Genomic DNA, 72089 nt, shown 5'->3' on the forward strand with positions numbered 1-72089 from the left:
ATGTGCAAAACTCCAAGTATTAATTTAAAAAAAATTTCGCCTGTATTTTGGCAGAAAAATCTACACAATTTCTGTAATATAGAAGGTTACTGATTTTTCTCTTTTTAAATTAATCCTTGGAGTTTGTACATAATTTTTCAAGTCATTTAATCAATATTTTATTTAGACATTTTTAAAAAATGATAATTTTCAATGTTTTACAAAAAATTTTAATGACTTCTAAAATACTGAATGCTTTTTAATGATTTGTGACCAAGGGAAATTAACAATTAAATTTATTTAATAAAACTAGAATTTCACTTCAAATAGATCAATTAATAATTTCCTAGATTTTATTTGCTAATTGTAAATTGTAATCAGTCAAATAAGCCTTCAATCTAATCAGCAATTAATTCTCATGTCTCTCACAAATATAATTTCCAAAAAACAAAGCTCAGTTGAGCGCCAGTTAATTTTCTTATTTATCAAATTATGAAATTAACAAAATAATTTATGACTCATTTTCCAAATTGAAAATTAAAACAAAATAATGAGACTCTAATAATTAGGGTGAAATTCTAATTGAGACCGCCATTGAAAGCACATGGCGTGAAACACTAATTTTAAAACGCAAGAATTTGAGGTTAACTCACCAAATGTTGATCAAGGATGAATTAAATTAACGCCGGAATATCAAAGAAACAATTTTATTATTAATTACTAAACGCTGATTTCGTTCTCTCCTCGTTCAACAATTTACAACCACTTATTATAAATGTTCTCGCCAATTCAAAAGAAAACTTCGAAGTTCAAGTCCACCGGTCAATCTCTCACAAATTTGCTACTCGTCAATTAACACCACCGAAATCGACTTTATTTCTGACAAAGGAATTCACGCACCGGTCGAAATTACAAACTCGAGGATGCCGCCTTTTCTTTCTTTCTCGAAAATGACGTCGCTTCTAATTTCTCACAAAAATTAACTCTTTCAAACTCAATATATTTTCCAATTCGAACAATGTCACGCTTCTCTCATGGCGTTATACGCACAACAACTTTTTTCCAGCACACACACACATACGTACTCGTCGGCTTCGGTTCTTGCCTTGCCATGCACGTGGCGAGTCAAAAGCGGAAACCAAATCAAACACAGATCCAAAAATCAGAACAAAAAAAGATATATCATTGAATAACCTCAAAAAACAAAAGTCCAATATTGATTAAACTCTAAATTATAAATTGTAGTGACATCGTAATAATAAACCAACTGTAAATTCAAAATAAGATTAATTTATAATTCAAACCTTGGACGGAAACGTCCATTTTTAAAGCGCAGGGGTGGAATTGTCGCGGGCACTAATGGGGTTTTAAAAATTTCGTGCCAGTGACGAATTCACTTTGTCACAATTCCCCCCCCTTGGCCGGTACTCCCTGGAGTACCGCCCAAAATCATAACAAAGCAAAAAAATAAAATAAAATATCAAACCCAAAAAAATTAACTCAAACGAAAAAAAAAATAATGTCCAAAAAAAATAATGTCAGTAATCACTCTTAACTAAACTCAACTAAACACACACAACACCAATATTATCCTTGCTGATGGCGACGTCGTTGTTCGAAGAATTCCCGCATCGCTAGGTTGATTGCCTCTTCGGGTAGTCCTTGTAGAGCCCGGGCTAATTCCCGAGTTTGTTCTATGAAACGATCAGAGTCGTCGGCACTGGTTGATGGTTCCGGATTATTAACATCCTGCAACGAGTCGTGTTGAACTGGAATTGGTAACGCTGGAGGTGGTACCGAAAAATCAAAGGGTATTGAAGATGCGAAGAAGGTTGAAGCTGGTGGATTGTTGAAAGGAAAAGCTACAACTGGCAATGTTGCTGGTGGCAAGCGCTGGAGCCGGTCCCAAACTTCATCGGGCGATGGTTGTTGAGACTTGATCGTCTCAACTCTTTCCTCTACTACTGACTCCTCCTCCAGTTCACCATGTTGTTGTTGTTCCTCAACTAGAACAAACTCTGTTTTCTCCGCCTTACTATATTTATCCCTGGATCTCCCACATCTCTCCGGCGAATCATTCTCCTCCAACTCTGGTTGGTGCCTTGAAGTTGATGGTCTCTTTCGTCCTTCTTGGGCCTCCTTTGGAACGCTGGTTGTTGGAGAACAGCCTTCAGCTGTCGTGATGGCTTTTGTCGGTTTTTTAGTTGCCAATTTCTCTTGAACCCTGTTCTTTCTTTCCGATCTGAATGACTCGTAACTTCGCATCCCAAATTGACGGACCATGTCCTCACGATGCCTCTCTGCACAACGAGGACAATTAGTCAATGTTACTCCGCGTCTTCCACAGTTACGACAGTAACCAACGTAAGGATTTGGACACTGATTCCGCTGATGTCTCTTTTCCCAGCAGCTTATGCAGGAATTCGGTGGAGGGTCTATCTTCGGATCTGTTGGAATTGGTTTCAATCCCCCGAACATCACTCCCCTAGTGATTATTGGAAGCTGCACGCTGGTTTTCGCTGGTGATTTCCCGGCTTTCAATTCTAGGCTCGCCAATTCCAATTTTGCTGTAGGATCCCGATTTGGTGGTCCCGGTGGGGTTATGGGTCGCTCGGGCGAAGGCGTCCTATTCCTACTTACATAGTTCTCTGGGAACATTATGTTAGTACGAATCTCCCTAATAGCTCTCGTCTGTTCGTCCAAGAGTCGTTGCTTCTCTCGTGATGTTCTGGCTTCCTCTCCTCGAACATATCTCATTAATTCCTCCACAGCCAACCTACTCTCCCACTCCTGCTCGCTCGCTCCCAAGACTCGGACCGGTGATGGTGGACGGCGAACGCGGCCTCGACCTGCGACGGCCGCCATACTGTGATGATGACGGAATGGTTCAACTGCTGGTGGCGGTGGGGCATCCTCCCACTGGATTAAATCGTCGTTGGCTTGAGCAGCTTGTTCGGGAATAACCTCTTCCTCATTCGATTGCTCATTAGCTCCTGGACGACGCTCCGATGGGTCTACTCTGAATCGTGAAAAGCCTCGCCCACGGGACCTCGACGGAACACCCTTATTTGAATCCGACATAATCTAAAACAAACCAACCAAAGAAAAAAAAATAAAAATCAAACGCTGGCAAAAAAATAAATAAATAAATAAATAAACCAAAAAAAAATATAACAATTTATAATTCAATTTAACAATCGTAACGCTGGAAAAGAGAAAAATAAATTATTGTCATCTAACAAAAAGAATCAATTATGACAAAATAAAATACTCGATTAATGTAGAATTAACCCTTGTTTACATTTCGGGGTGGAATATAACGTTTTAGTTCTGAGACGTGCACCTTGGGAATTCGCCTATTATCATTCGTGCCCAACACATAGACGGTAGGAGATAATATTTGAACGATTTCGAAAGGACCTTCGAATTTTGGAGCCAGTTTTGTTGTAAATTTACGAAAACCGCTGGACAATTTGTGAGTCCTCCAAAGCACCAAGTCTCCAACATTAAATGTAACATTTTTCCTTCCTCGATTGTAATACGCTGCTTGTTTGGATCTCTCTTGATTGACAACTCTTGCAACCATATCTCGAAGTCCATCTAATCGTTTCATACGATCAGTCCACAACGCTGGATTAATTCTCACAACTGAAGTTGGATTTTCTACAACTCGACGAAGACTCTTGACTGGTTTCGGATGGCGACCATAATTGAGAAACGCTGGTGATACCTTTGTTGACGCTTGAGTGGCGGTATTCATAGCGTGTCTCAATTCATGCAGGTGTAAATCCCAATTTCGATGATCCGAGTCGATAAAGGTTGAGATCATTGTCTTCAACGTTCGGTTTGACCTCTCAACCGGGTTCGCTTGAGGGTGGTACGGTGGTGTGGTTATGTGTTTTACTCCGCACTCTTTCAGCACTTCCTTCAAGTGACGGTTGTCGAACTCTTTTCCGTTGTCGGTGAGAAGGAACTCTGGAGTTTCCCACCGGAAAAGAATGAGTTCCTCGAACGCTTTGGCAATTGATTTGCCGTTCGCTGAACGTATCGGTTTCAACTCCACCCAACGAGAGAAAAGATCTTGAAAGACCACGAGATGTTTATACTGGCTTTTGCTCGCTGGAAACTCCATGGTGTCGGCAGCCACTACAGACCAAGGTCGTTCGACAATTCTTTCTCCCATCAATCCTTGAGGTCCCAACTGAGAAACTTTATGAAACTGGCAGTCAGGGCACTGCGTGACGAAATTGTGCACGTCATGCCAAATACCCTGCCAGTAATATTCCCTCGCCACTCTATCGTAAGTTTTGTCGACTCCAAGGTGACCAGCCGAGAATTCAGCATGTGCCACGGTAAGTATTTCCTCACGATGTTCTAAGGGAACAACCAACTTCCAAATTTCTTCATTTCCGGTGACTAGTGTCAAGAGCGGATCGATTCTTGATCGGTATAACATCTCGTTCTCTATCTTCCAACCCGGAAAACGCTGGGGGTGACTACTGACCATCTCACGACGCTTCAAATACCACGGATCGTTTATTGTCTCGAACGCTGCAATTTCTTCCTCTTCGTCTTGCTCGACTATTCGTGAAAGAGCATCTGGAACTTGATGCAGTGTGCCCTTGCGATGAATCACATCAAAATTCCACTGTTGAAGTTCCAGTGACCAACGCGCAAGACGACCAGTGGGCTCCTTCAAATTACGCAACCACTTCAAAGCACTGTGGTCCGTAATAACTTGGAATTTGGAACCCTCCAAATAAGGACGAAATTTCTTCTTCACTGACCACAATAACGCTAGACACTCCTTCTCGGTGACGCTGTAATTTTTCTCGTGCGATGTGAGTACTGGACTAACATAGGCGATAGGATGCTCTCCATCCTCGGTCTCTTGTGTGAGCACTGCGCCTAACGCTGAATTGCTTGCATCGCACTGAACAGTAAATGGTTTACTGAAATCAGGGCGTGCTAACACTGGTGCTGACGACAATTTTGATTTCAGGAGATTAAACGCATTTTCTTGTTCATCACCCCATTCCCAACGCTGGCTCTTTTTAAGAAGTTTTAAAAGTGGCAACTTCATTTCACTATCCTTCTCAATGAACCTCGAATACCACCCTACCATCCCAAGAAATCTTCTGACCTCTTTAGCATTTCTTGGCGCTGGATAATTTAACACTGGTAAAATCTTGTCAGGGTCAGTTCTTAGTCCCTCGTTGTCAAGAACATAACCTAAATATGCAACTCGAGAACAACCGAACTCACATTTCTCGGGATTGATCTCTAATTTTGCATCTGACAATTTTTTTAACACTACTTCTAACCAATGTAGGTGATCTTCGAAGGTTTCGCTGATGATGATAATGTCGTCCAAATATCCGAATACGTAGGGATCGAATTCTGGACCAAAGAGCGAGTCAATTAAACGCTGGAAAGTACTCAGACCGTTGGTTAAACCAAAATGTAAACGCTTGAAATGAAAAAGTCCAAATCCGGGAATTGAAAATGCCGTGAACTTTTTACTTTCAGGGGACAAAGGGACTTGGTGATACGCTAGTTTAAGGTCGATTTTCGAAATAAAACGCGCCTTTCTAAGCTTATCGAGTATAGAATCGATGCTGGGAATTGGATAAGCATCATGAATCGTCACTTTATTCAAATCCCTATAATCGAAGCACAATCTATACGACCCATCGCTTTTCAAAGCAACAACTGGAGCACTACTCCACTCGCTGGCTGAACGCTCGATTATTCCCATGTCCAACAGTCTTTTAATTTCCTTTATTAACCAATCCAATATCGCAGGAGACATTCTTCTTGGTCGTTGTTTAACTGGTGTCGAATTTGAAACAACAATGTGATGTTCGGTGAGTATTGTTCTACCATGTTCTTGTGACGGTGGTATAACTAACTTCTTGACTAAGTCTTGAATTTGTTCACGTTGGTCACTGGTTATTTCAGAAATTCCCGCACACTCTGCAAAAATGTCACTATCACTACGCTGGTTTAAATTCTTGGCAAACTCATGCCACTCTTTGCTGCTGACTCTCCACAGACCCTTTCCGAGTTGCACGTCCATGTCGAACGCTCGACAAAAATCAACTCCTAAGATTACTTCCTGAGTCAATGAATCGATTGCCCTTAACTCGAATGGTTGAGAGACACCATCGACAGTTAACCACAATTTCAATTTTCCAAGAGTATTTGTAGAACCACCGATAGCACTCTGTATCATTGTGTCAGTTGATTGAAGCTTCGATTTAAATTTTTCCGCTAGTTTAGGGCCTACCACCGAGATCATTGCCCCAGGATCAAATAACGCTAGATAGGGTTGATCAGCGATGACTAATTTTAAGAAATATCTATTTTCAGTCCTCGCTCCGTCAACAGCTTCGTCATCCATGGTGGGCTCAGCTATTTTCACAACAGCTTCCTCCCCCCCTTGGATTGAATTACCGGTCTGATCGTTGGCAATTTGAATATTATTTGTCGATTGATCAGAATTCGGTAAATCATTCACTACAAAATCAGGTAAAAGAAATTTTTGTCCCCAACGACTCTCGACACAATCCGCTTTTTTCTCTAAACTCAATTTATTCTTTAAATTTATAACACTCTTATTTTCACAATCAGAGAAAATCTCACTAAATTTTATTTTCCTAATTGCTCCTTTACTTTCGCTTGACAAAAATTGGTTGAATGGATCCCCTCCATTCGGTACGCTGGCTAACACTTCTCCTTTTCTACTCTTGGGTGTAAGTCCGTCTCACTCGGTTTCTCCTTCTCCACTTCTCCTTTCTCTTTCTTTGGGAGTGAGCTCGCCTTACTCATACATGTTTCTCTCTTCGAAACATCTTCGCTTGAGACTGAGAGTGGATCCCCTCCCCTCTGTACGCTGGCTGTCATGACACCTTTCTCTCCTACTTGCACTGAGAGTGAATCCCCTTCACTCTGACTTCTACACGCTGGCAAATCTGCACTCGAAAATTTCTCCAACCTTACGTTGGTCGTGGTGTCTATGCTGGTTGCCCCGGTGTAGTGGTGGGGGGAGCAGGACAGTTCTGTCCCCCCGCACGCTCGTTTCCTAAAGCAATCTGATATTGTCTTAATTGAATACAATTAGGACAATTCGCGAACACGACTCCCGACAATGGAAGCAAGTTCCCACAAAACCCTTTGGATTTGCTCCATTGTTCGGACCGTTTCTCAACGCTGGCTGATTTTGCTGTTGTTGAGGTAAAGTCTGATTCGTTCCCATCATAACAGGAGCGAACGTTGGTGCTGATGGTTGCGGTGGATTTAAAACACTTGGCGTCGCTGGTGCTTGTGTTTTAAGTGCATCCACTTTTTCACTTTTCTCTCTATTCTTCTTTTTACTCTTCTTTTTCTTCTTATTGTCCCCTTTCACGCTTTTCGTTGACTTGACGTTGGACGATGATTCACTCTCCAATTGTTCTTCTTTTAGCGCTTCCACCTTTGCGCTTTTTCCAGGAACAACTGCCGCTGCTGAGGGAAATTTCATTTTCTCCTTGGACAGTGGTGGTGTGTATCGTAGATCCGCCGCCTTCGCTTTTTCGAATTCTCTTAAAACTCGTTCCATCTGAGGTAGTGAATTCGACTTCGAATTTATCAACATGTGACGATATTCGGGAGTAAGACCATTGTATGCGATCCGATACTGAAGATCACGAGCAAGTGGCTTCTGGAGATGACCCATAATAATTTTGAGGTTAGTCAAATATGCTGTGATCTTTTCTCCTTTTGCCTGAGTGCGACTTCTTAATTCCTCCATAATTTCTAAGTCGTCACTCTCGCTGGAAAATTCGTGCTGGAACGCCTCTCGAAATTCTTCCCACGTCAAGACATCGTCGCGAATGGTGCGATACCAACTACTCGCATTGCTTCTCAAAACGCTAGGAATGGCATGCAACAACTCTTCATCTGTTATTGCCGTAGATAACTGACAGTCCTCAACTCGATTTAGAAACTCCTCTGGATCTTGCTTGCCATTTCCAGAAAATTTAATTTCCCAATCTCTCAGGCTTTTAATCACTTTATGTCGCCTCTCTGTTGTCGTAGTCCTGCGGCGTTGTGAGGTACGGTTGGACGCTGGTACTTCCTCCTCATCGTACGATGATGTGAAAGCGTAAGGGGAATTTTCCCCCACCTTTAGACCTTGTGAACCTCTTTCGCTAGTATGGGCACGCTCTCTCTCTCTTTCCCTACTCTTTGCTTGGACTCACGCTCGACAATTGGATTTTTCGAAATAATTTCTTTAGAAATTTCCTCCCTTTTTGGAATGCTTTTTATTATAGGTTCAGGTTGGGATTTTTCTAAAGGCCTAATTAGGGAACTCATATTTAAATATTCCTGTTCTACTAATTTACGCTGGACTGCTTTCCACTCTAAGAACATTTGATATTCAGGGTCATTTAGTAATAGGCTGAATTGTTGTAATTTAGCCATATTCGGGGCAAGTTCGGACGAAATTCTCGGAACATTCGAAGATGACGTTGTGTGGACCATTACGTTGCTGTAGGTGTAAGGAGAAGTAGAAACGACCGATGTTGTGACGATACTCGCGGATGTCATTATCGGGGTGGAAGAAGCTAAAGAAAAGGTCATAATGGCTTCTGTAACCGGGGTAGTATTTGATTCGATCACTGTAATGTCGCTATTGTCTATACTAATCACGGATGAGTCATGAGCGCTGGTCGCTTTAACCCCCGCTTCAGTTTTCCTCCGTTCGGTAACATTCGCCATAAATTCTGCCGTTATCTCTGGCAATGCTTCGCAGTCAAAAATTAATTGCGAGTTTCTTCCGTCGAAATTTTCGTCCCACGGCACGTCAACGTCGTCGGCTAAATCTAATCGCATTTCCGCACGAAACAAACGCTCGCGTAGTACTTGAATAGTACCTTCGATGCTCGCCATATGTCTATCAAGACCACGAATAATTTGTCCTGGTGACAATGACCGTATTGCCGTCCAGGCTGCTTCAGCTTGGTCGAAACTGAATAACTCGAGAACTCGTTGTGTGTAATTATCCATTTTAAAAAAAAAATTTTTTTAATCAATTAAAAAAAAGAAATCACTTTTTTTTTATCAAAATTTTAATTCCTAAATTCCAAAAATTTTGAAAGAATTTTAAACGAGTCAACAAAAAAAAATTTTACACTCACGAAAAAAAAAAATAGTCTCAAATAAACTCTTGAGAAATTTTAATTTCGAGAAAATTTCGCGCGCAGGAATTCAAACTGGTGATATCGTCGTCTGACCTGCGCAATGGGCTTCTTCTTCCTTGAGAATAAAAATGGCTACCTAGAGCAATTTTCAAGGGACAAAATGGCCGACTTCCGAATTATTTCTCACCACGTGCACGACTCAAAACTAAATTTCAAAATTTCAGGTTATGTGACAATTATTCGTTTAATAATTATCACAAAAAAAAATGAAATGCACTTGAAAATAAATTTTACACACAAAATATTCGCTGGAAATAATAATTATTATACAGAAAAATTTTCGCTAGACATACACAAAATACAACAAAGAAAAATAGACGCTAGAATAAAAATGTGTTTCAAGTCTCAACGTGGCCCCACGTTGGGCGCCAAAAATTGTGACCAAGGGAAATTAACAATTAAATTTATTTAATAAAACTAGAATTTCACTTCAAATAGATCAATGAATAATTTCCTAGATTTTATTTGCTAATTGTAAATTGTAATCAGTCAAATAAGCCTTCAATCTAATCAGCAATTAATTCTCATGTCTCTCACAAATATAATTTCCAAAAAACAAAGCTCAGTTGAGCGCCAGTTAATTTTCTTATTTATCAAATTATGAAATTAACAAAATAATTTATGACTCAATTTCCAAATTGACAAATAAAACAAAATAATGAGACTCTAATAATTAGGGTGAAATTCTAATTGAGACCGCCATTGAAAGCACATGGCGTGAAACACTAATTTTAAAACGCAAGAATTTGAGGTTAACTCACCAAATGTTGATCAAGGCTGAATTAAATTAACGCCGGAATATCAAAGAAACAATTTTATTATTAATTACTAAACGCTGATTTCGTTCTCTCCTCGTTCAACAATTTACAACCACTTATTATAAATGTTCTCGCCAATTCAAAAGAAAACTTCGAAGTTCAAGTCCACCGGTCAATCTCTCACAAATTTGCTACTCGTCAATTAACACCACCGAAATCGACTTTATTTCTGACAAAGGAATTCACGCACCGGTCGAAATTACAAACTCGAGGATGCCGCCTTTTCTTTCTTTCTCGAAAATGACGTCGCTTCTAATTTCTCACAAAAATTAACTCTTTCAAACTCAATATATTTTCCAATTCGAACAATGTCACGCTTCTCTCATGGCGTTATACGCACAACAACTTTTTTCCAGCACACACACACATACGTACTCGTCGGCTTCGGTTCTTGCCTTGCCATGCACGTGGCGAGTCAAAAGCGGAAACCAAATCAAACACAGATCCAAAAATCAGAACAAAAAAAGATATATCATTGAATAACCTCAAAAAACAAAAGTCCAATATTGATTAAACTCTAAATTATAAATTGTAGTGACATCGTAATAATAAACCAACTGTAAATTCAAAATAAGATTAATTTATAATTCAAACCTTGGACGGAAACGTCCATTTTTAAAGCGCAGGGGTGGAATTGTCGCGGGCACTAATGGGGTTTTAAAAATTTCGTGCCAGTGACGAATTCACTTTGTCACAGATTTTAGGCTTATTTTAAAGGTGATTTTCTCCAGAATGAGAATTTTTTATAGGCATTAACGTGTAATTTTTTATAGAAAATTCAATTCTTCAAACTTAGATTAAAAAAATTAAAAAATTTTTAAACAATCTTATTAACAGAAAAATAATTATTAAAATATAAACATATATGTTTTTATTAAATTAAGATTTAATGTAAGGTTACATTAAGGTTTTATTTTGTGTGTCAAAGGACCAGGAGTGGGCGCGCAACGCGCGCCCTTTTGGTTCTAGTAAAACTGTATTTTTAAAAGTAAGTACACTACTTTTAACTATTAGAAAGCAGAATTTCTATAGTTTTGACATCAGAGAACAAGATTTTTTTCGAGAAAACATTAAAAATCTGACAATGTAAATTTTTTATTGTGATAATCTTGTTCTCTAATGTCTAAACTATAGAAGTATTGCTTTCTAGTAGTTGAAAGTAGTGTACTCGCTTTAAAAATAAAGTTTTATTAGGAACGCCATTTCGGTGTTTTTTTTAACTTATTATAAAAAATAATTCTTCCCAAACAGATTACAAACAATTGATTGTCCCAATCAAAGAACCGGTTTTTTATGAGTATATTCCGATAAAAATTATTATTCTGTAACTTTTTTTCTTTTTACAAAAGTTCCTAAATATTATAATTTTTGTAATATTTCCAAAACACTGATTTTTTTTAAACAAAAAATTTAATTATATTTTTGACTTCAACTCGCGATAAAGTAGATAATTTTTTATTCATTTTTTTCTGAACTATTGCACTGTTATTGACTTTGAACTTTCCGGCGCTTCGTTTATCTGAAAAATTTTCATTTCCATAAAAGTTTCAGTGGCAAAGTTGTTCATTAAGATCTGAAAAAGTTTTCTGAAAAATATAAATGCACAAGAATAATTATTAATCAAGATATAATAATTTTTTATTGGTGTTTGCAGACGGTTATTTCGCACATGTAAACTTCTCATACGTGGTCCCGTAGAAAAAAATTAATAACGTTTTAAATTATAATTATAATTAATTTTTGTTTAAACTATCAATCGAACAGTAAAGAGACGCGTATTTTCGTTTTTGTTTCATTAAAAAACTGTTAAAAATTATCTACTTTATCGCGAGTTGAAGTCAAAAATATAATTAAATTTTTTGTTTAAAAAAATCAGTGTTTTGGAAATATTTCAAAAACTATAACATTTAGGAACTTTTGTCAAAGGAAAAAAAGATGCAGAATAATATTTTTTATCGGAATATACTCATAAAATATTAAATTTGAAGAAAAAAAATTTTTCGATTCAAGGCGTATTAAATATACTTTAAAAGTAAACCCTTATTATTGAAGTGTATTCGGCTGTACAAATGGGACAAATTTGTTCCGGTAAAAGAACAAATTCGTCTTTACAATTTTCGCAGAGTTTGACATGACCACAGGGCACAAAGGTCAAGTTGGCAGGCATTTCTTGGCAAATGCAACAATTATTTGCCACAGCTAGCCTGTTGTTGTTGTTGTTGTTGACATTGCTGCTGCTGGTGCAGGTGCTGGTGTTTGCAATAGGTATATTGTTGGCCACATCTGTAAAATTTTAAAAAGTAATATCAAACATGAGCAAAAGAGTACATTTTTCTGCATACTTTTAAAAATGCAAAAAATTAACTACTTTGTGGTTGCATTTATGTTGAGGAGGTTGTTTACAGGTATGCAGACCTTCAGAAAAAATATTGAATTGACATTAAAGAATTTTTTAATATTATTGTTATTCGTATCTTCTGGAAGAACAAATATCAATTTTCAAGAAAATAATTTGAAACTTACAAAAATTGTTTATTTAGTTACTTTGCATATGATCAAAGTTTTCTTCATATTAAAAGATTAAACTTTTTCAAAACTGATTCGATTTAAGTCAATGATGGCTTATTTTCTTCAGAAAATGGTTCTCTATAACTTGACCCCTCAGATTTATAAAAAAATTCACCGTTTTGAAAATATGCTAATTTGTTTAAAAAAATTTTTTAAAATTAAATCACTTTTTTAAACAAATAAGTATATTTTCAAAACGGTGAATTTGTTTATAAATCTGAGCGGTCTAGTTATAGAGAACTATTTTCTGAAGAAAATAAGCCATCATTGACTTAAATCGAATCAGTTTTGAAAAAGTTAAACCTTTTAATATGAAGAAAAATTTGATCATATGCAAAATGACTAAATAAACAATTTTTGTAAGTTGCAAATTTTTTTCTCGAAATTCGATATTTTTTCTTCCAGAAGATAAGAATAACAATAATATTAAAAAATTCTTTAATGTCAATATAATATTTTTTCTGAAGGTCTGCATACCTGTAAACAACCTCCTTAACCCCTTCAGTGTGTAGCTAAAATATAACAAAATGGTCCCAAAATGTGTAAAACCTTCTTGTAAATAAATTTTTATGACAATAGGTACTAAGGGGTTTTTGGGGTCGCTGATTACGATTCCGGTGTTAGTTTTCAAAAATTCAAAATGGCGGATCCAAAATGGCGGACACGATTTTGAAAAATTCATTGGATTCGCTTAAAAATCGTTACTCGGGGATTTTCTTGGTCGCTGATTACGAATCTGACATTAGTTTTTTAAAATTCAAAATGGCGGATCCAAAATGGCGGACACGATTTTGAAAAATTCATTGAATACGCTTAAAATTCGTTATTCGGGGGTTTTCGGGGTCGCTGATTACGAATCTGTTATTAGCTTTTCAAAGTTTAAATGGTAAGAATAATTAAAAGAATTTATCCACTTTTAAAATTTTTCAAAATTTTTGGCGACCATTTTGGATGACAAATTATTTGTTTTTAAAATCTTACTTCAGATTCGTGATCAGCGACCCCAAAAACCCCCGAGTAAAAATTTTTAAAAGAATTTATCCACTTTTGAAATTTTTCAAAAATTTTGGCGGCCATTTTGGATGAAAAATGATTTATTTTGAAAATCTGACTTCAGAATCGTGATCAGCGAACCCAAAAACCCCCGAGCAAGAATTTCTAAAAGAATTTATCCACTTTTAAAATTTTTCAAAATTTTTGGCGGCCATTTTGGATGAAAAATGATTTATTTTGAAAATCTGACTTCAGAATCGTGATCAGCGACCCCAAAAACCCCCGAGTAAAAATTTTTGCGAATATACGTTAAGATGTTTTCTTGTTCGGGCCATGGCGTGTATACACGTCATCCACTGTTTGGGCCAGTTTTTTTCATGACGTGTATACACGTCATCCACAGTCAAGGGGTTAAAGAAAATTAACTCGTTTTTAGCAGATGTTGGGGCGCATCATTATTCCACAAATGTCATTTTTGCTAATTTTTATTTTACCGAACTGTTATTTTTCCGAAATGTCATTTTTTCCAATATTGTCATTTTTACGAAATGTCATATTTGCGTATCTCCACTTTTACAAATTGTTGCAAAAAAAAATTTTTTTATAAAAGTTATTATAAAATGAATTTTTTTGTAACTTTTTAAACAAAATTTTATTTCTCCTGATCGAATTAAATGAATCAAGCGGGAATATAAAGGAGATAATATTTACCTGCATTAAGGATTATGAACTTTTTAAGGAATTTATTTTTTAACAATTATTTAATGAATTTTTTATAAACAAATTATTTTTTAATGTTCTGCGCCTTTAAAAAATTTGAAGAAAATTTGAACATTTAATTAAAACTAAGAAATCAAAATCAGTTGAGACAATTTATGGGCAACAATTATTTAAAAAGTTACAATGACAATTATGTTGGGCAATATATAGGTATCAACGCTATTGAAGAAAAATTCGTTTCTCTGTGTATATTAAATTTTTTTATACTTTTATAAATTTCAAGCAAAGAAATTTAAGAAATAAAAATGTTTGACTGTCAGAGAGCATTTACACCATCTGTAAAAAAATCCAGAACGGAAAATTTGCATTGCAGTAAGAGAGATAGATATACAATTTATCTCTTACTCCAATGCAAAATTTCCGTTCTGGACTTTTTTACAGAAGGTGTAAATGCTCCCTTAGATAAACGCAGAGCTTCAACTTCTAAATTTATTTAAAGAATATTTTTCTAAAAAACCAGTCAGGTTGCCTTTTGATATAAAAGAAATTAAGATTTCCAAGAAGTTAGTAAGAAGTAGAATTTTTATTCCTTTAAATAACTAAAAATTTGTTAGTATCAATTTTGTTATTGTATCAACATAAAACACCATTGAGTGATAAAATTCAAATTAATATTAAAATAGTTCTAAAAATTCTGGTGCTTCTAGAAATGACTTTTATGATTTTTGAACTACTAAAATGTAAAGAAAGACATTTTTAATAATTTGTAAAACAAGTATTTTCAACAACTGCCGAAAGAGTTAATACTACATTGGATTGGCTCTCAACACTTTATATTGCGACTCCTCTATTTTAACAATGTACATTTTTAAATTTAGATTCCTAAACTTATGTTAAATACGTGATAAAAGCAGAAATGTATTAATTTAAAAAGAAATAAGTATATTGTTGAAATAAAAAAAATATTACTTTAAATATTTCTTAACAGGTAGGTGTTCTTAAATTATATGAGGACTGATAATAAATCAATGAAAAGAAAAAGAATGGTATATTTTTTGTATCATTGTCGCTTTGTGATTATTATTTTTTTGTAGGGAATATTATGAAAATTTAAGTTTTTACCTTGCCGTAGTGAAGATAACTCCCATAAACATTTGCTGCTGGGAATACTTGACGAATGGCTGATTGAAGATTGTGACAATAATTTGTTATTGCGGATCTGATTTTAAATTCGGGAATCAAAACTCGAATTTCTTCAATGATAGCTCGATAAAGATCTTGAGAATTTTCATTTACTACAGCCCACGCGCATGGAATTACCTGAAGGTAAATAAAATTTTGTTTAGTTTAAAAGAGAAAATTTAAAAGTCGATTTTATTTTGTGACCATTACATTAATCTCAAACAATTAATAAAAAAATAATTCTATCCAATATTTTTTATGTACTTGAAAATACACGTAAAGTGTATAACTCTAAATTAAAAAAAAATTGTGATTTAAAAAATGAGATATTAATAAACATTTTTGAGAATATTCTGATTTATTCTAAAAATTGATAGATATTTAAAAAAATGTTTTATTACACTTATATATAAATTTTTTAATTGTACAATTAATCGAAAACATAAATAACTTCATTTTAAAAAAATATTTAATCATTATTATTTTTCTAAAGGAATTAAGATTTTTAAAAATGTCAAATTCTAATTATTATTTTATATAAAAATATTATTACTATATTAATTAAGGGGTAACACCACTCTAGAGTCAGAAAAAGAGACCTATATCTTTGATGATTTGTTTTAAAAAAAAGAAAAGTAAAGTAAAGATCTTTCTTTAAATCAATTAATTTTTATTAATTCTTGAAAAAGTTTTTTAATTTTTAAATCCATTTGCTAACAACTCAATTTTACAGAAATTATTTAATTGAGGAGCTAATTATTATTTAAATATTAATTTTTAAAAATATTTTAATTTATGGAAAATTTTTTATTAAATTTATAAATAATTGAAATTTTGCAGAAAATGTTATTAAAATTTTCGAAAATAATTGCTTTTTTGGGAAGAATTTCGCAACCTATTTATAAAAATAAGTTCATTCTTGACGACAATTCTCCAAAAATTTTGAAAATAATTTAATTTCTTCAAAGTATTTTTTTACTTTTCAAAATAATTGAATTCTTTTGATAAATTTTAATATTTACTAGAATAATTTGATTTTGGAACACATTTTTTTTTAAATTCCTGAAAATAAGGGAAGAATTTTGTTGTTTTATCAAGAAAATTTAATTCTTTTGCAGAATTACTTACAAAATTTTTTAAATAATTTATATTCTGTCACGAATCCGAAGTTTATTTATAAAAATAATTGCATTTTTCAAATAATTTTATCTAAATTCTCAAAATAATTAAATTTCAGTAAAGAGTTTTGTTATTTATAAAAATAATTGCGTGAAAACTTTAGAAAGAATTATGTAATATTAAAAAATTAATTTCTATTAGAAATAGAAAAATACTGAAGGATTTATATTAGAAAATTGTGGAAATTTTATAATTCACAAATTCTACTTTCTCCGACTCTTTCCTAGCTACTTACGTATTTGTTTTTGACGGGCATAAAGGTTACGAGCTGCTCACTAAATTGGGATGACGGAATGGCCTTTGTCGACACATCTATATAAAAATCCGTCTCACTTGAAAAGATATCACGCGCAAATCTCCAGTCCAAAAAAAGTAGGGCATTCACTCTGTTGATTGTCCATACATTAAGATGTCTACGGTCGTAGTCCAAAAGGAACTTCCAATTGTCAGACCTTAATGTGTTGGCCAGAGAGTTTAATGACGATGGATTTTCCGGGACATTCTCGTTTCGCCATCGTAGCATTGAACTATGCACCGTTTCAAATGGAACACTTCTTGACGCATTTCCATGGCTAAAAATAAAAAAATTACAAAAAAAAATTAAATTAAAAAATTAAAATAAATTAAATTAATTAATTAAATTAAATTAATTAAATTAATTAATTAAATTAAATTAAAAAATTACAAGGAAGGAAAATAAATTAATTTCAGAAGAAAATGTGACAAAACAAAAGTTTTATGTGCAAATGGAATAGTGAATTGTGTATGTACTATATAGGCAAAACAAGTGTCACTACAAATGAAAAAATGAAAATTATACATTTGTAATAACTAATATTACTTAAAACGTATAAGGTTTAAAGCCCAATGTGATTGATTTATTATCTAATTAATATAAGGAATAAAAAAATAAATTAACTCTTGGACTTGTGCGGTTTCTGCTTAAAATGCTTAACATTTTTTTAAAAGAAATTTTGTTATTTTCAAGAATTTAAATAAAATTTTTTGTAAGGAAATAATTTATTTCCTAAATGATAAAATTCATTTTAGAAATTTAATCACTTTGGTTAAATTATTTATAAGAGTTTACTTATTTTTAATACAATTTTAATAAAGCTCTTTACAAGATTCAAATTATTTTAAAAATTACAGGTTTTTTAGAATTTTATTAAAATTTTTAAGAATAATTTTTTATTTTGACTATTAAGAAATTTAAAGTATTAAAATTTATCAAAGCAAATTTAAAAAGGTTTAGATTTTTAGAAAAAATGTATTCAAATAGAACAAAGTCTTTAAAATAGTTGGTTTCAGTAAACAATTGCAAAAAATGTAATTAATAAGATTTCTGTAAAACATTCAATAATTTTAAAGTATGTTAATAGTGGAAATTTAAATCTTTTGATAATTGTTGTACTTCAATTTCTCGTAGAGATAAACTTACTTTTTTAAATTTCAAAACAAATTTTTAGCAAAAAAATAAAGATTTTTAAACTTATAGATGAATTTCTTAATGTATTTTTAAATTAAAATATGTAATATTTTATTTATGATATGTTATAAGTCGCTCTCTGAATCGGTAAGTGTATATGTATACACTTATTGAACGAGAGAGTTAGTTAGAAAAAAAAGATTTCTCTAAAAATAAATACTTCTGTCTATTAATGAATTTTACTATTTTCGACGAAAATTTTAATACTTACAATTCACTGAGTTGATTGTAAACGGCTCTTGGACTGCCCGATTGCGTGGTTATGGTGTTGTACAATTCGTTGCGAAAAGAAATTTCATCAACAATCCTCCTATTGGGTGAGTGTGAGTGATCAATTGTTAATTTAAAATTTCCGTTTCTTCGGATAATTCCTCGGGCTGGACATGCCATTGAGCGATGAAATTTACAAATTAAGTAACTGAAATTGTTGAAATATATTTTATTATTTTTTTTAACTTTATTTGTTTATAAAAAGTTTTTGGGTGTTTTTTTTTGAAAATATTTTATCATACAATTTTTTTTCTTGCTTTTCCTTATATATTTACAATTATGGTGTGCTTAAAAGAGTATTAAAGAATAACAGATATTATTAATCGTCTAAATGAATAAATAAATTAAAAGAAGAAACAATTTTTTAAAAAATTCTATTCTATAAATCCTATTATCATTATACTCATTATGTTACTCACGTGAAACCTCCTAACATTCTATTTTTCGTGTAGACATGACCCTGGAATACATACGCCGATCTGTTCGGATGAACGTCAAATCTTTGAATCCTGTGTAATCTATAAAAGTTTATAGTTTATAAACACATATTACAATTGTATATTGCATGTATTTGTGGCTGGATATCAATATATGTGACGCTCCACGAGAAAAGGGACCTTATTTACTCTTGTCATAAGGTCCCTTTTCTCGTGGAGCGTCACATATATGTTTTCTACAAAAAGGTACAATTTTTTCCATAAATTTTTATTAACACAAATCTCAATAATAATTATTTATATAAAAAACAGTTAGGAAAATTTATTTATAAATACATTTTTTAACTGTAAACCAGTCACTAGGACACGTGCAAGGATGGAGTCAATTATTTTTAATTTATTATAAGAAAATGAATAATAAAGTGAATATTTATTACAACTATAGTTTATCATTTATTACTTAAAAAAATTTGATTAAAATTAACTTTAAAGTTTACTTTTCGAGTCAAATGTTATATATTTTATATACATTTGGAAATACATACGTCAGACCCCAATGGAAGCCAGGGAATGAAAGACAAATTCTTATTTTTACAGATATATGTACATAGATGGTTTGAAACATTTTTTTATCAAGTGAAAGTTAGATCTTGTTTTCATCATATTCTTAAGTTTACATTTAGAGTCCACATTTATTCGTAATAACTACGTATTTTTTGCTTATTCAGGATAATATCGTAAGTTACGCACAAAAAAAGAATTATTATCTAATAAAAAAGTAAAATAAATAAATTATATAATAATGAATAATAAAAAAATATTTATTATCTAATTAATTCTTTAATTACCGCAATAATTAGATTTTTATTACGTAAAAAGGCTTAAATATAATTAATTTGAACAATAGGGGGAAAACGCGTGACCGACAAGGAATAATACCAAACAGGAAAGCATTAAGCGGTTTAGTACCTGTCAATGCTATTAGGATAATATTATCCTTTGCTTACCGAGTATTTTTCTCCTTATTGCTGACTATTATGAAAACATTTTACACTGTACGGAACGTAACTCCCCACCCCCCTCTCTCTGAGAAAAAATCCCATTATAATAAACATAACCTATGGGGCCGATAAAAAAATACGTAACCCTTTGTTTTAATAAATTTAACTCCCTCTACTCCTCTAACCCTTTATGTGACGCACTGTCACATACATTAGCGAAATTTTTTTTGCACATTGTAACAAATAGTTGCCTCCCCCCTACAAGTAGTACATTTTTTTAACTCCCCCTATATATTAATTTTTTTATTTTACCATAAATAACGATTTATTTATTGAAATAATGAATGTTTTTATTGAAATATTGTTATGTAAAATTATAATTATATATTTATAAATATCCTTATATTGTAAAGAAGAGAATTAATTTTGAGTGTTGCTTGAAGAAAGATGACGCTACTATAAATTTACGAATATGGACTATTGGACGTATACAAAAATGTCATATGTAAAATTGTGGAAATTCTTGGTTTCATAATTATTTATATAAACTACAAGGAATATTTTACTCTTTAAAAAATATTTATGGAAAAGAATTGAAATAAAATCATAGGTAGGGAAGTGAACATAACCTCTAATTAATAAATGGAATTCTCTTATTAAAGCACTTTTAAAATTCGGATAGAAATAACTAAAATAACGACCATAAAAATTACTTACGCCTCATTTTCCTCGTTAACGGGATTTTCCATTTTTAATAAAAAGAAAATACTTCTGCATCTGATGTACAACGTTGTCACAATGATAAGACCAGAGTTTAAAGCGGGAATGAACTTGATCGTTGATGCCTTTGTTCGTCCAGTAAATCCCCTCTGTTGCCGTTATTTTAATAGAGCATGTGGCAATGTCGCAAAAACGTTCACTCGCATCCACGATACAGAGGACGAGGAGCTAACATTCCTATCTATGACTTCATACTGTTCACATAGTGTACTTTGACTACTTTCAGCATTAGAGCCCTCTGTTGATAAGATAAAAAAGTAATTCTTAACATTTTTTGAAGGGACTTATTGCAGCTCTTGGATTCACCTTATATTGATATCTTTCCTTTTATATATCATTATTACTTTACCAGTTTCCACAATGTAATTGTTTACTTAACATTTATAATTCAGTCTGTCGCTGTTCATTATTATTAAAGAAAAATCTGCATATTGTTGCTCTTATTTAAATCTAATTTAAAAAATGCAAGCAAATTTAGGAATTTTCAAGAGATATATTCATGACAATTATAAATTCAATGTGTCATCTCGCAAGGGTGATAGAATGTAAGTTATTAATAATTATTTATAATTATATGTATTTAAAATTTTATATTACATGTTAATGTAATAATTATACAATAACATAATACATTACCAAAAGTTGCGATTAATATAAAGACATTTGCAGTGTTTCTTATTTCAATAATATTTTTTAGTAACTTTTTTTTACAAAATTCATAAAACTTAAAAAAATTAATTTAATTTGTAGAAATTTATACATTTTAAAATTATTTACAACTGAATATTTACAAAATCAATGTAAATATATTTATGGCATACTTAAAAATAACAGCGATTTATTATCCGTGAAAGTTTTGTTTCATACTTTGTACTTATCACATTAAATTAAATTTTACAGTTACTACATTTGTAGTAAAAATAAAAGTGGAATTTGTAATGCTAGAGGTGTTAAGAATAATGGCATATTTACTTTGCTGAAAGGACACACTCATCGACAGGACATCAGAAAAATAAAGGAAGAAGCATTTAAGAGGGACTTATATCGAGCTGTAGTATCATGTGAATTTGACACTTACAGAAGAATTTATGATTCAGTTAGTTTAAAGTAAGTTTATTAAATTCTTAATTCTAATCACTTACTGTAAAAAAAGTAATTTACATTTCAAATTAATAAACATTTCATGCAGGCTTCACAGTCTGTCCTTTATTTCCCTAAAAGTCCCCTTTTTTCAATTTTGACCTCTAAACGTACCCTAATTTGAAAATTTTCCCTAAATTTTCCTTATTTTTTTCGTCCCAGGAAATCAATTATTTTCAATAATTTTTAAGTAATTCTGCAAAAGAATGCAATTATCTTGATATCCAACAAATTTCTTTACATAAAATCAATTATTTTAAGGATTTTTAATGAAATTTTTTCCAAAATTCAATTATTTTAATAAATATCAAATTTCTTCTCAAGAATTCAATTAATTCAATAATTCTTCGTAAAAATTAAATTTTAAGAAACATTTAATATTATTTATTTTTTTGTATTTAAATAATTGATTTCTCGTAGAATTAAATTATTGTTTTTCGTACTTTTCACTAACAATTCTATAGAATTAATTATTTTGAAAATTGAATAATAATTGATGGTATTGATTTAAAGTAGAATTTTATTTAAAAATTCTAGAAAATGTTAATTAAATTGAAATGATACAAATAATTTTGAAGAAATTACAGGAACAATATTCTTATAATAATAAACTAATGATTTTGTCAGTCGGTCATCTTTATGTTTTATAAAGTTGTTCAATTTGAAAAGGTTTGAATTTTAAAATTTTGAACATCTTAATTCCAATGAAAAAAAAAATGATTAAATATTTATTTTAAATAAAACTATTGATGTTTTCGAATAATTTTACTTTTGAAGGATTTTTGTAAATAAATTTAATAAAACATTTTTTTGTATCTAATAATTTTTAGAATGAATCAAAATATTCGTTACGGTCAGGAAAAAAGTCAAAGTTGTGTTTGGAAATTAGGGAAAAGTCAGGGCAAAATAAAGTTAAATTTTAGTGGCAACCCTGTATAAATAAATTATATTTTTATCTTTATTTAACAAATTTTTATGGTCCCCTAAAAGTCCCCTGTTTTTTATTTGTAGTCCCCTATATCCCCTAAAATACCTTTTAGGGGCACTGTGAAGCCTGTTTCATGTCAATATTATATAATTAATATAATATTTTTATTTATTCAATTATGTTTATTTGATACATAACTTAAATATTAAGGTTAGAAGCTTATGTTTTTTAATATAAATTTTTTATTAATTTCATTTTTGAATTTCACTTTCTTTATTTTATTTTATCTTTTTTTAGTCACAGAGATGCATCTATTACTATAACATTTGCGGTTATTGAAAAAACTTTGTACAAATGGCGTCAAAAGTTGAATCCACCGACAATTGACTCGCTATCCTCTTATGTGAAAGTTATAAATTCAAATGAATGGAATCACTTAAAGAACTATACAAGGGGTTGATTGGACATTTCACATGTTGTTGCTGACGATATGTCTAACTCAGTACTTTTCTTGGATCCCATTTTTGTTCGCAAAGTGTCAGTCCGAGGATATTTTTACTTAGATGCAACATTTAAAGTCACACCACAAGCAACAGGCTCACTTCAGCTTCTAACAATTATGTCAAGAAAATATAATAACGTGAGTCAACAAATTTTCATTATTGTTTTCGTTCTACTTTCTATTGAAACAAAATCTTGCATTTATTCCAATTATAAATTCCTTTTAAATAATATAAACAAATTATTCTCGTTTTTTAAAAACATATTCATATGAGTTGCTGATGAAATTCTTTGTTTGTATGCTATTCCCTGTATTTTGGCGTTGATGGAGAAAAAAAGCACTGGAGCGTATATATCAGTTTTTCAAAGAATAAAAACACTGATTCCAGAATTTGTGATTGAAGAAGCTAGCATTGATTTTGAAAAAGCATTGAAAAGATCACTGCTTCAAGTATTTCGCAATATAATTTTGCATGGATGTCTATTTCATTATAAGCAGGTAAGTAGCAAAACAGGGAAGCTTAAGGTCAGAAAAAAGCTTTTTGGAATGAATTATAATATACTTTTGGAGTTAGGGCAAAAGTTTTAATATCTAATTTTTTAAAATAATGTTTAGAAATTACTTTTTACTATTTGTTCTAAATTTTTCATTAGGCATTATTCAAGAATGCTCTACGACTTGGATTAAGGTATATTTTAATTCGGAATGCAGATGCTAAACATTTATTGTCATTATTAATGGCATTACCTCTTTTACCTGCGAATGTCATTGAAATTACATATCGAGAAATTCGTGATTCCGCATCTCCTTATTTAAAAGGAGTATTTACATCGTTTTTCGAATATTATGAAAGACAATGGCTCTTGACAGTCTAACCACAATTATTTAGCGTATTCATGTTGGCTAATCGAACAAACAATTGTCTCGAATCCTACCACAAAACATTAAAAGCCAAATTTGGAGTGCATTCAAACATATGGGCTTTCAGCAGTAAGTTCTAATTTACTAAACTGTTTTTTAATGTTGAATTAAGTAATCATAACTAAAGTTACTAATAATCTAAGGTTATGTAAAGTCAATAGTTTTAAGTGATTTTAATTTCCTTCAAATGTTATTTGATATTATGATTAGAAAGGAAATAATTTTAAGTAACTTTACATCTTCTACTTTCTTTGCTATGTAATAATTAATTTCCATTTTTTTTAATTACTTGTAAATTATTTGCAGAAAATATGGTAAACTTGCAAGAAAAATGTGATCTTGAGCTGCAATCTCTAGAAATAGGAAAGATTATTCGCAGGCGTACAAAAAGCAGTCAGACAATAAAGCAAAAATTAATACTCAACGCGTGGGACATTATTAATCAGCCAAACGGTTTTACGCCAATTCAATTTTTAGAACATTGCTTAAATTTTGATAAGAATGTTTTCAACGCATACATGGCCATTTTTTCTGATGACTAATTTCACAAAAAAAATCTTTCTACTTGATACTAAAAGTTTAAATGAAAATACTATTTAAATCCCGAAAATTTCATACTATCTATCAACAAATTATTATAGGTCTATGTTTTGATATTGGTATGAATGAGTGAATGAATGATTAACTCCTGTGTGTAGACTTCACTTTATACAATGGTGTTTGTATTAATTTGAATGCCTTTTTTTTGTAATTTGACCGTTTGTTCTTGGAAATTTCTCGATGTTTTTTCAGTTTTGCAAGAGTGCGAGGAACTTATAGTCGCATAATAATCGACTTAACTTTTAATTGATTAAATTCACGAAATTGGTGTTTTCTTTTGAACTCAAGTTGTTAATAATAATAATAATTGGTGAACAATAACTTTGTGTAAGTGGTCTTACCGCGAAATTGACTTTAATTAATAAATAATGAATTATTCCTTTGTTAATTGAACTGACGCTATTTTATTTCTATCTTTATAACCCAAATAAATGATTAATTAATAAATTAATTAATCCGAAAATTCAACATGGTCCTTCGAGCCGGATTTGGAGTGAATTGAAGTGGAATAGTTTATAAAAAAGGACATTATTTAAATAATCGCAGTTGTGTAAGACATGTGCTCACCAATACAAATGCAACAGTGAATTTTATATATATATAAAACATTGTGGTTCCTCGCTAAATTTGACATTTTTTTTTTTTGGTGGGAAAGTATTATGTGTAGCATAGAATTATTTGAATTTGAAAGCATGGTGCTTTCTACATAAATACATGTATATGTATACTATGTAACACGGTTTCCCGCCGACGCCAAGTGATAACGCTATAGAGGGAAGCTAGGAGAGATGAGGGGAGTGGAATACGTCATTGGTCAGGTGATTCAATCGTCAGTCGATCTTCTGTCTCAATCTTCTGTCTCGTTTTACTTCTACTGTCCAGGCTACCATCTCCAATTCAAATAATTCTGAGTGGGGATCAGTCGACGCTGTCCATCGCTTCATGATGAACTGGAGAAGTATATGAATGTCGAATGTATAGTCTAGTATACCGTTTCAATATAGTCGCCTTGTTCGATTATAAGTATACAAATTTTAACTGAATGATCTTCAGCAATTATTAATCTTGTATGTTTTATTATTTAATTAACTCTTGCAAAATTTTATTGAAATTTTTTAATTGTTTGTCCAATATATACAATTTTAAATTGTGACAAATTTTATTCACAAAATTGAAAGAAGTTAAGTTAATTAATACTTCTTTTCTTGTGTTTTTGTTTGTAGTTTTGTCAATTATTGTCCTTATTTATTTATTTATTTATTAGTTGGTTCAAGTAATTATTTATTATTTATTTAATGTACGATATTTTAAAATGGAACCATATTTTATTGAAATGGAAACTATTTTCCAAACGATAAGTCGCACAGAATCAAATTTTAAAAAAATCGGCAAATTAAACATAAATGAGTCTGTCATTAAGGGACGCATTGAATTATTGAACCAACGATGGATAGTTGCACAAGCTATAGATTTAAAAATTCAAATTGCAGCGGCTAAAGAGGACAAACAGAAATATGATTATTTTAAGCAAGCTCAATTTTTGCGAGTAGAGGAAACATATTTATCCGCGCTTGATTTTCTCAATTTACAATTGCATAATATTATTACTCCTGTAATTAAACCTGGTAATTTTAAACCTGTTGAAAATAAGGGAAATGAATCTGTCAATGTTAAATTACCACAAATTAGTTTGCCAGAATTTTCAGGAAGTTATGGAGATTGGGAAAGTTTTCGGGATTTATTTTCCGCACTTATTATTAAAAATGATAGTTTATCAAATGTAACGCGTTTTCATTATTTAAAAACAGCGTTGAGTGGAGAAGCCGCTCAATTGGTGAAACACATTGTAATTACTGAAGCAAATTTTTCTAACGCGTGGGAAATATTAACGACACGTTATGAGAATAACAGAGCACTTATTACTGCTCATATTCAATCTTTTATGGACATTTCAAATGTTAGTAGTAATTGTGTAGATAGTTTAAAATCACTTCGGGATACGACGAATGAAGCTTTGTCAGCGCTAAGAAATTTAAAGAGACCTGTAGAACAATGGCAAGATTTATTAGTTTTTATAATTTCACGTAAACTCGATTCTCAATCACTTAAAGAATGGGAAATGCAGCTTGGTTCTAGTTCAGAATATCCAACTTATGGAAATTTAAATGAATTTTTGTCAACAAGAATTAGAGCTTTGGAAGCAATTCAAGCTTCAAAATCATCATTTGATAAAAATAAAACTTCAAAATCAAACTTAGTGAAGAGCCATGCTGCATCTTCCAAGTCTAAATGTCTTATGTGTAAAGAAAATCATCCTTTGTTTAAATGTTCTCAATTTAAGGCTTTGCCAGTAGAAAAACGTAAGGAATTAGCACAGAAAAATAATTGTTGTTTTAATTGTTTAACCCCAGGACACAAGCCGTCGTCTTGTTATAGTAAATTAACATGTGTAAAATGTCGAAGAAAACATAACACTCTACTGCATTATGATTTTACAAATAATAATGTTTCTCATGTTTCTAATAATAATCAAAATAATGTAATAGAATCAGCTGATGATATTGGGAGGGAGGAGTCTTCTTCAATAAATGCTAATCAAGGTTCAGTAAATTGTAATGATACGGTTTCAGGGTTAAATACACATTCTAAATTCATGGGAAGTACAATTTTAGCAACGGCTCTAATAGATGTTAAAGTAAATAATGGAAAATTACATAAATTTAGGGTTTTATTTGATCAAGGTTCTGAATGTTGTTTTGCTTCAGAGAGAGCAGTTAAAATTTTAAAACCAAATTATGATCGTATTAATACACTAATTTATGGAGTCGGTGGAAACTCGGTTGGTCTTGCAAAGAAATTGGCTCATTTTCAGTTCCTACCTAAAGAAAAGGGTTGTAAGGCCATATCTATTGAAGCTTTGGTTTTGTACAAGCCCACCTCTTATTGCCCACCCACTAAACCGAATTATATATTAAATTCAGAATTGAAAGACTTATTTTTGGCAGATCCAGATCCATTCAGTAATGAACCGATTGATTTTATTGTGGGCGCAGATAAGTTTGGTTCTTGCTTGTTGCCAGGCCTTAAACATAATGTTTTTGGATGCTTAACTGCACAGCCCACAATGTTTGGTTGGATTCTTTCAGGGTCATTTACTGTATCTAAAGCACCTTCAGTACTGTCTATGAACACTAGCACTAATATTTCAAATGAGAATTTACATGATGCATTAGTTCGTTTTTGGGCGTTAGAAGAAATTCCTTTTGTTTCTTCTTTAACAGAAGAAGAATTAAAATGCGAAGAATATTTTTCTTCAAATTTTCAACGGTTAGAAAGTGGGAGATATATGGTACGATTGCCATTTAAAAATGGTCCACCTATAAATATTGGCCGATCATTCGGAAGAGCAAAATTAATTTTAGAACGTGTTTTAAGTCGTTTAATAGAAAAACCTAAACAGTTGGAAATGTATCGGGAATTTTTAAATGAATATTTGCAGTTGGGTCACATGTGTTTAGTGAAGGAGAGCGAATATAATGATTCTTCCCAAATTGTTTATTTACCACACCATGCTGTAATTCGCGAGGATAGTTTAACAACTATATTGAGAGTCGTTTTTAATGCGTCAAGTCTCACTTCTAATAATACAACTTTAAACTCTCACTTTCTTATTGGTCCACCCTTATTAAATGATTTAATCTCTATTTTAATAAAGTGGCGTATGTTTCGCTATGTTTTGGCGGCTGATGCTGAAAAAATGTTTCGACAAATATTAATCGATCCAAGGGATGTAGATTACCAACGCATTTTGTGGAAGAATTCAGATGGGCAATTGATAATTTATCAATTACTCACTGTTACTTATGGTACCGCGTGTGCCCCATTTTTAGCTAACAGAGTAATAAAGCAATTAGCTCAGGATGAAGGTGAGAATTTTCCGTTAGCCAAACCTATTTTGGAAGAAAATATTTATGTTGATGACGTCTTTTTTGGAAAGGATGATCTTCAAGATGCTAAGGAAACTAAAGATCAATTAGTTAATTTAATGAAGAGTGGGGGTTTTAATTTACGCAAGTGGTCTTCTAATGACAAATCTTTATTAAGTGGTTGTACTTCTGAAAATCACGAACGAGCATTAGATGAACAAGCATCTGATAGTGCATCATTAAAAGTATTGGGCTTAAAGTGGGAACCTTCTTCGGATTGTTTTCGAATTGGGGTAAATTTGGAATCAATTAATGTACCTACTAAACGATCAGTTTTATCAGTCATTGCTAAACTATATGATCCTCTTGGATGGATAGCACCAGTTGTTGTAACTGCAAAACTTATAATGCAGGAATTATGGTTACGTAAATTAGATTGGGACGAAACATTGCCTCCGGATTTAATGAAACAGTGGTTTGATTATTATGATCAACTAGAATCTTTAAAAAATTTAAAAATACCACGTTGGGTAGGTGCAATTACGACTAGCTCAAATAGCGAATTGCATGGGTTTGCAGATGCATCAAATCGTGCTTACGCAGCTAGTATTTATCTCCGTGTTATTGATGATTCAAATGAAATTCATACTACTCTTTTAATCTCAAAATCTAAAATTGCACCAATTACTCCTGTTAGCATCCCGCGTTTGGAGTTATGTGCTGCCGTTTTGTTATCTAGAGTCATGAAATATGTTCTTACGTGTTTAAATTTTCAAGAAATTCCTCATTTCTGTTATACTGATTCAACTGTTGTTTTAGCGTGGTTAGGAAAACATCCTTCTACCTGGAAAACGTTTGTTGCTAATAGAGTAGCTTTGATTAACGAATTAGTACCTCAAGCACAGTGGCATCACGTAACTACTAATAATAATGCTGCTGATTGTGCATCCAGAGGTCTGATGCCAAAGGAAATTGTTGATCATTCTTTGTGGTGGGGAGGGCCCGAGTGCCTTTCTCAGGATTCTAAAAAATTATCTAACAGTCATAAATTGATCAATGAATCTACTGAATTAGAGAAAAGAACGGTAAAAACTCATTGCTTGCAAAGTTCTCAGAAAGTTTGTTCCGAAATCACTGATAGATTTTCATCATGGCCGAAACTTTTACGTGTGATGTCCTATTGCTTTCGTTTTATCAACAAAATTAAAAATTCTAAATTAAAATCTAATTATGAGTCCATATCTCTTACTACGTCGGAAATTAATCAAACACGTTTGTTTTTCATAAAATTAATACAATACGAGAGTTTTCAATCGGAATTAAGAGATATTGGAAATCAGAAGGCTTTAACAATGAAATCTCCTATTAAAAATTTGAATCCTTTCATAGATTCAGAGGGTATTCTTCGTTTGGGGGGACGATTACGAAATGCTCCTATTCGATATGATGAAAAGCATCCAATTATATTACCAAAAAATAAGATTAGTCATTTAATAGCATTGCACGCTCATGTAAGAAGTATGCATGGAGGTATCCAATTGAGTTTACATACATTGCGACAAAATTATTGGATTGTTGGAGCGCGTTCTGTAATAAAATCAATAATTAATAATTGTATTACTTGTGTTAGGCAAAGAGCAGCTGTTAGTCAACAACTTATGGGCGATTTGCCTGATTTTCGCGTAACTCCCAGTCGACCTTTCAGTCATACTGGAGTTGATTATGCAGGTCCTTTTGATGTAAAATTGAGCCCAGGTCGTGGTTGTAAAACTCGAAAAGCCTACTTAGCATTATTTGTTTGTTGTTCTACTCGTGCAATCCATATTGAACTCGTTTCTGATGGTTCTTCTGCAGCTTTTTTGGCTGCGTTTCAGCGTTTCGCTTCTAGAAGAGGTAAACCTTCAAATATTTATAGTGATAATGGACGGAATTTTGTGGGAGCTGATAGTGAGTTAAAACAGTATTTGGTAAAATTGAGAGCTGATAATGATTTGCTTGATCAACTGACTTCCGATGGAGTTTCATGGCATTTTATACCTCCTAATGCCCCTCATTTTGGGGGATTATGGGAAGCCGGGGTAAAAAGTGTGAAATATCATTTACGTAGAATAATTGGTCTTCAAAAATTCACTTTTGAGGAATTTTATACACTGTTAACTCAAATAGAAGCAACTTTAAATTCGCGTCCTATAGCTCCTCTCTCTGAAGATGCTGGGGATTTTGCTTATTTAACACCGGGTCATTTCTTGATTGGCGCACCAATCACTAGCATACCTGAGCCGTCGCTTGAGTTTACTCCTGAGAATCGATTAACTCGCTGGGGATTAATTCAACGTATTTTTCAAACTTTTTGGAAAAAGTGGCGCATTGATTATTTACAATGTTTACAAAAGCGCCATAAGTGGAATGTTGTTAAACCAAATATCAGGGTTGGAAATATGGTGTTGTTGCGAGATGACAATCTTCCCCCAACTCATTGGCTTCTTGGTAGAGTTATAGAATGTATTAAAGGATCTGATGAACTTATTCGTGTTGTAAGAGTAAAGACAGCTAAGTCTGAATTAAAACGACCATTGAGTAAATTATGTTTACTTCCGATTAGATCAGCGAATGAGAATGATTTGTAATGGATTTTTTTTATTGTAGTTATGAGTTTTTAATTGTTTATAATTTTCTATTTTTTGTTAGTATTTAGCATGGCGGGCGGCTAAGACCACATTAACTTAACTTAATTTATTGTCGATATTATGCGAGGCGAGCGGTATGTTTTGATATTGGTATGAATGAGTGAATGAATGATTAACTCCTGTGTGTAGACTTCACTTTATACAATGGTGTTTGTATTAATTTGAATGCCTTTTTTTTGTAATTTGACCGTTTGTTCTTGGAAATTTCTCGATGTTTTTTCAGTTTTGCAAGAGTGCGAGGAACTTATAGTCGCATAATAATCGACTTAACTTTTAATTGATTAAATTCACGAAATTGGTGTTTTCTTTTGAACTCAAGTTGTTAATAATAATAATAATTGGTGAACAATAACTTTGTGTAAGTGGTCTTACCGCGAAATTGACTTTAATTAATAAATAATGAATTATTCCTTTGTTAATTGAACTGACGCTATTTTATTTCTATCTTTATAACCCAAATAAATGATTAATTAATAAATTAATTAATCCGAAAATTCAACAGTCTACTAAAACTCATTACTTTAAATGTTTCTTTCATCTTTAATATCCTTCGTCCATAACAATGTTCAAATAAAAATTTTATTGACATTTTTCTTCTTCAATTTAATTTTACAATAAAATTTGTAATAGATGTTAACTGACTGGAAATTACAATCTTGAAAAAGAAATTCGATATTTTTAATTCAATTGAAACTTAAAATTACTGGTAAATCCTAATTATTGCTATCCACATAGCACAAAAAATTTCAGGAAACTTCCAGGAAGTTTCCCGTGGCAACCTTCGGAAGTTACCCTTGGTAACTTCCTGGAAATTTCCAGGAAATACAATAATGTCCGCGGTTAGAAGGTTTCCATAGAAACTTCCCTTGGAAGTTTTCTTGGAAATTGAGAGTGAAAATTCTCGGAAGCTGTCAAAGTAAATTTCCTGGTAGTTACCAAGAAGTTTCCAAAAATTTAAAAAGGTTTAAAAAAATTTAAGGCGGACTTGAATCACAAGTCACATAGGCCTCAAGTGTGCTGCTGGGATAGCGCTTTATGCGCTCAACCAAATCGACACTTGACATTATAGGGTTCATTTATATATTATATATTTCATTATATCTTTGAGGAAACTAATTTCTACTTAAGATAAATTCTTTTGAATTAAATTTTACGATATTTGGATAATTCGAACATTTTTCAATTAAATAACAAATTTAAAAATTGAATTAACATTTCAGAGTTTTAATTTAAATTATTCAACTTTTCATTTTTTTATATGAAAAAAAAATTTTGGGTCAGTCCGTTTTATTTCACCTAAAGTCGTTGCGGCCTACTTTTAGAAAAATCTCATAATTTGTACAAATAATGTTTAATGTTTATAGAATTTACTTTCGATAATTATTTTCAAAAAATGTTTTAATTATAGCTATAATTATTATTTTTAAGTTAAGTTGCACAAAAAAAAGGTAAGTTTGACAGCTATGAAAATTTAATAAAAAAGCATGTAAATAATTTATATAAAACTAATTTTTTGATTGATATTTGTCAAAAATGGGTTAATTTACTTGTATAAATAGATTACACTGTGTGACAGTAAAATAGCACTTTAAATCGGACCTATCCTAACTTGTTCATCTTGAAAAACTTAAAAAAAGTATGTAGTATGTTAGAAATTTCCCAAACACCCCCAAAATTTAATTTTAGGGGCAAAAAACCGATTTTTGTGTACTTTTTTTCTCTTTTTCTCTAAAGGAAAAAAAAGAGAGAGACATAGCATAGAACTCGAATGAAAGGAAATCGAACTCGAACACGTGAAACTCGAAAAATGGACATTGTATTAGGCACGCGTAAAATGACGTCAAACCAAGATAGAAAGATGGCCGCTGTTTGTTTTCTTTTGGAATCTTCTTATTTTATATTTTCGGCAAATAATGTTTTTTATTTTTTATAATTTATAATTTATAATATAAATAAAAGTAAATTAAATTAATTGCCCTGTGGACAAAAAATAATGGTTGTAAGGTGCTAACTGTGTATCAAAATATATGTTTGAAAAATTAGTGTAATAAAATCCAAAATTTATTTAGGGTTGCCACGCTTTTGCTCATTTCAAATTCCCTGACGGATTTTTTCCAGGTTTTTAAAACTAGATTTATATTATACAATATTTTTAATTCTTATTATACAAAATTTTTAATTCTAATAACATTTTTTTGAATTTAAATGATATATTATAATAAAACATGAAAATATCGATCACTCCGAGTCTTCGACTCTGAGCAATCAATATCTTCATGTTTTATAAATAATATAATATTATATAAATAATAATAATTAATTAGAAATGTTGGATTGATAAAATCATCATTTTATACCTATTATTTATTATATAAGAATATTGTTAATGTAACTTATTCAAAATTACTTTCATTATTTTAATTCAATTATTGTTTTCCACAATTTTTTTTTAACTAAAAATTCTTCTTTAAATTAATTATTTATTAATAATTTAATTATTAATAGTTTATTTTAATTATTAAAATAGTTTATGAAAAATTTCTTTCAACATTTTCAAATCCTTTTCTTTCCAATTCAATTTTATGAAATTTAAAAAAATTAAAAAAAAAAAAAAATTTAAAGTTGCGTCATGTAGCTTAAATAGCATTTGTAGTCCACACGTTTCGTTTAACTTCTGCGTATCCATTGCATAGACACCTTTATATTTCTATATGTCGAACACATGACTATTGCGTCACTACTTTACTAGCGATTAGTTACGTGTCATAGTCTCTCCTTTATGTTTGCTTTGTAAATTTGCCTTAAATTGTGCATTACTTATGATGGAAAATCTATCTTTTTCATCATTTTGCATGCACTCACAAGCATGATACACAACTTTTTTCCTGCTTCTTCCAATTTCCGAAGGTTGGAAAAAGAAATATTTTGTCTTTCAAAGTGTATATTATTTTATATCAAAGTGTATATTATTTTATATTATATAATAAAAAATAAGTTTTATATTTTTTATATATAAAAAATAAGGGTGTTTTATATTGCATTGGAAAGACTAACCATTATTTCAAAAGGTAATTATCGTCTATGTTATATATTTCCTTATTTTATTATTTTATATAATATACATATGTGACGCTCCACGAGAAAAGGGACCTTATGACAAGAGTAAATAAGGTCCCTTTTCTCGTGGAGCGTCACATATACATAAATATATATTTGTATAAAAAAGTATTTTATTTATATATTCATTTATGCTTATACATTGTAAGAAATAAGTCTAAATGTTTAATTTTAATATTGAATTATTATTAGTTGCAAATATTTTACACATTTTTATATAAAAACATTTAAGGTTATGTTATTCAGTGGTCACGTGCGCTTAAAAAGTAGCGAATTTAAGTTATTTTGGTAAAATTAATATTTTTAATGTGTCAATTTTAATTATTTATTTATTTATTTAAGAAACATTTTACAATATTCTATAAATTTAATACTCTGAAAGAGGGACTAAATATTACCTACATTCAGTGTGACATAATTACAACTCCGATTGTAACTTTACAGATAATTGTAAGAAAACAAACATAACCTGTTTAGTTGTTACTTTGAATTTAGTAAAATCGCTACTCTGAAAGTAGGTAATTTTGATCCCACTTTCAGAGTAGTAAAATTATATAAATTTTTTTTCTATAATAATAATATATGGAAAAACGTCTCTCTGAATAACATTACCTTAAATTGAATTGAATATATATATTAACTACTTCAATACAATTCAATGCACAAAAAAATTTATAAAATATTTGCTAAACATGCTGTATACATACAAAATTAGGGGAAAATGGGAAATATTGATTGATAAAAATGTGAATATTCATAAAAAAATGTGAATATTGATAAAAAAATGTGAAAAGGGGTAATTTTTTAAAATAGAGAAAAAAGAATAAGAAATTTTATGAGAATTCAGTTAACTATTTAGTCGAAAAAAAGAAAATTCGGCTAATGAAATTAAATCTAATTAGTAATGAACTTAATGATATTGTGAAAAAATAATAAAAAGCTTTCAATTAAAAATAATTTTCCGTAATTTTCTGTTGCAGAAATAAAAAACATTCTTCGCAGAATATAAAGGAAGAAAATAACAATTTTCATTCCCATCGTTAAACATACATTCAACACAGGTAATCATTTTTATATAAATTAAAAAAAATGTGTGTGTGTGTAAATAAAAAATGTTTTGTTTTATATAAAAATAAATAATATATTTTTTTTAAAAAGGACAGACCTAAATTTTCATTTTTTAATAAATTTTTAATTTTTGTCTTTCCTGTCAATGTATCGTTTCTTCATGAACATAATAATTATTGTTTAAATATAGACAGTTTATTCTTTTCATTTATTGTATATATGTTATAACGGGTGTCTTACTATTTTTATAATTATTTGAGAAATTACTCTTAATTTTGTTACTCTAAATGAAGTTATTTTATTTCAAGAATTTATTTATGTTTACTTCAGGATCAACTAATTAAATAAAACACACGTTACTTTGTTGTTTTGAATTTATGCCCGAACGCCAGAGATATTTTATGGAAAAATATTCAAACCTATTATTTTAATTAATTTTATGCTAGCTCAATCTTACAAGGAGAGCGCGGGGTAAGAGAAATCACCAGTTAGTTTGTTTTAGTTTTTGATTTAATCACAAGAAATTACAGGTCCAGACGGGACCTGTTTAAAAGTTACAAAAATGACATGTCGTGAAACAAAGAAAATTGACAAGTTTATTCTTGATCGAATAATTTGACACGTCAAATTGAGAATCATTAAATGGCCGACGGGGACGCCGAATTCGACGCGCATCTCCACTTCGTGGTGAGTCCCACGCGCACTTGTTACATAGATTTTCCGATGGTAATCGATGCGCGCCAGTCAGTAATTAGGTAAATTACCGACTGTCGAGAAGAGTTCATAATGTTCGTTTAGTCTCCGCGAGAGGCACTGCACGACGACGACTGGTTCGCAAGATGGCTGCGGCCAGTGTTATGACAGCTGATGTCCCCACCGATGGATATTAGTTTTACTGCCAATTAATATGACCGGCATTTATTTCCAGTAATAAGTAAGGAAACATTTCCCATGTTGGACGAATACGGAGCAATATCTCGGCAGTAATCCGGGCGTTGAGAAGTCAAGAACTCGCGGTGTTAAGTTTTACATGAAAGAATATCGAAGTATCAGTTTTCTTATGTTTACAATAATTGTGTTGACCAGCGATCTGACGGTTCGCTATTTTACAGGTTTGAAACTATGCATTTTGCGAAAGTGGATAAATAAGAGAATAATTCTCGGAAGGAGAAAATAAATGTCGATTCTCGATTTGACGTGAATAAGAAAAAAGTCAAAAGTCAATTAATGACAAGAATTTATTAATCTGTACGCGGCAAATAAAATGCCGCGTTACAATGTATATATTTTAGATTATTTTTATTTTATAATTGTAGGAAATTTATAAATTTATCTTTCTTAATATTAATTTCATTAAATGATAATATTTTTATTTGAAAAAATTGTCAATTTTTATGTTTCAGGGGATCTACTTCACATGACAGTTGAAAATATTTACATCCTAAATTTGTTAAAAAATTTTTAAAGAAATTTAAATTGCATTTTTCATATAAATATAAAATAAATAAATATGCTTTTTTATAAAACAAAAATATAAATAATGTAACATTTCTGTAATAAATCTATTTATCAAATAAATTACGATTACAGTGATTAATAAACATTTTAATATTCTAAAAAAAATATTAATATATTTTTTTATCCAATAGAATTCATTAATTAAAAATAATGTATATCATTTATTCTTTTAAAACACTATAAATATACTTTTTTATATAATAAAAAAGACTAATATAGCTGAAGAATGTATATATAATTTTTATATAAAATAATATGTATAAAATGAAATACGAATCTTCTTAAAAAAATTTTACAAATGCAAAAAAAAATTAAAAACTTTAATTAGTAAGAAATTAAATAAAAAAAAGTAAATATTGTACCAAACAGAATTTTAGAGTGAAGAAATATAGACCATACGAAATCAAGAATAAAAGAAATCCAGAAAAACAGAAATTAAGACCATAAGAAGTTTGAGAGAAAAAGAAGTATAGACGAAACAAAAATTGATACTATAAGAAAATATTATTAAGAGTAAAAGAAATACAGACCAAATAAAAATTAGAAAGTTAAAACAGAAAAAAAATTAAAACCAATTTTCTTAAAGCAATAATAAAATGTCACAACAATTTTTTAATAAGGAAAAATTAAAAAAAAGAAAGAAAATTTCACAAGGTGAGGCAAGTAATTCTAAAAGAATTAAATATGTAGAAGAAGTAAGTCAAGAAATAAGAACTAATACAAACGAAACAACCGATAATCCTTATACAGGCCCCATTAGAAAAAACGTAATCATTTCCGAACAGACTCTTACAGTAAGACAAATCATGAAAATGAATTCAAATAAAATAACTAATTTGCCTCGTATTCATGATATCAGTAGTATTAATAATATTTCAAACCCGCCTTTTAAACTGAAAAACAAATTGACAGCTGATACTAATAAAATTTCTAATTTGCCTCACGTACATGAAATTAGCAGCAACAGAAACATTTCTAAACAGACTCATGAACTAAGACAGGAATTGACAATGAATTCAAATAAAATTACTAATTTGCCTGGAATACATGATATCAGAAGTAACAATACAGACTCCTGAACTAAAAAGTAAATTGACAGCGACTACTCATAAAATTCCTAATTTACCTTGCGTACATGAAATTAGCACTAACGTCAGGAACATTTCTCAACAGACTCATGAACTAAGACAGGAATTGACAATGAATTCAAATAAAATTACTAATTTGCCTCGAATACATGATATCAGAAGTAACAATAGTAGCATTTCAAAACAGACTCCTGAACTAAAAAGTAAATTGACAGCGACTACTAATAAAATTCCTAATTTACCTCGCGTACATGAAATTAGCAGTAACGTCAGGAACATTTCTCAACAGACTCATGAACTAAGACAGGAATTGACAATGAATTCAAATAAAATAACTAATTTGCCTCGAATACATGATATCAGAAGTAACAATAGTAGCATTTCAAAACATACTCCTGAACTAAAAAGTAAATTGACAGCGAATACTCATAAAATTAATAATTTGCCTCACGTACATGAAATTAGTACTAACGTCAGGAACATTTCTCAACAGACTCATGAACTAAGACAGGAATTGACAATGAATTCAAATAAAATAACTAATTTGCCTCGAATACATGATATCAGAAGTAACAATAGTAGCATTTCAAAACAGACTCCTGAACTTAAAAGTAAATTGACAGTGAATACTAATAAAATTCCCAATTTACCTCGCGTACATGAAATTAACAGTAACGTCAGGAACATTTCTCAACAGACTCATGAACTAAGACATGAATTGACAATGAATTCAAATAAAATAACTAATTTGCCTCGAATACATGATATTAATAGCCACAAAAGCCTTTCTAAGCAGACTCATGAACTGAGTGACTCATTGACATTAAATTTAATTAAAATGACTAATTTGCCTCACGTACACGAAATTAATGGTAACAGAAACAGAAACATTTTGAAACAGGCTCATGATCCGACCCATGAATTGGGAATTGATGCAAATAAAATTTCTAAGCAACCCGTTGATTTACGGCGACGAAGTTTGTCAATAAATGAAAATAATAATCTAAATAGTTCGTCTGGTGTGCAGTGCGTTTTAAATGATAATATACCTTTAAAAAGTAGAAACTGTCAAACACTAACTGCTTCACAGTCTTTTCGATTTGTCCATGCTGATAATTTAACAAACTTAACAAATTTGACAATTTAAGTTGTATTGAGAATAACGTAGATGAGATTCCTGAACATTACCTTGGTAGTATGAATGTTTTGTGCATTCATTGTAAAGCAAAACATTTTAAGGCAGAAAAAGTAAATAAAGGAAATTCTTTTAATGATTGCTGTAGTCATGGAAAAGTAATACTACCACAATTACCAGATCCCCCGTCAATTATAAAAGAATTATTTGAAGGTACTTATCCTTTATCGAATCACTTTTACAATAATATTCGTAAATACAATAATTCATTTTCATTTGCTTCTTTTAATGCAAATTTAGTGCAATTTAATATCAGACGACCTGGACCTTTTTGCTTTAAAATTCAGGGACAAATATATTATCAAATTAATACCTCTTTGTATCCTGCTGATGATGAACTGCCAAGTTTTGGTCAACTTTTTATAATTGATACCGACGAAGCAACAGATTTTAGAATGAATATGAATTCTACATAAAATTCAGAAAATTTAAATGCTATTCAAAATGTAATGAAAGAAAACAATACTTTTGCAAATGCATATCAAATGATGAAAGATGAATTAGACACAATGACATTTCAGAATAATGGTATAGAACCTGAGTTACAATTATTGTTTACATTAAAAAAAAGGTCATGATAGAAGACGATATAATTTTCAAAGAGTAAATGAAGTTGCAGCAATTTTTTCTACCACTGCAGACGGTGAAATTTCAGAATCGTACGTTACAATACGTAACAAAAATACAAAGAATTTGCAGTATGTCAGCTCAATGGATCCTAATGTCGAACCGTGGACTTATCCATTATTTTATCCGTATGGGACTCAAGGCTGGTCTGACAATATTAAAATGGTTGGTAGTAATCGAAGAGTAACCAGAAATGCTTATATAAAGTACCGAATGGCTATTCGAGATCAAACAAATTATATTTTGATGGGTCGACGTTTGTTTCAACAATGGACTGTTGATAACTACGTTAAAGTTGAAAAAGATAAAATGAATTACTTGAGAAGCAATCAAAAACAATTAAGAGCTGACACTTATGACAGTCTTTTACAACATTTAGAAAAAACTGCAGAAAATGCAAGTAGCCGCGTTGGTAAAGTTATTATTCTTCCATCTACATATTCAGGATCGGTCGTATGAAATCTCCCAAAAATCAACTCGATCGAATATCCATTACATCGAATATCAAAACATCGAATGCTCAATACATCGAATTTTCAAAACATCGATTGCTCAATATATCGAATTTTCAAAACGTCGATTGCTCAACACATCGAATTTTCAAAACTTCGAATGTTCATTAGATCGAATTTTTAAAACATCGAATGTTAAATTGATCGAATTTTTAAAACATCGAATGTTAAATTGATCGAATTTTCAAAACTTCGAATTCACATTACATCGAATTTTTAAAACGTCGAATGCTCATTTCATCGAATTTTCAAATCTTCGAATGCTCAATACATCGAATTTTCAAATCTTCGAATGTTCATTTGATCGAATTTTCAAAACGTCGAATGCTCATTTCATCGAATTTTCAAAACTTCGAATTCTCATTTCATCGAATTTTCAAAACTTCGAATGTTGATTTGATCGAATTTTCAAAACTACGAATGCTTATTACATCGAATTTTCAAAACTCCGAATGCTTATTACATCGAATTTTCAAAACGTCGAATGCTCATTTCATCGAATTTTCAAAACGTCGAATGCTCATTTCATCGAATTTTCAAAACTTCGAATGCTCTTTTCATCGAATTTTCAAAACTTCGAATGCTCATTACATCGAATTTTTAAATCATCGAATGTTAATTTGATCGAATTTTCAAAACGTCGAATGCTCAGTTCATCGAATTTTTAAAACATCGAATTCTCATTTCATCGAATTTTCAAAACTTCGAATGTTGATTTGATCGAATTTTCAAAACTACGAATGCTTATTACATCGAATTTTCAAAACTCCGAATGCTTATTACATCGAATTTTCAAAACGTCGAATGCTCATTAGATCGAATTTTCAAAACTTCGAATGCTTATTTCATCGAATTTTCAAAACGTCGAATGCTCATTTCATCGAATTTTTAAATCATCGAATGTTAATTTGATCGAATTTTTAAAACGTCGAATGTTAATTTGATCGAATTTTCAAAACGTCGAATGCTCAGTTCATCGAATTTTTAAAACATCGAATGCTCATTAGATCGAATTTTCAAAACTTCGAATGCTTATTTCATCGAATTTTCAAAACGTCGAATGCTCATTTCGTCGAATTTCCAAAACTTCGAATGCTCATTTCATCGAATTTCCAAAACTTCGAATGCTCATTTCATCGAATTTTTAAAACATCGAATGCTTATTACATCGAATTTTCAAAACTTCGAATGCTTATTACATCGAATTTTCAAAACATCGAATGCTCATTTCATCGAATTTTCAAAACGTCGAATGCTCATTAGATCGAATTTTCAAAACTTCGAATGCTTATTTTATCGAAATTTCAAATCTTCGAATGTTCATTTGATCGAATTTTCAAAACGTCGAATGCTCAGTTCATCGAATTTTTAAAACATCGAATGCTCATTTCATCGAATTTTCAAAACTTCGAATGTTAATTTGATCGAATTTTCAAAACTTCGAATGCTTATTACATCGAATTCTCAAAACATCGAATGCTCATTTCATCGAATTTTTAAATCATCGAATGTTAATTTGATCGAATTTTTAAAACGTCGAATGTTAATTTGATCGAATTTTCAAAACGTCGAATGCTCAGTTCATCGAATTTTTAAAACATCGAATGCTCATTAGATCGAATTTTCAAAACTTCGAATGCTTATTTCATCGAATTTTCAAAACGTCGAATGCTCATTTCGTCGAATTTCCAAAACTTCGAATGCTCATTTCATCGAATTTCCAAAACTTCGAATGCTCATTTCATCGAATTTTTAAAACATCGAATGCTTATTACATCGAATTTTCAAAACTTCGAATTCTCATTAGATCGAATTTTCAAAACTTCGAATGCTCATTTTATCGATTTTTCAAAACATCGAATGCTCATTACATCGAATTTTCAAAACTTCGAATGCTCATTAGATCGAATTTTCAAAACATCGAATGCGTATTTCGTCGAATATTCAAAACGTCGAATGTTAATGTGATCGAATTTTCAAAACTTCGAATGTTAATTTGATCGAATTTTTAAAACGTCGAAAGCTCATTTCATCGAATTTTCAAATCTTCGAATGTTCATTTCATCGAATTTTCAAATCTTCGAATGTTCATTTGATCGAATTTTCAAAACATCGAATGCATATTTCGTCGAATATTTAAAACGTCGAATGTTAACTTGATCGAATTTTTAAAACTTCGAATGTTAATTTGATCGAATTTTCAAACTTTCGAATGCTCATTATATCGAATTTTCAAAACTTCGAATGTACATTACATCGAATTTTTAAAACATCGAATGTTGATTTGATCGAATATTCAAAACGTCGAATGCTCATTATATCGAATTTTCAAAACTTCGAATGTACATTACATCGAATTTTTAAAACATCGAATGTTGATTTGATCGAATATTCAAAACGTCGAATGCTCATTTCATCGAATTTTCAAAACATCGAATACTCATTTCATCGAATTTTCAAAACGTCGAATGCTCATTAGATCGAATTTTCAAAACTTCGAATGTTGATTTGATCGAATTTTCAAAACTTCGAATGCTTATTACATCGAATTTTCAAAACTCCGAATGCTTATTACATCGAATTTTCAAAACGTCGAATGCTCATTTCATCGAATTTTCAAAACTTCGAATTCTCATTTCATCGAATTTTCAAAACTTCGAATGTTGATTTGATCGAATTTTCAAAACTACGAATGCTTATTACATCGAATTTTCAAAACTCCGAATGCTTATTACATCGAATTTTCAAAACGTCGAATGCTCATTTCATCGAATTTTCAAAACGTCGAATGCTCATTTCATCGAATTTTCAAAACTTCGAATGTTCATTTTATCGAAGAGAATTTAACATCTGAGTTTACTATCTATGTAATATGTTCTTCCTAGGGAATTTTGAAAGTGCGCGAGATTTGAAATCGTTATGGTAAGTGACAATTTTTTTTATTGAGTAAAATTTTTTTTGTTTGTTTACTAATTACTTGTCAGTAAATGTTTATTTTTTTGTTATATAAGTATCACTATTATTATGATTATTTTAATTTATATTATAGTTTTTATTATAAGGTAATTAAATTAAATTGTGGTTATCTATTACAATCATAGATGGCTCTAGTAATATGAATATGTGTTTTACAAATTTTTATAAATATTAATCTATTTATAGTATAATTATTAATATTGTTATTCTTATTATTGTGTAATTGTGAATTTATTATGTATATTTAATGTAATATTGATTTATTTAGAAGTCAGTAAGATGATCGTTAAAAAAAAGTAGTGAATATTTCTTATTTGTCTAAATATTTCGCTTCTAAATGAAGAGTTCAAGTTTCTTTTATCTATTTATAATGAATGATTGAATGAATGAATGAATGAATTAATTAATTAATTAATTAATTAATTAATTAATTAATTAATTAATGTGCATAAATTAAAATTATTTTCAAATTAAATAAAATATTGTGTATTGTTATTATTTTGTTATTTCTTTATATAGTGAATATTAAATTGCATTACTCTCTACTTTAAATAAGAAATAGATTCTATATGTAAGTAATACTTAAATTTTTATTGTAAATAAATAACAAGATTCCTACAGAAATCCGAAATTAAAATTCCATACCTTTTCCATGATTTATAGGTCAAACTTTTACGACATTCCAGTGCAATTTTAAATATAATTTCATGGGACGCATGATTATTCCTCAAATGTAATTTTTCCGAACTGCACTTTTGCGAAAAGTCATTTTTGCGAAAAATACAATAGTAAACTTGCAAGTATATATAGATACACTATTGTATTTTTCGCAAAAATGACTTTTCGGAAAAGTGACAATTATTCGTAAAATTGGCGATTCGAAAAAGTGACAATTCGCATAAATGACATTTCTCAAAAATGTAATTTCGCAAAAATGACAATTCGCAAAAATGGCCATTCGCAAGAGAAAAAATGGAAAACAGGAAAAATTTAGAAACTTTTAAAAATTCCAGTTCTTTTCCATGATTTCCAGATTCTTTAGGAACCCTGAATAAACAAATTTTTAAGAAAAATTTATATTAAACCTTATTCTCCTCGAATTTGTGACAATTTCTTTCACATAAATTGTATTTTTCTTTTTTCATAAATTTTAAATTATTATTATTATTATTATTATTATTATTATTATTATTATTATTATTATTATTATTATTATTATTATTATTATTATTATTATTATTGTTGTTATTATTATTATTGCTATTATAAATTCGAAATAAAATCACATTTTATATTAAACAAAATTATATTTATATTTTTAATTGTAGAACGCAATACATTTTATTATACAGTCGTGAGTAAATATTGTCGTCATTTGTCGTTGAAACATTACAAGTTGTTATAATTTTTTTTATAAAATTGACCTTACTCTTTTCTTCGAAATTTTAAATTTAAAATAATTAAAAATTCTAGAGTAGGTACGAATCTACTTATCTTATCTTTTTATCTACTTATCTACTTATCTTGAAATCTACGAATCAACTGTTTTATTCTTCTTCTTCTTCTTCTTCTTCAATATGATTCAAATATTCATAAATTGGATTTATGAATGTGAGAATCATAGATTCAATGAATTCCAACGATGTTGGTCGATTTTCTAGACTTAATCTTTTCCACCCATCAGAAACTAATTTGTTTTTAACTACATTTTCTAATGACGGTAATCTAGTTATTGGTTTCCCGTGTGCTAAAGATTGCACGTCAAGCCTGATGCCTTCTTGGATTTTCACAAGTTTTTCTGAAAAAATATTATTTCCTTTTTATTTATTTTTGTATCTTTTATTTATTTATTGTCTAAAAATTTTTAAAATAATTTAATTACTTTAAAGAAAATTAAAATTTTTCAAATTTCGTTGAAATGGTATTAAAAATAATTGAAATCTTATATATTATTTTTCTCTGAAATTGAATTATTTTCAAAAGTAATAAAAGTCCTCGCAGAAATTAAATTATATTCAAAATTTTTTTTTAATTTTTCGTCAAAATTTTATAAATAATAAAATTCATTATAAAAATTCAATTATTTTCCAAATTTCAATTATGTTTGTAAATATCAAAATTCGTCTGCAAAATTCAATTACTTTTAAGAAAAATATTTTTAAAATTTCAATTATCTTTGTGAATAATAAAATTCTTCTCTGAAATTTAATTATTTGCAAAGAATTTTAATAAAATTTTTGGCAAAATTTTAATTATCCTTATAAATAATAAAATTCATTCTAGAAATTCAATTATTTTCAAAAGTAATAAAATTCTTCGCAGAAATTCAATTATTCTCAAAATTTTCTGAAAATTTCTCGTCAAAATTATCATTATCTTAATAAATAATAAAATTCATACTGGAAATTTAATTCTTTTTAAAAGTTCTGATAAAATTTTTTGCAAAATTCAATTATCTTCAAAATTAAAAAAATTCTTCGCAGAAATTCAATTATTTAAAAAATTCTTTTTAAATTCTTCTCAAAATTTCTATTATATTTATAAATATCAAAATTCTTCTGCAAAATTTAATTAATTAATAATGTTTTAGAAATTTTTTTCCAATAATTCAATTCTTTTCATAAAAAATAATTAAATTTTTGCTTTTTATAAATTCTTATAATATAAAATAATTGTTTTATCACTTGGTCATCTTTAATTTATTATAAAACATGAAGAAATCGATTGCTCCGAGTCGAAGAGTCGGAATTATCGATTTCTTCATGTTTTATAATAATTTTTTATAAGTTGTTTAATTGTAAAAAGGTTTGAATTTGAATCTTTTGAAAAATGTTAGAAGTTATTAATGTTTTCGAAAAATTTGAAAGAAATTTGTAAATAAATGTAACAGAACATTTTTTTGACTCAAACTTTTTTCTTTAAATTTAAAAAAAATTTTAAATTTTATTCGCATTTTATTAAAAAAAATCTGAAAAAAGTCGATTAGTCGCAATTTTTAACAAAAAAGTCACATTTTCTTAGAAAGACGAAAAAGGCGTACAATCCGAGCTCTGTATATTATAGCAAATTTTTATATGGAAAAGTAGGAAAAATAATGGAATTCTTTAAAGAAGTTTCATTTAAATTGTACTGAAAGTAATTAAATTCCTGTGTATATTAATAATATTGATGAAACATAATAATTAGTTAATAATTTTAGATGAAGAATAATTCTATTTTAAGGTAACAATAATAAACTGTTTCAACATTAATTTTTTACTCTTAAACAATTAAACATAAAAATTTGGCCAAGTATATTTTCGAAAGGTTTCTCAATGTTCTTTCGATTGGAAGGAAACATTTTGAAAAAAATTTTTTTTTACCAAGAAAAAATCAAAATTAAAAATAAATATTAATTTTTTGGGGGGGAATACGATTTTTTTTTGGTCAACAAATTTTTTTTTTCAAAATGCTTATTTCCAATCCAAAGAATATGAAAGAACCTTTCGAAACTGTATTTGGCCAAATTTGTATGTTTAATTGTTTAAGAGTAGGGGAGAGTGGGGCAAACCGGCCATACTAACGGTTTTTTTACTCTTGTGACTAAACAAATCAACCGATTTCATTTTTCGATGGCTTTTTTTAAAGATCATTTAATTGCGCAACTTTTTTTCAGAGACACCTATACTTTATCAGGGTGGCCACAAAAATTCGTGAATAAAATTCACGTATATTTCCCGGTTTTTTCAAGTTTTCTAGGAAATTTTCAAAGGTTTTTTTGTTGGTTCCAATTTTACTTCCACATTTTTTAATATTTTTTATTGCCGAATTTTTTTATAGGCTTTTCTTACGATTCTGAACAATCAATAGTATAAATTTTTAAAAATTCAGGGTTGCCACAAATATTTAATTTTATTTTTCCCTGACTTTTCCCTGATTTCCAGAAAAAATTTTCACTTTTTCCCTGACCATAAAGAATATTCTGATTCACTCTAAAAATTATTAGACACTCAAAAAAACATTTTATTACATTTACTTGTGAATTTCTTAAATTGTAAAATTATTGGCAAACATCAATAACTAAGTTTTTAAATAAGTATTTAATTATTATTTTTCCATAAGAATTAAAATTCTTTAAAACATTCAAATTCAAACATTTTTAAAATTCAACAACTTATAAGAATACAATTATAAAACATTAAGATATCAATTTTAATTTCCAGAAAATTTTCCAAAAAAAAATTAAATTATTTACAAAAATTATAATAAAATTCGTTGCAAGAATTCAATTATTTTCATAAATAATAAAATTCTTCACATGGTTTCAATTATTTTTAATACAATTTTAAATAAATTTCTCGAACAATTAAATTATCTTCAAAATTTTTTTTCAACAATTACATAAGGTACATTTCACAAATAATGAAATTCTTCGCTGAAATTCAAATTTTTTTTAAATTTACATTTTTAATACAAGTTCTCAAAAGAATATAATTATTTAAATGAAATGTAATAAAATTCATTGCATAAATTCAATTATTTTTACAAGTAATAAAATTTTCCATATGAATTCAATTATTTAAAAAAATATTGATAAAATTCTTTGCAAGAATTCAATTATTCTCCTAAAAAATTATAAAATTCTTCACAGGATTTCAATTATTTTTAATACAATTTTAATTAAATTCTTCGAAAAATGCGTCACTAATCTATTTTTAAAAATTTTGTTAAAATTCTTTGAAAGAATCCAATTATTTATTTTATCAGTTATGTATTTTTAAAAATTCATGCTATAATGCATTTAATACTCAATTATTATCTAAAATTTTAACTAATATTCATTTTTAAATCAATTTTTATTGGAAAATTTTACAAGAATTCAATTATTTAAATACAAAAAAAATAATTTATTGAATAAATGAATGTTTTTCGAAACTAAATTATCATAAAGAATTTTATCAATAAATTTGAATTTTTTCGAGAAATTTTACTAAAATTTTAAAGAATAATTAAATTTTTCGAGGAATTCAATTATTAAAATTGTATTAAAAATAATTGAAATTCTATGATGAATTTTATTATTCATGAAAATAATTGGATTTTTGTAATAAATTTTATTATTTATGAAAATAATTGAATTATTGCGAAGTTTGCTTAGAATTTTATCAATTTTTTTTAAATAATTGAATTCTTTTAAAAATTTTTATTAAAACTGTACTTACATATTTGAAAATCATTGAAGTGAGAAAATTTTTTTGAAAATAATTAAAATTTTACATATTTTTCAATTTCTTTAATAAAAATCGTTGACTTTTCCCTGACCAATTATATTTTCCCTGCCATTTTTTGAATTCCCTGATTTTACTGACCTGTTGAAACCTTGAAAAATTTTAATTTAAAAAAAAAATTTTTTGAAAATGATCGAAAAATTTAATTTTTCAGTTTTAATAATATATAATACTAAAATTCAAGGGTTTTAAAAAAATTCACGTCAAATTTACGGTTTCTTAAAGGTTTGACAAAATTCACGTCCATTTCAAGGTTTTCAAGGTTTCAAGGTTCGGTGGCCACCCTGATTATACCAATAAATCTTTAAAAATGGATAGCCACTTAGTCCGGCATGCAAACAAAGACAATGGCGATACTTACTTACCTGTGAAACACCAAATTTTTGGTTTTACTCCAAGCTTCTGCTTCATTTGGCGGTTATTTGCTTCCAAGACGTTGTTGGTTCTATCCGTCAACCCAAAAACACTAAAAACTTCTGGTGTGACTTTCCTTAGCCACTCCTTTTCATAATATTTTATGAAAAGTGTGATTTTTGTTCGGGTTTGCAAGGTCAGTGAACGAAGAATTTCGTTGTACGTCTGTCGAATTTCATTCGGTGGCAATAACGGCAAGGCTGACAAATGTCTTAAGAAATTATATCCTTCATCTGTTTTAAATAAAACTTCTTGCAAATTTAAATTTTTAACTTTTCTGTACAACGCCTGAAAAGAAGTATATCATAAAATTATCATTACTGTTATTATCTTTATTATTCTCATTTTCCTAATTATTCCATTGATTTTATTGTTACTTCCTAATAGAGGACTTTTTTTTAAATTGTAGATCTCACCTGCGGACATAAAATGAGAGTACTTTCTGATAGATTAATAAAGTTTAAATAAATTTTTTTTGGAATTTTAATTTTGCAAAAAAAAGTTTTTTCCCCATAAGTTTAAAAAAATGTTAGGACACCTATAAATGTTTTTCCATAATTTTGTAGTTTTTCTACACGCATCTTTTGAGTCCTAATTAAACATTTTTCGTCCATATTGACCGGAGATACTAAACTTTTAAAAATCAAAAATTTTGGAAAATAAGACTTTTTTGGAAATTTTGTTGAAAAACGTAGTAGTAACATGAAAATTATCATTTTCAACTTGTAGAGCATTAAAAAACGTTCCGATTGACCTCTTTTTGAACCTAATTTGATAATAAATTTCTAAATTATTGGTATTTTAAGAACTAAAAATTGTGAAAAATGACATTTTTTCAACTTTTTTGTTTGAAAATTTTTATTTAACTATTAAATTATTGCAATTATCTTGTAGGGTATTTAAAAATAAATTGATTGGCCCAAAATTCAATCACTTTTACAATATTTATAAAAAGTTATTCATGTGTTTCTATCATTCTGTCACCAAAATTATACAAAAAAATATACAACTTGTCAGCGGTTTTTCTGTTGTTATAATGTGTTACAGTTTTTGTATCTTTATTAGAGTTACTAACAAAATTGATATAACATAAATGATATAAAAGCTAATTTTAACTTATGTACAAAAATAACAAATTATTATTAAACAGATTTTCCATTTAAGTAATTTCTTATTTAAAAACGTTGTATTAAAAAAATGCCAATTTCTGTTTGATAGAAAGTCATCTTAAATAAAAAAAATTCCATTCAACACAATTATTTGTGGGATATGGAAAATAATATCTAGAAATATGGTAAACAGTTGGTCAATTAAAATGTTTTTTAAGGGGGAAGTCTACTGTGCTTTACAAGTTGGTAATGATACTTTTAAAGTTATCTTTACATTTTTAAAATAAATTTTCAAAAAGAGTATTATTTTCCAAGATTTTAGATTTCTAAAAGTTTAATATTTCTGGTTAATATGTAGGAAAAATGTTCAATGAAGGCTGAAAATATGTATATGAAAAAACTGTACAAAACTAAGGAAAATCATTTATAAGTGTCCCAACTTTTTCTTAAAGTTGTGGCCAAAAAACGATTTTTATACAAAATAAAAAATGCAAATAAATTTATGAATCGGGCTGAAAATACTCTCATTTTATGTCCTTCGGGGAAACCTACAATTTACAAAAATTTAAGTCTACGGATCTTTCTGCTTTTGAGATTATGTGGCGAATGTTATGTTAGTGCACACACATTCGAATATCGTTTAAAAATACGTTTTTGGATTTCTGAGGTCAAATTGCATCGAAATATATTAAAAAATTACAACCGAAAATTTTGCGAATACAATCCTTCTTTTATAAGAAAGCAAAAGATATTACTGCTAAAATTTTAACACAGGCAGTCATAATTTTAACTGTTGTAGTTAAATGTTTTGCAAAACAAAATCCAGTTATACTTTTAGGTGGAACATCTAAACATTTTTTTCAGTGTAACAGCTACTATAAATACTTTACCGTAGTTTTATGATAAAGACATCCATGCAAGTCTATTTCTGGGAATTCTTTTCGCAACGCATTGCGTAACGCTACTTCGAAGTCAGTCATCGATTCCTTTATTGTAAATCCAGGTAGTAACGCTTTTAATTTACTGAATACAGCTGCATACGTAAAAGTTGTTCGTTTATTCATGATCGCCCAAGCAAAAGGAATTGCCTAAACATTTAAAAATAAATTATATATTGAAATATTATAATTATGGCGAAGTATTTCTTCACCATTTTAGCATTGTAAAAAATTGTATATAAATATTACAAAAAGTATACTTACATGACCAAACTTCTTTGTCATGAGTGTCAAAAGTTGGAATGCTTTGTTTAAACGTGGTACAACTTTGTATGTGGCATCTATAAATACCACGCCATCATTTATAATGGTACTAGCAAAATTTATATCTGTAAATACAATTGCTTGAGTTCTGTCTTCAGCAACTTCGAAAGAAACGTTTAATTCATATGAATTACTGTACGTTAACATATGATTCCATTCATTGGAGTTTACAATTTCTGTGTAGGAAGCAAACGAATTTGGTAATGGAGGCACAAATCCTGTTCGCCATTTATACATCGAACTTTCAATAGATGGAAATGTTATGTTGACAGATGCTTCGGCATGTCTAAATTAAAAAAAAATCAGTTATACTAAAGTCCACAAGATTTTTAAAAAGGAATTCTTTTTTCTTTAATTAGTTCATCCCCAATTTTTAAAAGGTGAAATCCTTTTTTAGGAAACAGCAACTCAGTAATAACTGGATTCCGAAGCCAAATTAACAGATATAGTCTCGTTGTTTTTTCGTTTTATTATTTTAAAATGTTATAAATTTTTACTTGGTATTAATAGAGTTAAACATATTTTATAATTGAATTGAACTTAATTTTTATAGAATCAAACTTATTGCATATTCGTATATCGTCAGGGTGTCTAACAAGAATTGATAAAAAAATTTCTCTGACTTTTATTGACTTTTTTCATTACTGTTTACTAATTTTATTTTTGCTTTCTTGGGACAAAAATATGGTAACTGACAATTTTAATAATAAATTTATATCTAATGATAGAAACAAACGGTGATAAAAATGTTTTAGGTTGTGTTAAATTAAAAACAATTAATTTTTCTATAAATTTATAGAAATTTTCTTAACTTTGAATGAAATTCTCTGACATTCTTTAATCGTTTTCTTAATAAACAAAAATTTTTCTTCAATAAGCGTAAAGAAAGTTAATTTGTATATTTTGTATTGTTAAACCATTACTTACGCTGGACGAAGTTTATCATAAATCTTTCTAGAAGTTTCTCTACTTTCAATTACTTCAGCGTAAAGTGCTCGTTTAAACGCTCTTTCCTTCAGTTCCAATGCATTTGGCGGATGCGTGTGATTGCAAGTGAGAGTGAAATTTCCATTTTTCGTATTCCCAGCACCTCGGCACAAGTTACTTCTGTATTTTGTACATACATAGTATCTGTAAAGATTTTCCATTAAGAAAATTTATTTATCTATTGAACTCATAATTACTTATACAACATTAATATTACGTTTGTTATGGATTTATGTTAGAAATTATGTGCAATATTTCATTTTACAGTTAAATATGAAGTAGGATAAAATTATGACATTACATTTTTTAATTTAAATTAAATTTATACAAATTGATTATTGTAGAATTTGTTTATTATAGATTATTATAGAATCAATTATAGATATTTATTATTTAAGCAAATTAATCAATAAAAAAATAACAAAAGCGTCAATTGCAGCCCCGTTTAGTTCAATTGACGATTCATTTAAGATTTTCTTTGATTCTTAAATTTTATTTTCAACTGAATTTTTTAAAATATTTAAACACAATACCAAAAAATTATTATGAACTTTAAAATATTTTCATTCAATAACAAATAATGCGCTGAGAAAGATTTCCTGAACATAAAATTGTAGGTTATGTTTGAGATCGTTTTCGGCTTTTATCAATTTCTTTGTAAAAGTCATTCTTTTCTTTTTCTAAAACGTTTAAAGAACGTTTATAAAACAAGGATATTTTTCTTCACTGGGTTTATATTGAAAATATTTTTAAAATAATTGTGAAAATTCTAATTATTTTACATTTTAAAAAATTTGAATTGCATAAAGTATACTTGCGTGGTAATATTTTTAGTGCTGTGAACATTATATCGATAACCGTTCCACACAAAATCTTTGTTCATCGTTACATATAAGAACTGATAAAACTTTGCACAGAAACAATTGTAAACAACAAAATCTTTAATTATAATTACAAACGTATCAAGAACTCTCTGTTATATAGCTCTGCTATATAGAGTCAAGAAGACTAGAAACTTTCAGTTGATAATTGCACATATGATGTTGTTCACCGGCTGATGGCGCCACGTGTGCATTGGTGTGACGCGCCGAGTTACTTTACGCGGTAAAGTTCTAAAAATTTAAACTTTTATTAGGATTTTAGTATTGTCTTTAAATTTAGAATTGTTGTTTATCTCGAAGCGGAATCCTCGACGATGATGGTCCGTTTCCACAATGAAGAGCTAAGAAGCTCAACTCCCGCGGTGAATTATTTACTAATTATTGAAATGGAAAATAATAGAGGTGTTTCTTTAAATGAATCGAAATATTTAACGTTTACAAAGTTAGTTAATTTATTTCTATCAATATAAGAAATTACAAGACGACTTTATCCGAAAAGGTCTTTATCTCTTTCGAGTTAGCAACTTTCTGCCTTACATTTTCTCTCCAAGACCAATGGTCCCATCCTGGGGGCCTCTGCCCCCACCGCCGAGTGTCCAGGAGGAGAACATAAGTACGCCTCTTCATTTTTGATTCGTTAAAAAGTGGAAAAACCCAAAAAGGCGGAAAAAGAAGGTGTTTCTAATTTTACTGAATTCTCTATGTAGTAGGGATGACGAAACAATAGTGTCCCCTTTTTTATTACCCAGGCAAAAAAGGATCTTAGGGTTTTATGGTAACCAGATGAGCGAATTTCTCGAGTTTCCTAAACAAGCAAATGAAACTATAAAAAATAGGAATTTCCAATCGTGACAAATAACTGAAACCAGTATATTATTTTAGGCTTATGTACTAAATAAAATCCCTTAATATTTATTGCTAAGGATTAAGTTTCGTCTTCTCTACTACATACTTATTGTATTCATCTTTACAATTCTTTTTCGCTTAAGATTTTGTCGTGAGAAATATTTTAGTCGATATACCCATGTTGCTTGCCAATGATATTAATTATTTTGTTTGTAAATTAATTTGGTTTAATTTGTTTGAATTAAACCGCGCATTCAGTACTGCCTCTATCGGGAGAGGAGGGTATTACACACATTGAAAAATTTTTGAGACATCGTCATATAAAAATCTCTACAGAAAAAAAAAATTTTTTGCTCTTAATTATTTCCAATATATTTTTAATTAAATTTCTTCAAAAATTTGAATTATTTTCATAAATAATGAAATTTCTTGCAACAATAAAATTCTTTTCAACATACTTTTCATTAAATTCTTAGTAGAAATTTAATAAATTTCAAAAATTTGTCAAAATTCAATTATTTTCAATGCCTACTATTTCGATAAAATTTCACAAAAAATTCAATTATTTAAAGAAAAATTTGATTAAAATTCGCCTCAAGAATTCAATTTTTTTTAAAGTATTATAATTCTTCGCAAAAATCCAATTACGTTCAAAAATTTACAAAAATTCTCGTCTAAATTTCAATTATCTTTATAAAAAATAAAATTCCTCTCCGAAATTCAATTATTTTCAAAAATTATAGTAAATTTCTTGGCAGAATTTCAATTATTTTTAATACAATTTTCATCAAATTTCTCGAAAAATGAAATTATTCTTAAAAATGTTATTAAAATTTGTCAAGAGAATTAAATTATTAAAAAATTTTGTTGGTAAAATTCTTTATGAAAATTCAATTTTAAGAAACATTATATTATTTAATAAAACATTTATTTTTGTAGTTAAATAATAGAATTCTCCTATAATTTTCTAATAAATATTAATTTAAAAATTAATTTTAGTTAAAATTGTAGATTATAATTGAATATTGATATCATTATAGCGTGGATTTATGGAAATAATTTAATTTTCGAAAGTTTTCAAATTTAAATCTTTGAAATTCTCTGTAGAATTAATTTTGTTCAAAAAGTTTAAAGATATTTTTTTTAATTATAGAAAGTTTTTAATTTCTAATATATTTAATTGAGGAATGTCAGAATAATTGACATTTCGAAAAATGAAATTGTAAACAAAAAAATTTTTAAATTCTCAAATAACTTTAAAAAAAAAGCCCATGAGCCCAGTAATAAGGAGTGAATTAAAGTGGATTGGTACTTTTATGCCCTTAAATTCCAAACCAATTCCGTTTTTGTCCGCAATCTTAATGAATTCCTTTTCTATTGTTAAGTTGATAATTTCTATCCAATTCAATTCTCTGTAACTACGTGACCAGAGTCTGAATTTACTTTAATGCCGTTTAAAGGAATCATTTGTTGTGGAGTTAATGCCTTTTAATTAACATTGAATTCTTTAAAGGGCATTAAAGGGGTTTCAAATTCTAGTCACGTGGTTACAGAGAATTGAAATGGATAGAAATTATCAATTTAACAATAGAAAAGGAATTCATTAAGATTGCGGACAAAAACGGAATTGGTTTGGAATTTAAGAGCATAAAAGTGCCAATCCACTTTAATTCACCCCTTATTACTGGGAGCTTATCGAGATTTATTTATTAAGATATTTAATTTATTTGTGTTGATTTATTCGGGAAAAATTGTTAACTTCTTCAAATTTAATATTTAATCACCGAATGATAAATTAACTTCCTTCAACTTTTAAAAAAATTCATAAAAAAAATGAAGAATTTTAGTTGAAAATTCTAGAAATGAATAATCGTAATGATGAAAACAATTTTTGAAGAAGTTACAATAACAAAGTAGAAAGTTGTAATTATTATAAAACATTAAATTATTAGCTGAATTTTTCGATAATTAAATTACTTTTTTAGTTGTAGAGCTCTTGGCTGGAGATAATTTTTTCTTTGAGCATCTGTAAGGAGCAGCACCACCTCAACCGCCCCAACAGCCTATTCCGCCACAGGAAAACCGGCAACCACCAGCTCCGGCAGCAGAAGTCCACAACGGGGACACACGAAGGTGTTGCATTTGTTTGCAAAACAATGCAAACTATGCCTGTGTCCCCTGTGGACACCTTTGCTTTTGTCCGGAGTGCAGATTCCGGTACCACGGGGAGGCATGCCCTATATGCACATTACATTTTCGGGAGATTATAAGAATTTTTTTTTCATGATTGAGAGCAGTGTTTAAAATTAACAACAACATATTTTTGTAATTGAATGTCGATATTATAATAAAAACAAATTTTTTCACTCCCTAAATCTCAATCAGCGATAAGTATGCCACTATTTCAATTAGCGTATATACGCTGTGAATTAGTGAAATTTCACTAAATAATCAGTGAAACTTCACTGATTAATTAGCGCATATACGCTGTTTTAAAATAGTGGCATACTTATCGCTGAGAATCAGTGAAATTTCGCTGATTCAGATTTAGAGAGCACAATTTTTATTTATAATCATTGCGAATAATTGAATTTTAGAGCAGAATTTTATTACTTATAAAGACAATTGAATTTTGCAAAATAATTTTGATATTTATAAAGATAATTTAAATATTAAGAAGAATTTGAAAAAAATTTTTGAAAATAATTTCATTTCTGTCTAGAATTTTCTTACTTCTAAAGACAATTTAATTTTACAAAGAATTTCATTAGGACTTTTGAAAATAATTAAATTTTCAGGATGAATTTTATTATTCATTTTTTTATTTTTTTTTATTTACAAGTAATGTAACAATAGGCCTGTAGCCTTTTTTACATAAGTGTTTCTTCTTTTCTCATTCCTCCCTATTTACAAAAACAATACGCTCTTATCTTTACTAAATTGTTTACAAAATAGAATAGTGAATTTTATTATTCATAAAGATAATTATAATTTTAACAAGAAATTTAAAGAAAAATAAAAAATAATTGAATTTCTAGCATGAAATTTATTATTCATAAACATAATTTATATTTTGACAAGAATTTTATTAAAATTTTTTGCAAATAATTGAATTTTAGAGAAAAATTTTATTACTTTTAAAGATAATTGAATTTTGCAGAAGAATTTTGATATTTATAAAGAAAATTAAAATTTTTAGAAGTATTTGAAAATAATTTCATTTCTGTCTAGAATTTTCTTACTTCTAAGGACAATTCAATTTCAAAAAGAATTTTATTAGGACTTTTGAAAATAATTAAATTTCCAGGATGAATTTCATAATTTATAAAATTTTTGTTAAATATAGAATTATAGTTTAGCAAATATTTTAGGTAATAAATAGTTTATAATTGAAAGTTTACATTTATTAAAACTTGCATATTTCAAAACTTAAATTGCGACAAAATGTCATTTTTCAGAATTTATGTCTAAGCAGCTTTCATTGAATGCAAATTATTAAACAGAAAAATTTATAATTGATTAAATGTTTAGTAAAATGAATTATTAAATGTTAATATTTTATTACAACAAAATTTTCTTTCATGTTACAGTTATTAAATAGATATTAAATTAAGTTGATTGTTGTTTATTTAGACAAATTCTATAACTTTTCAATTAAGGGGACATTCCCAAGTGCGAAATGCCAAGACTGCAAAAACGGCCCATCATTGGTGCAGTAATGTTTGCCGAGAATTGGCAGTAGTTACTGGGCCATTATTGGTGTTCAAAACGTCCCATTACTGGGCCAATGATGACGCCGATGGTCAGAATTTCAAATTTTTTAAGACTGGGCCAGCTCTCGGCCCAATAATGGCACATTCATGGCAAAGTTGATCAATCTTTAATGGCAAAAGACAATTGCCAGTGATGTGCCGACCATCGGCCCAGTAATGGCTCATTATTGGCACTTTAATGGCAAAAAATTTGTATCGTTCATGGCAAATTATAATTACCAGTATTGGGGAGTAGCTTGGCTCAATAACGGCACAATATTGGCAAAGTTGATCAATCTTTAATGGCAAAATTCAATTGACAGTGATGTGACGAAGATCGGCCCATTAATGGCAAAAATTTTCTATCTTTGAAGGCAAATTATAATTGCCAGTATTAAGGCGCAGCTTGGCTCAATAATGGCACATTCACGGCAAAGTTGATCAATCTTTAATGGGAAAATTCAATTGGCAGTTATGTGACGAAGATCGGCCCATTAAAGGTACATTAATGGCATTTTAATTTGGTAAAATTTTTTATAAGAATTTAATTTTAAGAAATATTCAGTTGTTCAATAAATTATTTAATTTGTATTTAAAAAATTGAATAAGCTTGGAAAGGATTCAAATTAAAATATTCGAAACTTTGAATTTTCCATATTTTTTACTGTCAATTTTAAAGAATTAATTTTTTTGAAAAAGTTTAATTAAGTATTAATTTAAAAAAGAAGTTATTAATGTTTTCAAATAATTTTACAATTAAAGAAATTCGTAAATAAATGTAACAGAAACCTTTTTTTGAGTAAAATTTTTCCTTTATTATCTAAAAATTAAGAAATTTTCAATTTATTCAATAAATTATTTATTTTTGCATTTAAATAATTAAATTCTCGTAGAATTTTCTAGTAAAAATTGATTTCAAAATGGATTCCAGTCAAATTTTTGGATAATAATTAAATATTAAAAACATTAGCATGAATTTTGATATTAAAATTTTTTGTAAATTCAATTTGTAAATTTGTAAATTTAATTGTCTTCATGTGTAAATTTTATTATTTATAAAAATAATTGAATTGCTGCAATTTAAAAAAAGATTACGAAGCCTGTTTGGTTGAAATGCAAAATAATTCATTAAAGTAAAACAAGTTAAAAAATATTCAAAGATTTTCTATAAGTCAATTTGTTATAATTTCGATAAAGATTTAATATTGAAATTAATTAAATATTTAAAAATTTTTAAAATATTATTCTTACTTGTAAATTTCCAAATTTTTTCATAGGATCCTACATTCGAATTGAGAAAACTTGCGTAAAATAAAAAGACTGATGCTGCACGGTCAATTTTTTTGAAGACTAAAAATTGTTTAGGTTTAACACCTTCAATCCACTGAGTTCGAAAATAATTGAAAAACTCGTTTAAAGAAACGGTATTAATTGCTGCAATATACTTAGCTCCATGGCAGCAAATTTGGTTGCTATGTCTGGAGGAGGCAATAAGGCCAATGCCAGTATATTTTTCAAAACTTTTCCAATTTCATCATTTCATTTCAGGTGATCTTTTAAATGGAGTTTATACATCTTTTTGTAATTTTCCTGAAAATATTATTCAGTTAGTACTTTTCAACTATAAAAAACAAATTATATGACTATATTGGAAATAAAGATATCACTTATAATTTATATTAAATAGTATTATATACATATGTATATTTATCTTTTAATTTAGCATTTTTATGTAATTTATTTAAACAAATAATGTTAAAAATACGTATCTGTAATTAAATATTTTTAATTTGTACCTCTTGGTAATGATGAATACTTCCGTCTAGCACTGCTCCAGGAAACAATGTTCTTCAACTAGAATGCAATGCCAGCTCGTACGGTACAATGGCTTGTAATATTGAAAAATTTGGCACTTCAGCTTGTACTTTTTGAAATACTGCATTGTATGCTTCTTCTGTCCTTGAATTCATCAATGCCAAAGCACATGGTATGACCTATGCCATTTAAATTTTTTTACTTATTTTAACGTATATTTTTGTATTTTTTAATAAAATAGTAATTAAACCATATTTCATAATAAATAAGATTAAAATTAACTTATTTCAAAATTCATCATGATTTCACCTAAATTATAATATTTATAATTTTCACATATCCTAATTTTAAACTTAATTATGATCATTTACCCGAAAGTTAGTTGCCTATAATTTAATGTTGACATTATTACAATATTGAGAATAAATATTTGTTATAATTTATTTCTAATCACATTTTTATTTTATAGATATATATATTATAGATTTTCTAAGTATTATAAATATAAATTACAATAAATTTCAGATTACGAAATTGTAAATATGTATGTAATAAAATTTTAAGTATAATAATTATTTTTCATAATAATTCTGTGCTTAAAAAATTATAAGAAATAAAAGTATCATTAATTTAAAATTATCTACATTAATAATTCGAGGATTTAAATTTCGTTTATTTAAAAAAAAGGTAAAACAGTAATTATATCAAAAAATAATTAGATTTCATAAGATTTATAGGAAATAAATATTTTATTTTTAATAATTAGATTACTTCCAATTCCTCAAGTTGCAAATTATGTTAATTAATAATTAAATCCCACAGAATGTATGGAAAATAATTATTATATACTTGAAGAATTTATTATATTTTATAGTGTGAAAATTTATTGTAATTTGTATTTATAGAAAATCTATAAAATAAAAATTGGATTAAAAATTAATTATAATTTCATTTAAAGTAAAAAGATTAATCTACAAATAATAAAATTTTGTTAATACTTACATAATTATTATACAAATACATTATGGATAATAATTGCATGCAACCAATTGATGTTGGTTTCGTCTTATTCGATAAATGAATAAAGAATTTTTCATTATCCATAGAGTTTTGGAAAAAGTTTTTATTCATTATTAGGACCGAGTTAGAAGAATCTTGCCCTTCTGCCAAGAAAAAGTCCACGGTTTGATCCTTATATTGCCTCAATACTTTGAATTCTTCAGTATTCAAATAATTAATATATGATTGCATGTCGTTTGGAATTGGCGGCAAATGCATTTTGCGCCATCGATACATAGTTGATCTAACTTGTTGAAAGGGCATTTGCATTGCTGCGTTTGGATGACTGAAAGTTTTTAAAAAATATTAAGACGAAGTTTTTATATTAATTGTTAAGTTAATTTTTAATTTGCTTCTCTTTCTTTTCTTTTTTAACAGTCTCAGGCTTCACAGTGCCCCTAAAAAGTATTTTAGGGGAAATAGGGGACTAAAAATTAAAAAATAGGGGACTTTTTAGGGGACCATAAAAATTGGTGAAATAAAGATAAAAATATAATTTATTTATACAGGGTTACCATAAAAATTTTATTTTATTTTTCCTTGACTGTTCCCTGATTTCTAAGCACAACTTCAACTTTTTCCCTGATCCTAAAGAATATTCTGATTCACTCTAAAAATTATTAGATACTCAAAATAATTATGTATTAATTTTACGAGAAATCAATTATTTAAATACAAAAATAAATAATATTGAATGATTCTTAAAATTTAATTTCTACGAAGAATTGTATTAACAACTATTGAAAATATTTAATTTCTTTTCAGGAATTCAATTAAAATTTTAATGAAATTTATTATATTAAAGAATTTTATAACAATTTTTGAAAATAATTAAAAACTTTTTGGAGAATTTTATTAAATTTTTTAAAATTAATTGAATCCCTAAGAAGAATTTAAATAATAATTTTTGAAAATAATTGAATTCATAAAAAGAATTTTATTAAAATTTTTGACAATAATTTAATTCTTGAGAATAATTTCCCTATCTATTTATAAAGATAATTCAATTCTTGACGAGAATTTTCAAAAAATTTTGAAAATAATTTAATTTCTGCAAAGTATTTTATTACTTTTGAAAAGAATTTATTTTTGCGATGAATATTGATATTTATCAAAATAATTGAATTTTGGAAAAGAATTTTATTAAAATTCCTTAGAATAATTGATTTTATGGAAAGAATTTGTGCAATTTTATTGTTTATAAAGCTATTAGAATTCTTTTGCAAAATTATTTAAAATTTTTTTGAAAATAATTGATTTTCTGCGGCGAATTAAATGTTATTTATGAAAATATTTGAATTATTGCAACGAATTTTATTGTTTTATTAAATAATTGAATGTTTCTTAAAAATGAATTCTTTTCTCAAGTTTTAATAAAATTTGTAATAATAATAGCATTTTTCAAGAAATTTTTTAAAAATTGTATTAAAAATATTTGAAATTATACGATGAAAATAATTAAATTCGTAAATGAAATTTTATTATTTATGAAAATAATTGAATCTTTTCGTAGAATGGTATCAACAAGTATTTTTATATTTAAATTTGCTGATAAATTTTATGAAAATACTAAATATTTAAAAGAATTAAATTGCAAAAAACTTTTAAAAATAATTGAAAAGTGGCAAAGAATTTTATTTAAATTTTTGTCAAAAAACTTTGCTATTTATAAAAATAATTAAATTCGTGCAGAATATTTTATTAATTTTGTTTAAATAATTGAAATTTTGCCAAGAATTTAATTAAAATTTTTGACAATAATTGAATTTTTGAGACCGATTTTGATATTTATCAAAATAATTGAATTTTGGAAAAGAATTTCATTAAAAATTCTTAAAATAATTGATTTTATAGGAAGAATTTGTGCAATTTTATTGTTTATAAAGCTATTAGAATTATTTTGCAAAATTATTTAAATTTTTTTTGAAAATAATTGATTTTCTGCGGCGAATTAAATGTTATTTATGAAAATATTTGAATTATTGCAACGAATTTTATTGTTTTATTAAATAATTGAATGTTTCTTAAAATTGAATTCTTTCCTTAAGTTTTAATAAAATTTTTATTAATAATTGCATTTTCTCATGAAATTTATTTAAAATTGTATTAAAAATATTTGAAATTTTGCGATGAAAAAAATTGAATTCGTAAATGGAATTTTATTATTTATGAAAATAATTGAATCTTTTTGTAGAATTGTATCAACAAATTTTTGTCTATAATTAAATTTGTTGATAAATTTTATAAAAATAGTATATATTTAAAAAGATTGAATTGCGAAAAACTGTTGAAAATAATTGATATTTTGCAAAGAATTTTATTAAAATTTTTGAAAATAATTGAATTTTTGGTGAAGAATTATTCTAGGGGAGACTGGGGCTAAACCGGACACGTCAAATATTTCCGAAACCACGAGGAATTTCAAATAATGTTAATAATCTTTAAACGCGCTATTTCGTGAAGCATATATTGCATGAGGTTTTAGGGACATGTCATTTTTCTTGTAATAATAGTTGCCGTTAATATATAAAAATGTCGTTTTTTGCAGTAAAAGTAAAAAATTTTTTTTTCATTTTTTTGGGTTTTTATTGTTATTATTGAAGTGCATATATCATATGGAAATTTTTTTATTAGCTGAAAGTGTACTGAGTTTAGTAGAAAAAAAGTTTAATGGAAAACGTTAAGAAGAAAAAAATTATTGCAGGTTAATTATTAGATGACGGTGTGGGGCTAAATCGGACGTCGTGATAAAAAAACAATCAAATTTGCGAATACTATAATTTATTTGATATTAATGACCTATTTTATATTATATTCTTTGCATATAACTACCTACAAATAAATAAACAAAGAATTGTTTTGACTTTTCTACAAAAAAAAACGAAAATTTGTGACTCTGTCTTTAATTAATTAGCCGTGTCAGATTTAGCCCCATGGGGTGTCCGGTTTAGCCCCACCAACTTTGGGATTTTCGTTTATGAGGTAGTCACCTTCAAAGCAATATATCTCCTAAGCTATTATAGTTTTTTAAAAACGAACAAGTGCGATTTGTATAACTGTATAAAAATTATGCTAAAATAAGCATTTAGGATTAGAAAATAATATTTTATTAATTGTGATTTACATTTTACAATTTTTATACACATATAAAAATTGATTTCTGCTTAAGTGGAAAAATAATTTTTCTAAGTGAAGGCAATGTTAATTTTTTAGCTACCCTGTCGAAAATATCTTGGGCAAAGCGTGTTTACATAGTGTTTTATAGAATGTTTATTGTGTGTCGTTTATGTGTTTGTGAACATAATAAAGTGTGTCTAATCCGTGTATTTTGGAACGCTTTGAGTGTTTGGAAAACACTGAATTGTGTGTCAGAAGTGTGTTTATAGAACACACAATGTTCAGGTAAAAATACTCTTGAAACACTCTTTTCACATTCATGAAACCCTGATCTACTAATTAAACACACACTTAACATTCTCTTTACAACCTTTTTAAAGTTTTATGTTTTTTTAGTAATCTGCCATTAAAAAAATATTTAAATTTCAGTAAAAAAATATTCCATTCTGTTCTCGCATGTCATACATACTTGGAATGTTTATACCTGTCGACGAAAATTTGTTTCGCTATTTATCTAAATATTTACAATCACGAGGTCTCGAACGCAAGACGCAGCTAGGAGTGGATTAGAAATCGAACGCTCTACCAACTGCGCCACGGAGGCTCATGAAAGGAAGTTTAGAATTTACATACACTGTTAAAAAAGATTGTAAATTTACAATACTTTAATACAAAAAGTGATTGAAAATTTACAAATTTTGTATATGAAATAATTTCAAAAACGCGTGTTTGAAAGATTTGTAAATTTACAATATTTTCAAACAGAAGTGTTTGAAATTTTCAAAAATTTTTGTATGGATTAACTTCAAATACATATGTTTGAAAGATTTGTAAATTTACAATATTTTCAAACAAAAGTGTTAGAAATTTTCAAAAATTTTTGTATGGATTAACTTCAAATACATATGTTTGAAAAATTTGTAAATTTACAATATTTTCAAACAAAAGTGTCTGAAATTTTCAAAAATTTTGTATGGATTAACTTCAAATACATAAGTTTGAAAAATATGTAAATTTACAACTTTTTCATAAAAAAGTGTTTGAAAAATTTATGTGTAAAATAATTCAATACACATATGTTTTAAAATATTGTAAGTAAATTTACAACTTTTTCATTGAAAAGTACTTAATTAAATTTTTTTTGAGTTTTTATACGAAATTGCTTAAAACATATGTGTTTAATAATTCTCTACATTAGTTTAAAACATTATTTATAAGTAAATACATTTTCAAATGTTGAAATAACTAAAATTTTTTTTAATCAGTTTAATTAGTTTAATTTGCCAAAACTTGTTAAGAGAATAAAACATTTTGGATGATATAATATAATTAATTAATATAGTTAGATATTTTGTACAGATTAAAATTTAAAAACTGATAAATTAAATAGAAAAATATTTTTCCATAAAAAATCTGCTGTTCATAAAGTATTGTTTAAATATTTCTTAAACATCTTAATACATATCATAAATTTAACAGAAACGTGAAGAGAAAAAAAGTAAAGAATACAAGAATCGGTTGGTGAAGAATTTTAAAGATATTGAATCTTTAGAAATTTAGAAGAAGTCAAAAAAAGGGAATGGTCCACATGTTTCTTACTACTGATACTTTGCAAGAGATTTTCATAGCCTCCCTTGGTCGAGCGCGTCTAGGCGCAGCTCCCAAGGTTGATGGCTCCATACAAGACACACTATACACAGACAACACTATATACGACTAAGGGTTCAAATCGTAGTGTCGAATTTCCGTAAAAATGCCAATAAAACTTTTTTTTTAATTAATTTACATTTATTGTAACATATCAAAACACAATATAAACAGTTTAGATTTTTTATTTAAATATTTAAATCGTTTTGGTATTTCAAACAGATTTGTTTGAAATTTCAAACAAAACTGTTTGAAGTTTCAAACAAAACTATTTGAAATTTCATTCAAACACTTTGTATTAATTTTCCAAAGAATAATTTGAAAATTTTAAAGAAATGTGTTTTAAAATTTAATAAGAAAATTTGTATTAAATTTAAAAATGTGTGTTGTAGTTTTTCAAAATTGTATATGATAATTGCTTCAAACATTTTTGTATAAAATTTGGAACAAAAATTTTTAACAGTGTATGTAACGAAGGAACTATGAAAATGTGCTATGTAACTTGAAAAAAGGATACTGTATTTGCAACAATAGTATAATTATTTTACGTATAATATACATTATATTTAATATGTTATGTTATTGAAGAATGTTAATTTTCAAAGTTAAAAGTATAAGGAAAAGCTTAAAAATTAATTTTTAAATGAAATATTAAAGCAATAAATTTAAGCTTAATTAATGAATTTATAACAAGTGTCCTATAACACTGTGACCGCACTTCGGTGACCACACTGTTATGGAATACTTATAGAACGTGTTTGCTGGGATAATATACGAATGAAACATATACACGGAAAGAAAGTTATTATCAAATTTTATAAAAGTATTTTACAAGTGTAGGGCAAAATGCGATAAAGGTAAATTTTGATATCAGAAATACTTAACTTTAGAAAAACTTATAAAATTTAGTAAAGTTATATTAAAATTTGTTACAAGTTTATGATACTTTATATAACTTTACTAAATATCATATAAGTTTTTTTAAAGTTTAATACTCCTGATATAAATATTTACCTTTGTCGCATTTTGTCCAACACTTGTAAAATATTTTTGTAAAATTTGAAAATAACTTTCTTTCCATGTTCATACTTGTTCAGAGAGTGTTCTCTAAACATACTATTAACATACAACTTGAGTGATTCATTGTTTTCCAAAGCATGTGAAATCATTGTTTAGTAATACTGAACAAACATACAAATGTTTGTCAAAAGATAGTTTCAAGTATGTTCATTGTAAAATATACAATAGTTTGTGAACTTAGTGTTTTCAAAACATGGTTTGAACCCTAATATGTATGTCAGGAAAATGTCTTATGACTGTTTACTCTTAATGTGAGTAACATGTTTAAATAGTGTTGAATGAATGATTTACTTACTATAAAAAGTATGTCAGAAGTGTGTTCAAAATATGTTTAATTGTAGAAGTGTGTTTAAAGATACTGAGATCTGTGTTTGAGCAAAATAAAACTATTTTTAAACATCATGAAACCCACATTTGTTGGTGAAATTTTCGACAGGGTAAACATTGTTCTGCAAAATACTTAATAAATTAGGTTGTTATTTTTTTCAAGATTTACTACGCTTTCTGATATTTTCCAATAACATAACAGTTAATATAAACATTAAAGTATTACGGTCAATTTAACATTTCACATTTTGTTAAAAGATTGAAACCATGAATGTAACAGAGATTACAAGGAGACAAAAGGATAATTAAAATTACCCTGAGGAGTGCAAGACTTGAAAATGTTGACACTCCTTAGTCGATTGTCAACTTTTTAAAGTTTTACTCTCCTCAGGGTAAATTTAATTATCCTTTTTTTTCTTTGCGTATGTTTAAATTTTCTCACCTTTTTCCTTCTGTCGAACTATTTACAATATACGCATGTTGATCATGCATAATCAAATTTATCCGAGGACCTCTTCTTCCACCTCTTCCACGACCACGGCCACGACCTCCACGCAGCATTTTTTATGTTCTTTTTTATTAATCACAACTTTTGAACTCACTACAAGAACTAAATTCACTGTGATAAAGTCTATTATGGAGGTCTCACAGCTCTGCCTGCCTGCGCAGGCAGTAATTGGAGTAAGAGAGAAAATCAATTAGAGTGAAAGAGACAGTAAATTCAAATTTATATGCTGCCTACTAGCTGTGAGAGCGCCTTTAGTATATTGCTAGCGTCTCCGAATTAAAATGGGTCTCGAATCAACTGAAGGGGATCCCAAAGTTGATGAAAAATAGCATCAGCTGTGGGACCGTCTTAAGACCAAAGAAAAATAGCTTTGCGGCAGCCGTTCACGAACGGGACGAATGAGATAGGAAGCAGGGTTGGGAACGTAAACTACCTAAGATAATCTACGTAGTTGTTTACATGTAGATTACTTGGTAATTTACGTCAAGAGTTTTCTACGTAATTTACATTAATGTATTTTGTCACGTGATATATCCTGAAAAGCAAACTTTTCAAGAGGTTATGTTATGTTTTTTTTAGTCTTTTAATGGCCGCCATCTTTAAAAGTTTTGTACGCTGAACACGATTCCAGGTCAAACTTATGCCCATCACGTCAGCATTTTGAGAAAAGTAGGAGCAAAAAGGGGTCTAAAATATAATAAAGAAGGGCATAGTCATGTGCAAAAGGTTTAATAATTCAAAAATAAATTATATAATAAAACACTTTGAAATCGGTAAAGACGAAAAATTAATTATAGAAGTGACAGTGACAACTGATTATTTTAAAGTAATTTGTAATAATTAATTTTGCAAATATTAAAACTTTTGCACGTCACTTTTTTTCTTTACGAGTAAAAATTTTTGAACTGTGCAACCTGAAACAAACTTTCTATATACATAATTTGTTACAGTCGGGTTTTAAAATTTTTAATTTTTCAATTAGTTATAAACAATTAAACTTTAATATATACCTTTTTAGAAAATTCACTATTGTTTCGTTGTTTTTTGATAAAATTTAATATAATATATATTTGGTAGAAACATACAAAAATAATGCCTCTATTAATAACAACAAGAATTTGAAAATTCATGATTATTTATGCAAAATAAAATCTTAATTAATTAAACAATTAAAGTTTTAAGTGGGAAAATGACATAATTTTAAAGAGGGACGTGTAAGCGTTCCACAATGGCTAAAAAATGAAGGGATACATAAAATAAGGAGACGAACGCGTGGTTGAAAGGGATAATATCAGTCACTGAGCAGCGAGCGGCTCAAGGCTTGTCCCTGCTACCCGACTGGTATAGTATCCCTTTCAAGCCTCGCGTTCGTCCCCTTATTTTATGTAGCCTTTAAAATGTACATTTTCGTTTCAAATCACTCTGTAGGTCACAATTTTTGACCTAAACGATTTTTATATTTTTTAAAATCTTCGTAATTAAATTCTCTATCGATCTTTTGAGCCCGATTATTTAAGTTTTGCTTTTAAACATTTTTTAAAATAATAATAAGTATTAAAAAATCATAAAATCGTAAAAAATATTTTTTTTATATTAATTAATTAAGAAAATTAATCAAAAAACTATCAAAATAATGTTTAAGTGTTTCTGATGTATGAAAAAACTAACAATTTATTAAATTGTTTAAACTTAGGGCTAAATTTTTCTGAATACAATCAATTGAATAATTAAAAACTATAAATTGTTTAAACAATCGTTATATATAATAAATTTTTATTTTTTCTAAAATACTTAAAAGTGTTTAAATGTAAAAAAAATTGCACATTAAAAAAAACTAAGAAATTTAAGTTTTATGTTCAGTAAATTGAAAAGTTAACAAAATAAATTGTTTAAACAATGTTTAAAAAATGGATTGTTAGTTTTTCTTTTATACTTGAATGTTTTAGTTACAAAAAATGCACTATACATAAAAAAACTATAAATTTTTAGCCTCAAATATAGTAGGGAAGGATGGGGCAAGGATAGTTAGTGGCTGTATTGCTTAAACGGCTTGTTCAAATTAGTCCGTCATTCATGATATTTTCGCGTCTTAACACCAAAAGATGATAGTAAAAATTGGAAGTCAATCTGCCACCATTTGCGAAGTTAGGAGTTTATTTTTAAAAAACACCCGTTTTTCAAATATATGTCAACGGAATCTTTGTCACGTTTTATCATATTGTTTTCTTTATTAGTGCTTCCGAATATTTATTTACGTGTTTTCCGCAGTGGAATTTCCTGCTAAACACGAATATCGTATTTATTTTCAATTAAAGTCACGTCGTTTTACAAAAAATTAGGAAAAATTGAAATATAGGCTCCTTTTCTCCCCACGGGGCAAGGATAGTTAGAGCTAATATGGCTCGGTACAATCCAGCTAATGCGACTGCAAATTATGAAAAAAATGTTTAATTGTTCTTTTTAGGCTGATATACATAATAGTGCGTAATTATGTACGGGAAACAAACTAAGATTCAAGTTCAGACGAATTATAATGCAATAATTAAAATTCAGAAAATGTTCAAAACATATTGTTAATACTTTAGTTATCAATATGGAATAGTCTAAATCGAATAAAATAAAGAGAACGAAAATCTACTGATTTTTTGTAATATTTGGATTCTTTAACTATCCTTGTTCATGTGCTGGGGCAAGGATATTTAAAAATTATTATTTACTTTTTCATTCGTATCTAGTAGGGATTTGAGTCTACAGTAAAATAATGTATAGCAAAATTATAGCCAAATAACCAGGCTTTCCAAAAATAATTTTCGTTTCCAGATACATATTCAAGTTTGGCCGCTAGATTCGAAAAGGTCTCACCTAACTATCCTTGCCCCATCCTCCCCTAAAGTTTATGACAAAAATAATAACAATTAATTATTTCAACAATTTTTAATTTTTTATCACCAGCAGATATTTTGCTCATGAAAAATTGCACTATTGAGAAGAAACTTGTAATTTCTAGCTCTAAGTACAATTTATGAAAGAATAACAAAAGTTAATTGTTTAAACAATGTTAAATTAATTCATTTTTTATCATCAGAAGATGTTTTACTCATTAAAAATTTCACAATTGAAAAAATCTGATTAAAAAATTAAAAACATAAACAAATTTTATTTTATTTTTTTTTAAATTTTATTTTATTTTTTTTATTGTGATTTTTGAAAATGTTTTGTATTTTACGAAAACTCGAAAAAAAATTTTCCTTGTCTTTACTAAAAATTTGTCAAGAATGTGATAGTCTGTTTTTTTATATAATAAAGAAAGGTTTTCGAAGATTTTTTACACATTGCAGCGAATTTTAATGCCTATAAGTACGTGAAATTTAAATCTGAGGCGCCAAACCCAACGTTAATTGATCGTGAACTTTTTAGCGCAAAATAGAAATTTGTTATTTAAATTATAAAATAAATTCTTTAATATCATTATTCTCATACTATAGGTATCAATGATACTAGATTAAATAATAAGTAAATAATTATTTATTATTTTTAAGTAATATAACAATTTATAAGATTTTGATGGACATTTTGGTTCAATTAAATGAATATTTTCCAAACAGCGAAGGGGTGAAAGTAATATATGAAAAAGAATAATAGAAACTACGTATGGTTATGAAACTATCTTTATTAAAAATGTATAAAAAATGTAAACGAGCTAAAATTAAGAACAAATTATGCTTTGTAAATTCTCATTAGAAGTGTTATGTTATTCAAACATATTGGACACATATGTCGATTCAGATTCTCAGCATTTGTGAAACGATCAGCGCACTCTCCACAAATGCCATAATGCCCACATGGAACAAAGCAATGCGTTGGTAAATGTTCCCAACAAATGCAACATAAATGATTTCCTGAAAAATAGAAAAATTATTTATACATTCGTCTTATTGCCTTCATCAAATGATTACAAAAAGTCCTCAAGAAATTTCCTTAAAAACTATAATTTAATAACTGTCTAACTAAATATTGCCTATCGGTGAAAAATATAAAGTAGAAAAGTTATTAAATTAAATGAATTAAAACTTATTTGTTCATCCAGTAGCCCTTGTACAAGATTACGTGACTTTTATTATGTTTCTGACAATGTGTTTTTAAGAATAAACCTCACTTAATTTGTTTATAAAATACATAGGTATATTATTTGGTATTGATTAATTATGTCAATATTGATTATAAACTAAATGAAGTAGATTGACACTGATAAAATTGAGAGAGATTTTTTATGACCGAAACTAGATGTGTCTGCAAAATAATTTTTGGAAAATAATAGTTTTCAATTTTGAAAAATATAAATAAAAATGATCAAATCTTTGAAAAATTATAATTATAGACAAAACCATGACTTCTCAAAAATTTTAATAATTCCAAAAAGAAAATTTTCATAAATTTTTATTGACATTGTTCGAAGATAATTGAATGTTATAAAATTATTATAATTTTTCTAAAATAATTGAATTTCTTAAAAGAATTTTTGTACAATTTAAAAAAACTAATTAATTTTTTG

The 72089-nt window shown here is 28.4% G+C and overlaps 2 protein-coding genes across 2 annotated transcripts; one reads left to right on the forward strand and one right to left on the reverse strand.

The window, feature by feature from the left end:
• Window positions 1–26085: 26085 nt before the first annotated feature.
• On the forward strand, window positions 26086–31305 carry LOC122510878. The gene is made up of 2 exons (XM_043625819.1): window positions 26086–27112; window positions 27299–31305. The coding sequence occupies exons 1-2, from the start codon at window positions 26086–26088 to the stop codon at window positions 31303–31305; spliced, it is 5034 nt and encodes a 1677-aa protein (XP_043481754.1).
• A 17665-nt stretch (window positions 31306–48970) lies between these two features.
• Window positions 48971–53997, reverse strand: LOC122510879. The gene is made up of 6 exons (XM_043625820.1): window positions 53924–53997; window positions 52446–52649; window positions 51459–51804; window positions 51147–51344; window positions 49099–49435; window positions 48971–49017 (listed from the first exon to the last, which is right to left on the reverse strand). The coding sequence occupies exons 1-6, from the start codon at window positions 53995–53997 to the stop codon at window positions 48971–48973; spliced, it is 1206 nt and encodes a 401-aa protein (XP_043481755.1).
• Window positions 53998–72089: the final 18092 nt, after the last annotated feature.

The sequence above is a fragment of the Leptopilina heterotoma genome, unplaced genomic scaffold (assembly GCF_015476425.1).
Source record: "Leptopilina heterotoma isolate Lh14 unplaced genomic scaffold, ASM1547642v1 Lhet_769, whole genome shotgun sequence".
NCBI lineage: Eukaryota > Metazoa > Arthropoda > Insecta > Hymenoptera > Figitidae > Leptopilina > Leptopilina heterotoma.

Excerpts from the sequence above, each read along its gene's own strand:
- LOC122510879 (XM_043625820.1), bottom strand. The coding sequence starts at position 53,997 with ATGTTCTCCTCCTGGACACTCGGCGGTGGGGGCAGAGGCCCCCAGGAT. Across the intron at positions 52,650-53,923 it reads ATTGGTCTTGGAGAGAAAAT|ATACTATGTATGTACAAAAT; the intron begins GTAAGGCAGAAA and ends AAATCTTTACAG. Across the intron at positions 51,345-51,458 it reads TGACAAAGAAGTTTGGTCAT|GCAATTCCTTTTGCTTGGGC; the intron begins GTAAGTATACTT and ends TTAAATGTTTAG.
- LOC122510878 (XM_043625819.1), top strand. The coding sequence starts at position 26,086 with ATGGAAACTATTTTCCAAACGATAAGTCGCACAGAATCAAATTTTAAA. Across the intron at positions 27,113-27,298 it reads GGCTTTGCCAGTAGAAAAAC|AATCAGCTGATGATATTGGG; the intron begins GTAAGGAATTAG and ends ATAATGTAATAG.